Raw genomic sequence first — 72,089 nt, forward strand, 5'->3', positions numbered from 1 at the left:
GTTATTTTCATTCTCTAAATGTCACCAGAATGCAGGAAACAGTCCTTGTGGTTCAGCAGTATTAAGGGTTTGTATAAACATTTTAATAAATGTTCTGATGTTAAATATACTCACAGGTAAACTTGCAAAAGATGTGCTGTATCTGCAGCCGACCGTACTCGTTCAAACATTTAAAGTATGAAGCGCACATTAAAATCCAGAGAAGTTTTAACTAGTTAGTGATTTGACATTTACAGAGGACCCGGGGATTGTGAGTGAATTCCTAGGTGCTACATTATGCTATTACAGAGTTAATGTAGCCTGTACTTTTCTTGTAAATCTGCAGCTGTATAAATGGAAGAGCCTTGTAAGACCATAACAATGCTCTCCACTTAGGAGGGGAAATGTAGCCAGTCAGCAGTTAACTTTGTTTTCGTACAATATGTCATGAATGTGAACTGCCCTCTGCGAGTAAAGCGAAAAGATTTTCATCAAGTTTAAATAAACCTAACCTTTTTGTCCGCGCGCCACCCTGGAAGACGCTGGAACAGGTCATCGTGGCAGCGCGTGACTATCATAGTAATGGATGAGGTGTGTCATAAAGGCGAAAAAGAAAGGAAAATGCCAGAGACATCAACAGGAAATTCTCACCATTGCAGTTCATCTTCTCCCCTCCCTCGACAACTTCTGACAGAATAAGGAAGTCGGTGATAGCGAATTGTTGAAAGGTTTGAAAGGAATGCATGTCCATGCTGCAGGGGGGGGTGACAAGAATATAATGGGCGGCCTCGGACTCATTGCTTCATTGTCCTTTCTATGTTCATACAAACTTTGTCAGTGTCTGTCTCTGGGATCATGAATACACTTCAATAATAATTTTATTTTGGTGCAAAATAAGAGCACATCTTTATTTTTGGGTTTAGCAACTCAATAGTCTAATCTATAGTCTGAATGGTTACCAGTTTGTAGGATTCATTGGGATTTAGAGGCAGAGCTGAAATAAAAAAAATAATTTAATTCATTTTCAGTTGTTTCATCAATATATAATCACTTGAAACCAAGAACGCTATGTTTTCATTTCCAGAGAATTAGCCACTCATATCTCCAGAGGGCATGTTGTCTCTCCTATGGGGTCCACCATGTTGCACTGACATAGAGGAGCCCAAACACCATTTGCACTGTGTATAAGCTCAGAAAATATTAGCCTGTCAAAGCACCACCATTATGACCAACATTAAAATACACTAGCCATCTCCTACTCTATTCAGCTTATTGTTTTGCACTGCTTGCTTGCTGATGTTGGCAGGCGCTGCTTTAAATACCCTCCTCTTGCGCCACACTTCTCTTCGTGGTTCATCCGGGAATGAAACATGTCCAGGAAACTACTTCTTGTAAACAATCAGCGCTATTTTACACAGGCAGGTTAGATTAGATGTTGTATACTGTCCCCAAGGGAAATTCATTGTGCTCTGTTCAGACCCATAACAGACACTACAATAAATAACACAACAATAAATATATAACACATCTGGAGTATAGCATAGTATACCAGGTGGTCACCTGGAAGAGCAAAACAACCGGTCCTGATGTAGTTAACTCCATGCAGCTGCTACTCGAAGCAGATTATTGCATTAAAATAGCACTCGACCCTCGTATGGAAAGATCCCTCTACACTACAGGTAGGAAGGGAAACAGCATTTTTTGTACACGTATCCGACTTTGTTTCTTTGGTTAGCTCCATAACAATTTCACTCATAACATCTGTGTAATAGCTCCGTGGCTGACAGTTGCTTTATCGCCCTTGTACTTGAAACTGCTTTGTCTAACACACCACATCGGCTTGTCATTCAAAATGGAAATGAATCACTGTTTTGAGACACCTTCAATTGTAACTTTGTAAAAATGAGTGGAGTTACACAGACTTGCTGGGGAATCATGGGAACATTTGGTAAGAAAATAATCTGGAACAGTTAATTTGTCATACCTAACCGTTTCCCTCTGGCACCCTGGGCGATGAGTCATCGCATCTGTACAATGAATAATATAATTTTCTAAGCCTATATTTTCTTCACAATTACCATGTATTTTTTCATGGATACCAGCGTTTAAGAGAAGGAATCCATCTCATCTTATGGTTTTCCTTTGCTCATTTACTGGTCAAGGAATATTTGGACTTTCTCACGTCCATGAACTAAAACAATATAGCAACAAGAATGCCTTTATCTGTTTGCCATCTACTTTGTGATCCTTTCATCTGAGGGTCAAAGGTCAGACTTGGTTTGCAGACACTACTTTTTTTAGAATAGTTTCAAAGACTTGTGTTTTTATTCCTCTCCCCCTGAAATCTAATCAGAATGGCCTGAAAAAGACCTCTCGCTTTAGTCTTAATAAATCTCCTGCTTAAACGATTGAAACAGAAGAAAGTAATATGTTGTCGACTTAAACTGCTGGTAATGGAGAGTTCGCGACATCCCATGATGGCCGGAATGATTACATCGTTTTTCTACAATTCATTTTAATTCATTGTACATACATGCCATTGGCAGTGCAGCCTGTGAGCGTGGGGAGAGTTCCTTTTCTGTCGTCGGTTTAATGGAAGCAGTCAGATGGAGTTACCAGAGTCACCGTAATCAGGGAGAAATTCAATTATTTAACATCTGTCACGAAAGCGTTCTTGTTCCCATTGAGCACTTAAGCAGACTGAGATTGAAACATAAAATTAATGGCTTGATTTGCTTTTTTGTCAGTCCAAATTCTTCTTACATCTTACAACACTAAAATAGAAATACTGTACACGATTAGTTTAAGTATTTGCAGTATTTTTCACAATCGTTTTTGCAATCTCTCCCAGTGTTCCGGTCCTTCTTTCTCGTTGCTGATGAAAATAAAAAGAAAGAGGTCGTTAAGTTAAACATTGTTTGTACTAGAACAATAAAACTTCTCTCTCCAAACTAATGATTCCATTCTCCCACACCCTCGCCGGCTGATTCATACACCGACAGTTTTTCCACTGTGTTTCCTCAGACAGAGTGGCTCATGTTTCATTCAGAGGTACTGTATCTGTCGACATGGTCCCCTGCATTACCCTTGCTCGTCTATCCGAAACCGTGTACATGCATTGTTGGATATAGTGTAGCTGCACAAATATGTATGCTCTCTATCCTGTCTCAGATAAGGCTTTCAGTTTGAGCCTCGCAACATTGCCCGTTATCTATGGTGCCATAACTCTGGTGTCCGGTGTTTTCTTTTTCTCAGCAGGTCCACGATACGGTGTGTTGAGGTAATCACAATACAGCCATTCCAGTGATTGATACTTCCCGCAAAGCCTTCTGGGATGCCATGTTTTTACAGGAGGAAAAGGGTGAACAGTTTTGTTTCTCCAAATGAAAAACAAATGGAGCTGGATGGAAAATTGGAGAGGGATGGAAAGGGATCACCACTTTTGTGGTTCCATGTCAGCCACAAGGTCGCATACCAGAAATCAGGATCTCCCACAGTGGAACGGGCATTTTGCTTCGACGGCAGCACATTTTAGTGCTGTCAGTGTTGCCATAATCATGGAAACTGGCCAGTTGGAAATGCTTCGGTTGCCCTCGCTGGCAATTGCTGCCACTCACGGTGCCATAAAAGCACCTCTTCTAGATATTTCAACCCTTTCTTTAAGTCAGACAAAGGTCCCAAAAAACAGGAAGCTGAAAGCACAGTGTATGGCAAACCCAAGATTCATGACTTTAAGTGATGCCTTATAGCAGAATGTGACTTTGGGTTGAAACTTAACCACAATAGCATGCTGTACTGTGGCATTTTTCATTGTACCCCAGAGACGTTAGACCAATTACCTCGTTAAGTCATGTGTCTCCTTAACTGATTGGTCTGGCGAGAGAGACAGACAGGCAGAAAGAGAGAGAGAGCGATCGAGAGGATGGGAGACAATCAGAAAGCAAAGGGAGCAGAGAGCGAGGGAATGTGACTGTTGTGCTGTATAATGAGTAAGCTATGGGCTCTTTTTCAAAGTATCCAAAACAGCGTTCAATAGCTACCAGATGGCGGAGGGAAAATACAGTGAGGGAACTTGATTACCTCTAAGCATTTTCTCTTAATTATACTGAAGCTGTTATGTCCTTAATACCACAGAGGCTTTATTCCTTTGCAACGCATTCTAAAGTGGGAGTACGAGAGCAGAAACGAGTGCCATCAGGTACTGCATAAGAGCACAGTGATTAGTTGGAAGAAATAACAGAATATGGCACACGCGAGCTTGTGGTCTTTTTAAAAAGTCGGAGCAATAATGTGCTTTGAATAATAATGTCCCCATCAATGAGTTAACACCGTTGTTCCACAGCTAAATGTGCCAATATTCAAATATATCGCATAATTTCGGGTCTAAAGTGCCCCATCGGGCGAGGTAAAGCCTTCTCAGCCTCCACTGTAGCTTCTTTGTCTTGTGAATATGCAAAGTAATGAAGGCGATTCTGTTTTCATCACGGGTGCTTTGTGAAAGTGTTGAAGCATTGACAGTATTAGGAGGTCATTTCCACTTCCTCTCAGCGTATAACAGCGCGCCCGGGGCGGCCGGGGTCAGAGCCCGTGTGAGCCAATGACAGGACTCAGAGGGATGAGGGGATATGTCAGAAATGGCTGGAGGATCTCTCGGGCGTCCCATATATGTCATCAGGGGTCCTGTAAGCCCAACACGTCGCTGATAGATTGACACCCTAAGCAGAGAAGTTGTTTTAAAGGAAGTGCCGAGTCGTTGAGGGAGACCCTGCCACGCAGCTGACACATCTTATCATCGAAAGCGGCCACAAACGAACAACGAAGAAATATTTTTCTTGTAATCTCTGGTGTGCTTTCAAGGAAGTTCTTCAGATCTGGGTTATGCACAGAGAAGCAAGACTCTAACCCCGCTATGACTGATTTGCTCAGACATGCGGACCTTCTAAACTGTGTTAAATTACCCAGAGTGCTCGCCTTGTTGTCTCGTCACAGCAACTGCTACGTGGCGCTCCAATTGCTCCTGGCTGCCAGACTGGCGGTGTCAAGGAGTTTGCCCTCTACCTTGTGTTGCAAACTCAAGTCAATTACCCCAATTAATCTGGCGGGGGAGAGGAATGGAGATGGAGATTGTTTTGCTTGAGTCCAAATAAACGCGGTCTCCTTCCCTTTTAGCGTCCGCACACATTTTCTTTGAATGAGCACAGGCCGCTGCATTTTTTCACCATTTTTAGCAGGATAAATGCGCACATTTACTAGATGTGGATCAGGGACCGTGCATTACGTGCTGGCAAGATACGCTAAAAGCTTGTTTAGACTCTTGAGTGTGGAGGTCTCTTCTGGCATTATCAAGTGCAGACAAAGTGAATGGGTGAAGACAGACTCTCAGAATTACTTGGTTACAGATGGAGGGGATCATATCTTCAAAGGAACAGAACTACAGTTTGGTTCAATGCAGAGCACTTTTTTACGAGAACGGCGTGTTTTAAATCATCTTCCACGTTAAGAAGAGCAAAAGAATCCAGCGCAGTTAAAAAAAAAAAAAAAAAAAAAAAAGGCCATTAAAATCAGCCGGGGGAATGAATGGAGGAGACGTGATCCGTGCTGTCAAGAAACGATTCATGGGTCGTGCCGCTCAGGTGGTGTGGCGGTCCTGAGCGTTTCACTGGCTGCATCTCCACTGTGCCGTACATCGTCCCCAATGAATCCCAGGACCCCGTCGGGCCATTTGGACTTTGTCAGCGTCAGCCATCATAAGGTGACCAGCTGCTGGTTTATTAGCCGGGGCATTTCTGTCGACCGCTCTCGTTAAACTCCTGAACCTTTCTTGTAGGCCCGAACCTGCTCCACCCAAAAAAAAAACCTGCAGTTGACAATGAACCCAAATTTGCCGATAGGCTGACGCAGACCATGTGGCAGCGGTGATAAACCCGGAGAGAGATGGACCACGGCTGTAGGTTCTAAGCTCCCAGACATCAGTTATTTTTAATATGTGTTATTCAGCATATGAGCTCTGTGTGCATTTGAGTAACTACAAAAGCAGAGTTGAGCTTTGACATTCATAAAATATTTACTTTATAGTACTGCCTTTTTTAGAGGGGGTTGCTCTGGCTATAAGCCATTACTCATGAGTTATTGAACCGAGTGAAGACATTTGTCGGCAAGATGAAACTCGATATTCCTGTCACGCTGTTTGCTTACCCACATTTCAACGGTAGTGGAATGCCATCAAATATCCTCTGTCTCGTTTCCAGTGCTAGATTATCTATCAAACTGTCCTCTCAAACGTACATGTTACAAAAGGTGTCCGTTTGTGCAGGAGGCGTCGCGCAATCCCACAGAGCGTCCCTTTCTTCATTATTCGAATCCGCTCACACCCTCCTGACTCCTCTGAAAAATTCAAAAGATCCCTGATAAAGAGATCTGTGAAATAAAACTCAGATTCCTGACCTTTGGTCTCCCTCTCTCCAACCGAACTCTCTCGACTTCTGAGAAAAGTGCCACTCGTTTCCTCAGCTGTTCCAGGGTTTCTGGCCGGCCGATAAGCTGATCCGGCAGGCCCGCTCCTGCCTCCCATATTCTCTGACCTTTGTGCTCTCAGTGTAATTGCCTCAGAGTTTGATGGAGCAGTGTCTCTGAAGCAGATGATGTCTCACTGCAACTTGTGATAACGGCTAGAAGGCCTCCTCCTCCTCCTCCACCACCACCACCCTGACCAGCAGCAATCCCTTTTCAAGAGCGCGTTAGTGTTGGTGGTGAGGGAAGTAGCCATCTGCTTAGGAAATAAAGTCTCTGTAACTCAGCCCCGCAAAACTCTGGTCTTCATTTCCACCCGGGGGATAACTTCAAGCTTTCCATCATGCACCTTTTAGCAGCACTTACGGTGCACAGTTACTGTATGTTGCCTGTTAGGTACATTTCTGCTTAATACAGATGTCAAAATCCTGGTCCTCCCCCGTTCTGATCAAAAACACAAGAAACTCTGCCATCCATTTTTAGAGCATGTTTTTGTTTTTCCTCTGCCGATAGAAGCGCTGCCAAGACGAAGGATCCCTCCCAGCCTTCTGTACCGAATGCATTTCCATCGAAAACATAACGTGACGTCCATAATTACATTTAAGTGACAAGATTGAGGTAATTAGCAAACTAGATAATGGGACAAAATACAGGCTTATGAATTGGATCGCATACATTCTGATACAAAGCATATGCTGGCAGAGTAGCAAAAAAGCCCAGAAATGTCCCACAAAGAAGTAAAACACATGTGCACAGTGGGCTGAGACTAGAGCACTTCTCTCTCGCCTTATCTCTTGTTTTGGAGGTTGAATAGAACGTATCATCCCAGACGTCCAAGTCCTGAGTGGAGGACCTCACGTTTGTAGGGCAGTGGACAGGGATAGACAGGTTGATGGATGCGCCGGTGCTGAGTCATGCATGTGCAGGAAGGAGTTTAGCCCGTCTGGCTCCCGGGCTGCCCCTGAGCCACGGCGGTGACGGACAGGAGGGGGATGATAGATGAAGATGTACGACTGCAGATAGACCATCAGATTAGTGGTTTGTTGTATCTGATGTTACGGTGTAATCAATCCCCTTCAACCCCCTCTCTGTCCCCCCACCTGACGGGTGGATCCGCTATCTCCGGTTGTCTGGCCTTCAATGACGTTCCAGGCGCACACACACGAAACTTGCAAGGACTGTGCAATCACAGAGCAGCACCATTATATTCCTGCTTTTCATCTCAATCTTAATTCTTCTTTCCTCGATGCAGTAATGGAAGACAGCCACTAAGGTTTAACTGGTTTGTCACACATCTTTAGGTGATTATTTCCTCCTTTTTTAAAAAACTTTTCCGTAAATGGGACGTGATGCATTTAAAGGATTCACAAAGCACCAGGGCGCTCTCATGTCTTGCCAGTTCTGTTATTTCCCTCGTGGAGATGAGTTAATTGCTTTTGGTACAGTTAAAGTGAGCAGGACACAACAGCGCTTGGATTTAAGAAGTAAAATGTGCAAGGCACATGTTGAGCAAATTTTTGGAGCCAGACATGATTGGAAAACCGCCCCAGCCACCTACATGAATACATCCCCAAGATTTAGCGTGGCTGGCACTGGCGTAAACACCCAGATAAACACAAAATTAATTAAAATCTAAGAGGGAAGCTTAAGTATCTGGTCTTAAAACTGTCACTGTGCAATTTCCCAGTGAGGGAAACAAACAACAACCCAAAACTGCCTCTGAGAAAGTTTGACTCATTCCATAATAAATCTCTGCGTGGCTAACTGGTCTTGTTACTGTAGGTTTTGTATCTCACATAATTGACGTGTGCACACATTTATATTTATGTTGTTTTCACAATTCGTGCTCACAAACTGAAACCCACGTATGATCACTGGCCTAAGAGGAAATGATGTGGGGGGCTCTGCGCTGTGGAAGCAAAAGCTCCAGTGATTGTTGTCCTCCTCCACAAAATTCCCGCTGTCAGAGTTTGAAATACACAAAGGCTGACAAAGTCATGTTTTCTCACCAGACAAGTCGCTTCTGCCTCTCTCAAGACATGAGAACTGCGCCCTCCAAACATGCTAGTGAGCTCAGCCAATTAGCGGCTGTTTTCAAGACTCAGGGCTATGCTGCCTTTGACATTGCTGTCAAAGTTGTAGTTGCAGAGTGCTACAGACCTACATCTGGCGGCCGTGACAAGTGAAAAGAAGAATAAAGCACTATTCCACCATCAGCGCTAATGGGAATAAATGGGCCTTACCTGAGCCAGCGAACAGCAAACCACATCCTGCCAAGGTTCCCAGTCGATCTCGCATCCTAAACGTCTCTTTCAGGGAAGAAAAGCAGCGTGAGATGTTTACGTTATGAAAATAACTTTCTTTGCTAAGTGTGCAGAAATGGGGAGAAGAAATAAAAAAAGAAGCACGTTGTACATAAGCGGGGCTCAGCTGGGGGGGCGGAGGCGGCGGTGTTAGGGAGACATGGTTGACAGTGTGAGAGCGGCTTCACATACTTGTAGATGTGAGCAAGTATTTCCTGGCATCAAATCTGGGGAATTTGGTCAAAGCGGGCAAAATCTTTGGTCTAAATCATTCCAGTTGTTTGAAGAGAGATTAGAAGAAGTACCAGCGCTAATTAATATCACATGGACGAGAGGAACTCGGTCCTTCGGGTTTGAGAGTGCCAGCCTAACGTGATGACACTGAAAAACATCTTGCAGCATTTTGTGGTATGGGAAAACTCCCTGCAAACAATTCTGCTCATGACCCAAACCGAGTGATTAGTTTCTCTCTCCTCTTCTCACAGATTCCAGCGAGGAACAAAAGTAAAGACAGGAGGAAGGAGAACCACGTCTGTGGTGCACACTCAATTTGCCGCTTCTCGTTTATATCCCGCAGCAAACGCTTCACCTCTGATCAACTCTGAACTCTCATTCCACACGCTTTTATTTTGCCTCTCTTTTATCTGACTCTGATGATTTCAACCTGAGGAAATATGTAACTGGAGGATCCGTGTGCGAAAGATGTTTCTGAATCCCTCTGCCTGTTAACGATGGATGAGAGCGTGTTTGAATTGCGTCGTGAGATGATCTGCGCTTTATCAAGGAATAAATTGAGTGTAATTCCGGTGAAGTGGACGTTTCATCACTTCAAATTTTAATTTCAACCCTAAGTGAATCCTGAGCCTTCTGTTAAAACACACTCCGCTGCCCATCACAACTCCCTTCAGAGATACCACTGGGATGCCTCTCTTTTGGTTAGTGGAGCAAATGATTCCCTCATAATTATTAGTTTTTTGTTTTTTTTCCCCCCAAAATCGGTTTACTCATTAAATGACCAGTACGGTTTTGTAGCTTCATCGCTACAGGCTGCATACCCATTTCTGTGGATGCATACAAGATGCATTGCATGCAAATATATGATAATTATTATTTTTTTTTTAAAACTGGAAAAGAGTCAAATGAGCAGCTCTCTTTTTCTCCAAGAATTCACAATACAAAAATCCCCGGACACAGTGAATATATGGATGGATATTGTTGAAACCGGTACTGCTTACTGTGCATAGCCACTATTTGGAAATGAAAATCAAGTCAGAGCATTCATGTCTTACCAAGTCTAAATACAAGTGAATTAAATCACGGCATCTACTGTCTATCACTTAAAAAACAGAGACAGGATGATGAAAATGAATCTGCAAGAGGGAGAGGAACAGGGAGGCAGCCATTAATGAATCATGGTGAAGCCCATTTGATATTGCTGAAACCTGCTTGGAGGCAGCCGGTGAGCTTTGACCTGACTCCAGAGATGATCCATCTCAGGAGTGTGACTTGGAACAACTTAAGGTTTTCTAAACCAGTAATGAGAACACAAATCATCGCCAAAGAGAACCAGAAGAAAAGCCTCATACGTCCACATCTTTTCAGTCCTCCAGAGGAGACAACTGCAGTGGTTGAAAGTACTTTTAATCAGCAGGTGGTTTGTTAAATTTTAACAGTGAAGATGCCTCATGCCCCAAGAATCTCACACACACTTTTTGAAATGGGTTCATTTCTGACGGATTGCGAAACTACCAAGAAGACTTTCAGAACTCAACAGCTTTTAAATAATCACTTAGTGAGAGAGTGAGATTAAATTGCAGTGCAAAACATAAAATGATCATTGAAAGTAGTCAAAATCAGGAGCACCTCACTAACGTTAACAGCTGTCATTTATAATGGAACGGAATTCAAAGGTAGCTCCGAAAAAATCATCGGCACAACCGCTCACTGCTGCTTACCGTATTATTTGTTGTAGCCATTTTTTGGCTGTAGCTAGCTAATTAGCTTAGTTAGCTGTAGAGCTGGTGGCCTTGGTAACTGACTGAAGACTGCCTGAGGACCAACCAAGATGTGATCGTGGAAAGACAAACCAAAACTGTTGTGACAAGTTTTGCTTTCTTTATGTCAAGTTCCAATCAAGTCTGTTTTATGATGAATTAAGAGGAGAATTAAGCTCATTCGGTAAAAGAGAAGAGAAACTTGAATTCATCAGGTGCGCAGTTGTATTTTTTCTGTTTAGTAAACTGTAAAAATATACCTGTTACATTTTGTGTAGTAGGAACAAGTTTTGCTTTGCTTACTTATTAAACTAAGCAGCAAGTTTGCTACTTAGTTTAATAAGTAAGCAAAGCAAAACTTGTTGCTGGCGTACATCTCCCAGCTGACATTACAGGGGCTACGGGACTATCGCCTCTTGTGGCACAAAGTGGCATAACAAGACTGAACAGGCTGGGGCGAGCTGATAAGCACGCTAACTTCAGCATACATCTCCGATCTACAGCACACAGAATCAGCGACTTTCACTTTCTGTTTGTAATGTCAATTCATTTCTGGTCATATCTGGTGTAGTCCCCCTTTAAGGCATGGGGAATAGTATTCAACTAATATGTTATTTGCTTTCTTTGTACCACACCAAGACGAGTGTGAAGAAACACTGTCCTGACACGCATTAAAACATGAGCTCTTATCTTCTCATGTAGAGCTACCTGACTTGACCTGAATTGCATTCACAGTAGTGTCACTGCAATCTCTCCTCTCTTCTCTCGCTGACGTCCAAGAGAACAACAAATGAATGAATATTTGAAATGTTTTCCTCAGACTCTCTTGGCAGCCGTTCGTTCGCATATCAGACGGCGATGATGGAAATTAAAGCTCACACCGAAGAACTCCTCCTCGGGGTGATCGATCAAGCTCAATTCCGATCAAACCATTCCATTTAGTTTATTATACGTACTGAATGAAGACTCGAAACACAAGCACGCATTGTGCGAGGAAACTGGAGGCAGGAGCAGAGTTGGGTCTTGTTTATAGAATCATGCTGGGAGAAGGAGTTGGGCGCGAGGGATTTATATCAAACATGCCTTCCGCGCCCCACCCTCCAGCCTTTAGCTGTATGTGCTGCATTAGCTCCGATAATCAAGTCCACATGTGAGAGCTTTGAAAGAGGTAAAGAGAGGATAGACTGGGAGAAAGAAAAAACACAGGATGGAGAACAATGATAAAGAGATAGGGGGGAGATTAGGTTTTAGAGAGATACTGGTGAACGAGTGTGTCTCATTAGAGAGGCGGGCGGAGTGCGAAAGGGGGGAGAGATCTGGGAGAGGGGAAAGGAAAGTATGGAGGGCGCCAGGGAGGTCTGAGAGGAACGAGGGAGTCGAGAGAGAGAGAGAGAGAGAGGGAGAGAGAAAGAGGGAAGGTGCTTGACAGGAGAGAGGGGGAGCTGGAGGACTACGGCTGAGGCAATATTCAATGCTGCAGCTCAAAGTGTCCCAGTTCTGATCCCCCCTTCTGTCACATCTGAGACAGATCTCATGTTTTCTTTTTTTGTGTGTGTGTGTGAGAGAGAGACAGAGAGGGAAAGAGAGAGAGAGAGAGAGAGAGAGAGAGAGAGAGAGAGAGAGAGAGAGAGAACACCCCCTAATGCACAAAGACATTTATTCATGCTTAGCAATGTGAAAATAACATCAGAAAACTTCTGTCTTAATGCACACGCTGCAATATGTCTCAAGTCAGTGCCTTTTCCTCAGGAGGCAATGGAGGAAAAGCCGCAGGAAGTCCTCTTAGTAGCACAGGAGAGGGGAATATTTTTTTTTTTTTTAAAAAGCAAGGGAAAGTAGATCAGTACATCCAGCTGTAGCAATACATAAATGTCATAGATTCAACTGTTCACACGCACAATGTGCTGAATGTTTCCAATTTGTACAAACAAATCGCAACCATCACTTGATCAGTCGTTGGACTGGAAATCTCATCTGTTTTGATGATTAATATATATATTTTTTCGTTTTCTTCAGGCTAGAATGCCAAACACTTGCCTGTAACAGCTTCTCAAGTGTTTCTGCTTTCTCTGTGGCATGAATTAAAGATCTTTGGTCACCTTGGGTTTGAGAAATTCTTTTAAACTGAACAGAATAATCAGAATAGCATTGTTGCAGAGACTAGGCTTAAAAATGATGCCTTGAGAGTGTTTCTAAAGAGACCTAGATGGTGTAGGGCAAGTTAAATATTTGTGCCCACTCTCTAAACTGTGAAAAGAAATCTCACAGACTCACTTATCCCATTGTGGACACATTGGTGTGGCTCTATTTTCTCTCTTTGTAAGACTTTAATATCCCCCCCCCCCCTTTTAAACCTGATCCCCAACCTATTCTTTCTTTTATCTGAAAAAGAGGAAAGTTTGCCTTGACTTGAGAATGTGAAATAAATGAATACGTAATGAACACACTCTTGCTAGAGAAATCTACCATGTTGGTGAGCTTTTGTCATTTTCATTTTTTTCCCTTGCTTCTGGGGAGGAACTTTTCATACATGACCTAAGATTATGCTAAATTTTCATTTTAATTCTCTGCAAACTGTGTAAACTACTTGTTGGATTCTCAGGTCGTGAGTGAGTGAAGCAAAATGGGTGCTCCGAAAAGTCACCCTGTGTTAAGGCTGTGCACGGCGAGAGCAGTCACCGAAGGGTTGTGTGCTCTGAGAAAAAGTTGAGATGGGTGGTTTCAATTAGCCTCTCTTCGCCGTGGACCGGCGAAAATCTTTAAGACTCGCAATAACTTGTTATTCTTTCAAAGTTCCATGTAACTGTAAAATGCTCCAGTGTCTCCATAAAAACCCATTTAATTTTTATTGGTTAGAGGTAAGTGCTAGTCAGTGTGAACAGTGCGTGGAACTATATTCAACCTAAACAGCATGGATTGTGGTTAAACAAAAAAATAGGGATCCAATTCATGGGACTTGCATTCGACCAGTTTAGACAAACGAGTGGCCTTGCGAGGGCTCTGCTCCTGTTCAGGAGAGTTTGGCTTTTTTAATGCTGCAGTCCCGCGGACTCAGGCAGATGGTGGACCTCAAAACTGCATATCATTTTAGTGGACAGGGGTTAGGACGGTGAGGCTGTCAGGGAATACTAGCAACAGATCAGTGTGGTCAATGCTGTTTATAGTTAAGATATTTTCACTTTTTGCTGACCTGCGAGACAGAATTTACAGCTGGATGTTCGGTAGCTGCTCACACTTGGAAGAAACATGGCCGATCCGTATAACGAGAACCTTGCAGTTAAAAATGTACATTGATGTCGAATACGCACATTATGGGAGGGATTCAACATTGATAATCCTAATTTTATTTTGGGGTACTACTATGAATAGCTTGACTGTTTCAAAAACCCATCTGTTGTGCTGTCAGACTGCCCAGCGCTGCAGCTCTGTATTCCCCTCAGTCTGTTTTCAGCTCCTCACTCTTTAAGCCTTTGTGACATGGAGTGGCGTCGAAGTCACAGAATTAAATGTGAGACTACTGACGAGGCGTTTGAGGGAGCTGCGTTTACTGTGGGAAAGAGGAGCTTCTGTTGGCCCAACTTTCAAGATCTTCTACATGCACAAGAACCTAGGTAAAACACTGAGGGGCAGGGAAAACCAAACACAAAATAGTTGCATCTAATATGCTTTATTGAAGTCCATCCAAGCAATACATCACCATGGCAACATGCAGTGTCATCATGTGTTTTGTTTTGCTGTGCTGTCCAGAACTTGTTCTGCCCGAATCCATGTGAACGCAGCATAAGTCTCACGTACATAATCTCCTGCTATCAGTCAAGGATCCGCACTAATAATTTCTCATGCTAACAGCTCACAGATAACAGAGTCATTCGTTACAGCAGACACATTGAGGGAGTTTTATCCACCTTGAGAGAAATCCAACTCCGCATCTGGGCGCTCGGCCTTTGCTCGGTCATTTTCTGAACGGTACAAATGAGGACGGTGTTTGGCTTTTGATAAGCAGCCTCCCTCTTATCGTGTCCGTTTTCCTGGAAGAGTGAGATACGCCGGAGATGATGGATCACGGCTAATTTCGCTTTAAGAGTCTTAAGCCACCTGACTCCATTCTCACATGTGCTCGAGATTGATGATAGCTCGCCCACCTCTGCGTGAGGATTCATAATTTGTCAGAGAGTTTACGCTCCACAAATTTACTGATAATGTTTTCCAGGGCACTTTGGATAATCAACCGCATGCAGCCTGACAGTCAGAGTGCAACATGCAGTGCTCACGCCGCTCCTTCGCACAACAGAAACAATAAGCCTGGCTTTATTTATGGTGCACTTTGGAAAATAAAACAAGAAATAAACAGATTTTACTCAGCGCTCAAGCACAAAATATTTATCTCAGACATTTCAAAGTGGGGGAACTGGCTCCAGCAGCTCCAAGCCCTGTGTGCCATCTCTCTTGAGCTGGTGGTTAAAATTGCAGAACAGCCTGATCTTAGATGTCTCCTGAAAGCGACCGTTTAGGTGTTGTGATTGTGTGGGAGAGACTGGATCACTTAGTGCTAATCCATCTGAGAGTCATCTGTGCTTTTCTCTCGCTCACCTTTGACCTTTCTCAAGCTCTCTGGTCCCAAATCTATTGCCGGTAAGGAGCTGAAGAGGGGAAGGGGGAGAGGTGTGTGATGGGGGGATTGGAGAGAGAGAGAGAGAGAAAGAGAGAGAAAGAGAGAGAGAGAGAGAGAGAGAGAGTTTTCCTCTGGATGTTTCCTGTGGTTCGTGTTCGTAAACGTTTCCAAGCCTCGAGGTCTCGCAGGGCCCTTTTCGACAAACACTGGAGGGCAGGCACATTATTTGTTTCTGACTGACCACTAAAAGAGAAAAAGGCAATCCTTAACCAAACTAATAGCTACCAGAGGGGCTGTCAAATACTGTGAGAAACACCGAGTCAAAGAGCACTGACATCACTTCAGCATCCCAGGAAGCAGGAGCACAGCTTAATCTGTCACACAGACTCTGCCCCCTCTATGAAATCATCTGAAATCCCCGTCTTTTGTCACAGGAGTTTGGCGTGTTTGAATTTGCTCTTGAAGGACGAGGGCCACTGGGCAACTGAAACTGAGGCAGACCGGCCACAAAGCGCTCTCCAGTGTTTTTCAGAAGGGGGCTTTAGTGGCAGCAAAACAGCGGGTGGGGGGCAGGGGGGGGTTACAGGAAGATAATTGAGTGGTAAGCATAGCTGAATAGTTTGCAATGGGCCCAGGGGCTTTTAAATTAAGACCCGCTTTGACACTTTAGAGCGAGCCAGTTGTGTGAGATGAGATCCTGTCTAGGGCCACGTCAGGCAGGAAAGGAGGGGAGCTGGGAGGTCGGTATGTGGGGGTAAGGGAGATTGGCTGTTGATGGCTTTGGTTTAGACGGCTGACCCCCACCATCCCCACCCTGCCCTCCCCTCCCTCTTCCTCTTCTGTGCCGTGCATGGGGAGGGAAAACGAAACGGATTTGGGGAAGTATCGGTGAGGGAGGGGTGGGGAGGGGGGCCCCGAAAGTACGGCACTGGCACAGGACAACGTCTCCATTTAGTGCGGCTGAAACGCAGCTGCTTCTGAATGTTTCCCCCACAGTAAGCCCTGGAGACGATGCCCCTTGTACCCTCGGCAAGCTCTCGCTGCTTTACTACCTCCTCCCAACCCCCCAGTGTTCCACGCCCGCAGAAGTTAGCTGCCTCGCTAGTTTATTCACTTTGGATGCCGATTTCTCACACAACGTATCATCAGCAGACTCCTTGACATGCCGCACCCTGTTTTTGTTTTTTTGCACACAAACGCACCGCAAACTCATCAAATACCGCTCGCGTACTCACAGGCTTTTCTCTGCCAACCTTTCCGTCCCAGCGCAGAAAGTGAATTCCAGACATCAGCCCCGCTAGCGAACAGTGAACAAATGGAGCGTGGACCACCCCTACACTCCCTCTGCTCTCCTCCCGAGCCCCGACGTCTAAGACAAATAAACCAACACAGATTTAATGACGATGGGCTTGGGGATCTTTTTCACCCTCTTTATCAAAGGATCAAACACTTATGGAGTGCCTGCACATGTGTGGTTATACGAGTGTGTGTGTGAGTATGTGTGCGCGCTGAGGAGTTTTTAAAATGCACCGTGAAGTGTAGTTCCAAATAAAATGGTGGACACACACAATGTCTGACCAAAACTCTGTCCAGTCAATGTATTTATGTCCTAATATTTGGCTGTTATAAAATATAAATATACAAAAAAAAGCATAAAAATACATACAATTAAAATCCCAAACGTTGTTTCAGAGTGATCCTCAACAACTGTGAGTATTATTATTTTTTTAAAACACACAATGTGTTTGTGAAACTTTGGTGTGTCTGTGTACGTGTGTGAACGACCGAGATATAGAAGTTCCAGTGATTAATTTCAGGCTCTCTCTTTTTATATTCCTCTCCAGCAGCTGTTTATTTTCAGGACCAGTTTACAGTCTGAGGAGGATTGAGGTCTCCTAACATAAACAGGGGACTTTAATAAAGATGGATGCTTGCTTTTATATCCCTCAACGCTGATGGTTTTTCTTGTTGATTTTCGGCCGTCTCCCGGGAATACATACAGCGCACATTTCAGCACATCTTTGAGACGAACACTTGCAGCCCCGGCGAAGCGGAATCACTGACCCACTCCAAAACTGTTTACGCAACTTAATCATCGCCCCCGCTGATGTGGCATGTAAAGTTTGTGCGGCTGGGACGGAGCTGGACTATTACTCCAGGCCAGGAGAAGAACTGGGCACATAAGAAAGAGGGTCCATTCATTCGTAGCAGCAGTAGTCGTCTCAGCCTGTAGCTCCTGTATTTTCAGTCCCTTGTTAATGTTGTACTTCTCTACATGGATCATGATCCAGACAATAAATGCATTATTCACGGTGGACTACATTTGCAATTCTCATTCATTTTGAATCTAAAATGTAATCAGTATCTCTAAATACTGAATGTAGCAACCAATTTCCTAAGGTTAAAGTTGACATTTCAAATTCCGAATAAACGCAAGGTGTGCTTTGCACAATGCTAAACAGATGTTGCCTGCATGAACTTTTTTTTTTCCTGAATGCCGTTCAGTTATGCAAATGTGACATGAAAATCTGCATATTCATAAAACCGGTGATGCTAAATTTTCACTGCGGTGTTGACCTAATTCTTACGGATCCCAGATAGTGTTATAATTAAGCTGAGGCAGATGTGTGGCTAATGTTTTGTGTTTCTCGTACACAATCAAAAGCATTTAAGGTATTTCCCCCCCTGCCTTCCCCGGCCGGCCGGTCAATCCTCCTCTTCCCAGGCTCAAGTGCAGCTTTAAGTGATGCTTGCACATAATTTAACTCCCCAAACCACATATCAATACGCTAACTGCATGTTTATGTCGGAAGCAATTAGCTTTGAAATTGTTCGGGGGGTTGGGGGGGACTGGTGACAGAAGCAGAGCGTGTAATCGAAGCGCGGGGAAGGGTGATTTACGCTGGTCAAGACGACCTCAGCTCGTACAGGAAGTGAATACTGTTTTGAGGTCAGCAAGCCACAAGGCACCTACTAGACTTACCTTATGAAATCCATGTGAGCGGCTGGTGTGAAGTGTGTGTGTGTGTGTGTGTGAGAGAGAGAGAGAGAGAGAGAGAGAGAGAGAGAGAGAGAATGTTTCTGAGGGAGGGCCAATTAAATCTAATCACAACACCCACAACAGCGGCAGTTAAAGACGGCGTGAGCACCGATACACTTTACAGAGCTTAGCTGGTGGTCCTCGGCCTTGAGTGCGAGTTAGTGAAATCCTGCACTTTCATCACCTACATGAAGGAATACTGTGAGATATTCTGAAAGAAGGACTTAACATTCAGCACTGTTCAAAGGTTAAACATCATTCTAATCTAATCTAATTTAAATCTTCTATTTTGATTGAAGTTTTAAGAATAACTATGCTGGAGCAACTCACCCGTTATTCCATCTTGTTAAAGGCTTTTAGAGCTGCAACTAGTGATTATTATTATGCTGAATAATCTGTGGGTTATTTTCTGGAGTGATCAGTTGGGTGTTTCGTCAATTAAACTGTCAGAAAATAGTGAAAAAATGTTGACCAAATCCAAAGAAGGTAAACTATATTGGTGCATTTTATGATATTCACATTCAATGTGAACATTTATTTATATTCACATTGTCGTTTGTTCACCTTTTTCAGAATTACTCAAACAGATCTATAGATTATCAAAATAGATGGGGATTAATTTAATAGTTGACAACACTTCACCATTGACTGGTGATTTCTCAGGATTTTCATGTCTTTTATATTTTTCTCTGTTCTTTCAGTTGAGAATCTGGTTAAACCTTTGCACAGCGTTTCTTTCTCCGCATGCAAAACATTTCTTTTTTGGCAGTCCCTTCCTCCAAAAAAAAAAACAACCTTTTTTGTAAAAAAGGGCTCTCCACAACCTAAAAGCATGAAAGACTCCTGCCTCCAGCCTCCTGACTTTGCCAAATAAAGCTTTTGAGCTTGCGGGTTCCAGACTTTTGAACAGTTGTGTACAAAAAAGGATTACACAAACTTTTGGGATTTCAGCCACTCTCACAAAAACACACAACTGTGGCTGATAAATTGTGCAGAGACAGAAGCAATTACATATTTTAATGTGTATTTTACAAGTATCAGTATCAGTAATGAAGTTGGAGTGACATTATACTTATTATAAGACTTAAATATAAGCGCTCACCTTCCCTAGAAAAACAATACTGCGGTGGATGGTTGGTGATGCTGAGTGTGTGATGGAGTTGGTGTGGCGAAGCAATCAAGGCGCATGCAGTTATAATGTCTGAACATATAATTTTTCTTCGGTTTCAACCTCATTACAAGCGTATTCTCTGCTGTCCGAGACCATTTGCTGGCGTTGTGCGCACACGTCGTCAACGGTGGTGGTGAGCGGTGATGCTTTCCAGATTATGACCGGCTGCTGACGCGCACGCACGCGCAGCAGACACTCGCACATAATCACGCGACCGCAAACTCAGACCCTTTTTCCCTGTCACACATGTACGCTAATTTCTGCACACACTCTCCCGGGCCACACAGGCACACACCCAGACACCCCTGTCAAACTGTGCCAGCGGCGGTGGAAATATGGAGAGCATTTTCAAGGCGCTCACCGTGTCCTCGAGGAGAAATCCATTTCAAATGTTCCCCCGACCTCATTGATTCTGAAAGACGAGCCGAGCCAACAGTTGCGTTTTGTTTATCAGCGAGTGATACGATCGCTCCAACTTTGAATCAGCTCGCATAGCATGCAGCCAAGGCCGAAGGGGGGTGGCGGGGGGGGGATCAGACACCGGTTGAAAGAGCAGTGTGCCAAAGGCGGGTTGAGGGTGGGGCTGCGTGTGAATACGATTATTGTGTTATTATTGCGGAGGCAAGATAGCACTAGCCTTTCACTTTGGTAATTGAATCCAAGAGAGAAGCTAATTGGTTTTCAAATGAAGCATTAAGAAACAAAACCAAGGACTTAGGATAACAAAAGAAAGTGTGTCCAGTCGCTCTGAGTGTGGGGGCGGAGAAGAAGTGATTAAAAAATAGGACAAGATTGAAAGAAAATTGCCACCCTGGGAAGATAATGAAAATTAAAACTCTAATAATCAAATGCGCCACATAATACTGATGCTGCTGATAAAAGAAATAAGGGACTTGCAAAATGGAAAAAACCTGCTCATGACCTAACCCACTTCCTCAGCCCGTTTTGCACAACTGCTGACACAAAGCCAAGTCAAACAACACTGAACCCCCGCAGTATTTACAGCATTAAGACAGAAAAAGAAAGTCCATCTGTCCGGCAGTCTTCAGCCGAGCTGCCATTTTGAGCTGCCCTTCACTAATCAAGTATGTCTGCGGATAGCCAGCCTTTTGATCCTGACACAGGCGTTTACAAAGTCGGCAGCGTGTGTGGGCCGCGGCCGCAGCTTAGCTAGACTTGGACGCGCGCACGCGCACACACACACGCACACACATCAACAACAGTCAGAGTGTGCAGCCACAGAGGCACCTTCCCACAGTAACTGCACAGCACATGTTGTTAGCTACACGACTGGTAGCTCAATCAAGGAGCTGTTGGTTTTTTTTTTTTTTTTTAAAGCTATGTCAGGTTTCCAGGCGAGCGTGACTGGCATGTGAGCTGCATCTGATCTATTCATCATTTGACTTCTGGTCGGTGAGAGTGAGCGTCTGTACTGCAGTCGCAGTCGTCTAAGTCTGTGCTTAGTATCAGTGTCCCATCAAATCCTAAATCATGTGAGTATTTGAGTAAGTTTTTGATGAGAATCTGCACTTGATTTTGTTTGGTTGACCATCTCTATATGCCGAACTCTGTCGTACTACTTCTACAATCAATGTAGGAGCGTAAATTGTTCCCAGCTTCAGCACAGTATGGAGTTTTTGGGGAATTTGCCGCGTTAATGTTCAGTTATTTTATACATTATTATGTTATTTTAATATCATATTATCTTTTTGTTATTATCTGACACTGATGGTAGGCTCCCTCCAGGCTGCTCTGAAAAGCCTTAAACGGGTAGTTGGTCCCTTTAATCCCACCATACAGGACCTTGAAATGACAGTGCTGTGTCACCTCTAAAAGATAATCGAGCAAAAACACGAACAATTGTTCAAGAACAATTGAAAAGTCTCGTCAATAATTATGCCACACTAACAAAACTGGTTATAGAATATTTTTAAAGTCACTTCAAGGTGTTTTCAACTGGCTATGAAACAGTCTCAGTTTAAGACGTCTGTATGACCTACACATGCAAACGAGACCATCAGCAAGAAGATTAACTATTCCTTTACCTTTTCTTGCAGCAAATCTGCCAAACTGGTGGAGTCCCGTGTTTACTTTTCCCAGGCAATGCTGCAATAAGTAGTATGTCAGCCATATAAAAAAAATATATATATATATCTTCCCATCTCCATTCAACTCTGACCTTCCATAATGGAAAAGTTTTCCCCATTTGCACTTAATCTGTCCAGATCCAACCCAAGTTTTGAGGGTTATCTGAGACAGAAAAAGGTTTTTCAGAATAGGGGGTTGTCGTGCAACATGTGGTGATCGTAACTGTGCCTTTTTCATCTTTATGTGTGGTGTTACTCATGGAGGATCAGCCAGATCAGACAGGACACACATCCACATGCAGGAATGATAACAAGGGAAGCACTCTGAGATCAAAGTGCAGGCGTTTATGCTTTATTGAATCGCCACAGAGCGAGGCTGTTTTTTATGTTCGGCCCTGAACCAGGTTAGACAATTTGTGTAATAGTACCATTTACAGTCAAAAGAACATTGTTTTTTTGGGGGGGGGCATTTGTTGTCCAACATCATCATGTCACGCTGAATGTGCTCTGTGACACGTTAAGGGTCCAAACACATCCTTGTCGGTGACACAGTTTCTTGTCAGCGCCTTCAAAACATGCATGTTTCTTGAAGAGGATGGAGGAACACGCCGAGGCTGAAGTTCCTTGAGTGATGCGTAACAACCACACTCAGAGTGAGAGCCTGTGGGCACCTGTTGCTGGTGCGCGATAGCAGCGAGGCCCGGTGGAGGAGCTGTCAGCTGGCTCCTCTGGGACTCTGAGGGATTGGGTGAGAGAGCCACGGTCCAGTAAGTGTGACCGGCTGGAGATGCAGGGTTGACTAGGGGCTGCTCCTGTAGCCATCACCAGCGCGCTGCACTCCTGCCCATCCTTCATCTGAAGAAATGTACATTTCCTGCCTGACTCGACGGCTCATGCTGCCCGGGCCTTAAATCCGCCTTTTGACAGTCATCACGGCCCGGCACCATGCTGCCATTTCCCTGCACCTGTGACTGACCACACTAACCAGCTCCCTCTGGTTTCAATAAAACATACCTGAGCAGGGGGGTGTAGTCTGTCAGTGTAAGTTTGAATTGTTGGGTGAGATACCGTCTGCTTTAGCCCGGCCCATTTTCTGTCCTTTGGACGCTGTAGTATTGATTCAAGTCAATTCAAAGAAGCTAATAAAGGCTCCCTGGCAGTGCAACTCAGTGTTGGCATGCTTGCCGCGCAGCCTTGCCAATAATGTGGCGCGAGTTGACAGATAATATAGTACAAATCCTTGTACCTCATCCCTGTGGCTCCTTCTCATCTCAGCTACAGCGCTCCGACTGCGAGGCCATAATCACATATACATCGAGTTAGTGTTTATGAGAGCTGTATGATAGCATTATGCAGCAGGTGTGAGGGATCTCTCGCTCGCTCGCTGCCTTTCATGTAAACAATTTGAGTACATTTATTGTAACAGATGTGACGCTTTTACTTTGAGTTATTTCACCCCTGACTGCTCTCAAATAGTGTTATGCACAATGTTTTGAGTCTAATCACACCAGACTTCTACACACTGTTTGCTTGTCTTGACTGTATTACAGTACCACGACATTATGTATGCATGTCTGTTATGTTTCCAGGCTCATTTCACTCTCACATAGAGCATCTCTCACATCCCAGCTGTGTCTATTTGTCTCCCCTTGAGTGGGGGGGGGGGTCCCCAAACCATATAGCAACCCTGCATGGGAAAAGGCCCTGGAAAAAAATTCATGGACACCGACATGAGAATCTGTGGGGCGCAGAACGTCCAACACTCTGGAGAATGTGCGCGCCATATTTTCATGCCTAATCATCCTGAAGTGCAGTGGATGGCTTAGAACGAGCACGGTGAATTATGCACATTATACCAGTGAGCTTCTGTAGAATGCAGCCGAGCTGTCTGGCAGCTCTTCCGTGAGAATATCAATCAGAGTTGCTACAATATGACGACAAGTCCAGCTAGGGCAACACGGTGGGGATGATTCAGGGACTGACTGATTTTATAGCCCATGGAGGGATTTCTGATTTCTGACTGGCTTTGGTTAAATACGTGGTCAGTGTCATAATCAGGCACTGTTGCGTGAAAATGGGATGTGTGAAGTCGAAGGTACAATCAGTACTTTAGGAAAATCTGAAAACATTGTATTCCATCACATTGATTTTACTAATTGTGAATGCTCTGCAACCCAGAATGAATATAATGCATCTTTATGTTGCCACCTCACATTTCTTAAGGATCAGTTTTAATGTTTTGTTACCGACAAGTGAAACCTATTACAAATTGGAACAATATTATATACTGACATATATGTAGCCTATTGAAATGTTTATATATGTTTTAATTACATATATAAATGTTTGTACATATAACATATACGTAGCCAGAAAGAATTCAGCTTAATTATGTAACAGATAACCTATACATGTATGAACATATTAATGTGTACATGTACACGATGAAATTACAATGTTACAAGCTTAGGATTCTTGAATCACAATATTAGCCAGAAGAAAATGATCTCCTAAGAAAAAATATGTTTTGATCCACAAGCAGGATATTGCTAACCATGTGGATGACCCAACCATGGGTTGAAATGTGTTTGACCTCAACAGTAGCTGTAATCTATTAGAAAACATCTGTGAAGAACGTCAACACTAATTACAACCCACTTAAACACAGTTCACTCCAGCTAATGGCTTAAAGACATCTTCTCAGAGCATGATGGGAAACTCCACCGCCCCGCCCCTTACATGCTCCTTTACAAGAATATAGATTCTTTTAGTATATGTACTTACGTACGTATACATTTTCTTATAGGTATTCCATGTATAGTATATATTAAACCTATATCTCCACATACCCATATTTGTCTCATAGGTAATATAGTGTAAACGGCAGCATTACTGTTGATATAGGGGGACATACTATTATCTCTCTCTCTCTCTCACTATATATATATATATGTATATATATATATATATTGGGAAAGATCATGTTTAGTTTATTGGGTTTTCTGCCACAAAAACACATTTTGGGAAAGTGGTTTCCACGCTTAAAATTTGTTGCAACACCGTTTTGAACAGAGGTCACTGGCCTGGCAGCCGTCTTGCCCAGCTGTTACGGCGCCACCATTCCCTTCTTCTTCTCGAAGTCAGCTCAAACATGTAATGTGAACATGATATGACACGTTTTGAAGAAATGTTAATACGGTGCATATGACACGCACAAGCATAAAATGTATTAACGTTATATTCTGGCCTCACGTCTGTGATGTGCTTACAGGCTAGCCTGACAAAGTGGGCGAGGAAACACAGAACGCAATGCAATGGTGAAAACACCTCACAAAATGTTGCCATAAAACTCAAAATGTATCCAGTTTTATCCCCATAAAGCTACAGTAGAAGCATGTGCTCTAAAGACAGACGAAAGAAGAGGCATTCGTGGCCCTGCACAGCTCGTTTGCTGTGTTTCTTTTCCAATCTCACTTGACGGGAAGGATCAAGAGGACGTTTCCTTGAGCTGTGTCACTAATCCATAGTGAACGTCTCATTGACATCTCTCTCCCTATAGCACTGTCAAACATATGTGGGCTTTTGAGGACATTTTTCTCAACATTTCTCATTCCACGCACATAAACATAGCACAGGTAGGCACATTAACATGCATAGGCACAGTACACACGCTATTTCCTTTCAGGGTCACTTCGCTCTCATTTATTTCCCTTTCTATTTTGTGTTTTCTACTCCGTCTCAACCGGGCTGCTGCCTAAACCGCCTTTTTTCCAGCCACATCAAGCAGCAGTAGAGAGGAAACAAGAAACTGAAGCAGCAGAGAGAGAGAGAGAGAGTGAGAGAGAGAGAGAGAGAGAGAGAGAGAGAGAGAGAGAGAGAAACCAAGGAAACAGACAGCAATTATGATCAGTGTGGAGGAAAAACAATGACATAAACAGAAACAGCAGAGAGCACGAAAAGTTGTTAACAGTCCTTTTTAGAAAATAATACAGTATTGTTTGGATGTGGGCAAAGCAGGATTCCTCTGTGTCAACACCACATGGAAAATTATGGTATCAGGCAAACCCGAGAGGAAATGAGAAAAGACAAGGGAACAAACAGAGATTAGCATGTTTATCTGTCATGCGGAGAAAAACTGCAGTTTTTCGGGGACGCTGCGCAGGCTTTCCCTGCAGCACTTCACATCTGTATAGCTTACTGTATATTGCCATCCACCCAAACATATTACAGCTAATACAATTACGTCTAAAAGGCAATAAAGTCTTAACAGGGTGTTTCTTTTTTTGTTCTTTTTTTCGAGCCAATCTACTTTATGGCTGATGCTGTACAAAGTCTTGATATGGTAAAACCTACACGATGATAATAACTTTTTTTTTTTTTTTTTTTTAAACAATTCTAACCTCATTTCCAGATTTACCCATAAATCGTGAACTTATGTTGACACACTTGTCCTAATTCTACCCACTGTGGTCTTTTAGGAACTATTAGAGAGCTAATAGACTAATCTGCACTCACGTCAAATTGCTACCACAGTCAATCTTTGTATTCTAGAGCACCGTATCCCATTTCTCCCAGCGCAGTCTGCTGCCAGTCTCTATAATTCAGAGCCTGTCATAGCCGGGATTATTCCCTGGCTGTCTCAAACAACACCTGCTAGACTAGACACACTCTGAAGCCGTGAATGGAAATATTCCACATGCACACTGTGACCCGAAAGAAGTATACCATAACGCTGCCCAAGCACACCTTGCAGACGTGACACAAGCCTCGTCCATCAGCCTGCTTGGCAGCGAAACGTCCTTATGGGAGGAATCAGAAAACCTGGTGAGGCTTCTTGTTAGCCTGATGCCATTCACAGACCTGCTGTGGCCTCAGGTTGAGTTCTGGCGGGAGAGCAGTGGCGGCTTCCAAAACAAGCTCCTGCAGACTTTTACATGCCCTTTGTTAAAATTCTTGCTAGAAGCAGCTGAAAAGCTTCACCCACTAGAAACTCAAATCAGCTCATGTCTGGATGGATGTTTCACCAAAGAGCGGTTTGAGCCGAGCACATTCGGAGGAGCAAGAAGGTCCTCTCAGGTTTCAGCTGGCCCTCAGCCGCTCCGCGGAGCGAACGTGAGGAGAGGGCCAAAATGTGAGACGCCCTCACACACAGGGTCCACATGAGAGCCGCTGGGTTAATCCTGGTTCAAACAAGCTAGGTTTAACCTTTGCCAGCCCCACCGCCAGCTCTGCTAAAGCTACCACCTGAAATGATATAGCAGGACATTTCACATACGCGCGTGCATGAACCTGAGTGCACAGGCCATTAATATGAGGCATACACAGCAAAACACATGCACGCGTAAAAAATATTTTGTCTTCAGTGTGTCGCTTGTTCGGCGTACCCTACATCTAAGCAGCTGCGCTGGTGGTCAGACAGCTGAAGGCACGTTGTTCCATAAAACTGGACCTCCAGCCTTTCGCTGTTTAATGGTATCTATTACTGATATGCTGGTAAAAAACACACACAGATACACACACAGCAGGCGATGTGAAGGATCGCATGGACAAAAGATTTTTCTTTCTTTCATGCATGTCTTTGAGCACACATGCACAAAAACATGCATACACGGCCAGGCAGGTGATCTGGCCTTTCTCACAGCAAGCACTGCCAGAGTGTTAGCCCACTCCTCCCCCCTCCCCTTAATTCCATACAGTCATAACTTCTTAATATAGGGGCCGGCTACTCAAAAAATAAAATAAAAAAATATGATAAAGATGCCTTGTTGAGCCGCGTTGGTGGGAGACCCATAACTCTCCACATTTCATTTTAATACCATTTTCTGGTAAATTTCAGGCATGTCAAGAGGTCGTCTCTTATAACACTGTGCAATATTGAGTTTTACAACTCCAGCGGTCCTGAATGAAAAGTGACCTTGAATGCGCTGACCTTGCATAATTCTCACGGAATGTATGATGGCAGAAGCTCCATCTAAAAGTGTTCATTTGTGTTCAATGAAACAAAAGGCTCTTTTTGTGTTTTTTCAACGCTCATCTCTCCCCTCTCGCTAGGTTTTTATTCCTTAAGCACTTAAAATCTTGTCGGATCCAAAAGAATTCCACTGAATCTTCGCAGAGCAAATACGGAACAAAGGGCGGGTTGCAGACGAGGAGTGAGTGTGTGTGCTTTGACTGCATGTTGTTTTGAACTATGTTAGTTTCTGCTCCCAGATTGCCGGGCTGCATTAACGTGGCATATAATTATAGTATTAGAATTTCACTTTGAAAAGACGGTGGAGTTTTTGTGTTTCCGTGCCCTCAGACTGAAGGCTTGTGCATTCTGTCAAAGCTGCAATCCGTCACATCCTTGGAGAAACCACTTGTCTTTGGTATGTGCGCCAAAGATTGCCTTAATTGCAGATGACATTTTTAAAAAGAGCTTTGAAAAGGTTGACAAGAAATTCTGTCCGTCAAAGCCGCTTCCATTCAAGCCGCGGGGAGACCAACCTTTGTGGCTTTTAATACGCTCTACCTTCAGAGTCGTAAGTCTGCAAGTTTTCCTGGGGACGATGTTAAACCGTATTATAGAGAACAAATCAGTTAATAGCTTCTTTATGGCGTATCCTAAATGCCTCATTTAAAAAGCTTTCAACTCAATAGCGGTCCTCCCATGTGGCCTGACTGCATGCATAGATAATTAACAGACACTCTGCCATATTAACTTGAATTGGGAATGAACAATTTTATCATCTATTCAGTGTTTGCCAACCATTGTCACAGTGTAGTCACACTTTTTTTTTTTCTCCTCTCCCTTTGTGCGCCTCTGACTGCTTCACAGCCGCTGCAGCGATGGAATTTGTTTTGTGTGCATAAATTCTTCATAAGGCTACATATTGACTCTGCTAGATAGCGAGAAAATCCAACAAGCACAAACCAAGGAACAGTTGATAGTTAAAAGCATCATCCAAATGCTTTGCGGAGAGAGGAACAAATCACTGTGTTTCCCTTGAATGTCATATTAGTCCAACGCTGCTATTGTCACCTGTCATGTACAATAGGCTGAGAATTGAAACGGCGGCATAAAAATGTGCATAAAGACACAGGTGAGGAAGGAAGGATAGCCCTCTGTATGCAGGGATGTGTGCTCTGGCTCAAAGAATATTATGCAGGCTTGACAATGCCGGATATGAAAAGAGTTTGAAGTGGATAGAAATTCCGAATTCCTCAAACTTTTGTGTAAAGGAAATAAAAGAAAATACACAGTTGTCTGTGGCTATTGTGCATTTTTTTCAAAAGAGTATTAAACTGTTTACGGAATTATTTGCATCTCAGCTTCAGGCCTGTGGGTTGGTGTTTCCCACGGCAGTGGTCTACTGATGTTTGAGAGCTGGCGTTACAAGGAGATGGGTTTGTTCTTGACTGAAGCATGTAATAGCACCATAAAAGCTACAAACTTACATAAAATATGTGTTTTTTTTCCCACTTTTCAACAAGCCCACATTGTAAATTCGTGCAGTTACTTACAGTGTTGCAGTCTCAACATTGTTCTTTACTTGGGTTTTATTCTTGTCGAACTCCAAGAGGCTGGTTTGTGTGCGTCTGACCACAAAGCCATTACTTTCAAGGTCCTGCCTCCACCTCCAGCTCCAGTAATGTCTGCTTTTATTTCTCCTTTGCATCCCAGATACCCACTCTGGGCTTAGCTCTCACACCATTGTTAATTCAGGGTCAATGGCAATATGAGGAACAGGCAAACGCAACAGAACAGAGGGAACAGGAAGACGGGCAAAGGTGTCTTGACAAAGACTGAACTAAAGACTGGACTTAAACACAAACTGAACTAAGGAGGGGATAAGCTGTAGGTGGAGTAAGGCGGAGAAACACAGGTGAGGGTTATGATTTGCAAAACACCAGGAACAGAGCAACAAAAATCCTAAACACACATAGGATATAAACTGAAACTGAAATTACTGGACCGTGACATTTACACAGGAGCACTCAAACACCAACTATCTGTAGAGGGGAATTTCAAAATGATATACATTTTTTATATCATAGAAAAGGCACTGTTGGATTCTATAGCAGCTACTATAATCAGCCATGTCAACAGACACCCTGGCTAAATGACAACATGAGAGAAATAAATGAAAATGTCGACAAGCAGAGAGGAAATGGAAAAAAAAGGACACATTGCACACGAGCTCTAAGATAACCAGAGAACTGATGTTCACTTATCAAAAAAAAAGCTGTGGAGGAGTCCAAGTCCTCCCATTTCTCCAGCAATAATTTGCAGAAACACAACCCCGGGGTCCTCTTTGAAACCATCAATTATGTGATTAACCACCACCCAGCCAGCAAATCGAAGTCGCCCCCCCGTCATTTGTGAGCAGCTTTCATTCTTTTTCACCAATAAAATAAACAATGTTAAACTCCACATCTGTCATGTAACCGTTGACCATTACTTACACTCCTCAGCCCTCCCTTCCCACGTATGAGTTCGAGGCTGTTTCACTTTGCACTTTAAAGGGCATGATTACTGCTTTAATGTCTTCATCAAGTCCTTCAAATATTTCGCCAAGTAAATTTCCTAAGGAGGCTTCTAAAAGTGTTGGCCTCGCTACTTTATATATTAAGAATAGCCCTCTGCCGGCAGTAGTTCACATCGCCACATGCGTTAGTCCAGCCAGCTCTCAAGGAACCCAACTGTGAGCTTCTCAATTCAAAGACTCAACATGAAATTAACGAGAACTCATGTCCTCACCATTGATTTTTCTTATGAATAATGATAGTTAATTTGAATGATGATTTTTTTCTGTGACCACTTGGTTCAGATTTTGATAAAGGGAATCTGCCTTAAGTCAAACTTGTCAAACACAGCATTCTCAGCATTTGTTGGTGGTTTGTCTTTTGTTGGCCATCTGACCTGTTGTGTTCCCCAAGGCTGCATCCTTGTCCCCCTTTTATTCTTGTTCTCGTTCTTATCATTGTTATGTGGATGAATGCAGATCTGTCTTCTGTTAAAACCCATAAAAAAAGAAACCTGCATTGGCTGATATCTTGTCTCTTCGAAAACAATCCAGTCAGACAGCTAGCAATCTGAATGAAGTCTTCAATAGCTTTCCATTTGATAAACAAGTTACCTCCATCATTCAGTCAAGCTCACCTTCCCTCTCTCTTGCTGATCTCCCACAGGTCACACATGCTTTTAAATTGGCATGCCTTGATTATTCAAATTTGCTGTACTAAGCCAAGAATCAATGTTGAAGTTTCAGCTATTGCAAATGGCAGCTGCTCAACATGTACATATTCAAAGAGACAAGACTTGATTTTACTCAATGTGTTTGAAACATGATTTTCATGGTTTTGGTTGTTTCTGAACTAATGCTCTCTCATGAGCCACATCAGTCAAGGGCTCTGACTGGGCTTCTGGAGTCAGTTTTGGAACTCCCTGCCTGAAGACACGAGGCTTGCAATATAAGCAACATGTCTCAAATAATTTCTTAATACTGAAAAACAACATCCAACCTCCACGTGGTTGAAAAGAATTTAGTTGTGTTAGTGCCAGTCTAAACAGATATTGGACCAGCCAAGTATGAGTTCCAACATTGTCAGTCGAAACAAAAAAATAAGAGGGGCAGTACTTTGACCAGCTATCTGAGTTCTCAGCAAAAATGACTTCTATTTCTTTGACGTATGTGAGTCATGTAGTCTCTGAATGTCACGCAGAGGAATATTGCAGCTGAAACACATCAGTAGTGTAAAAAAAAAAAAAAAAGCAGACAAAAACAGAACTTCTTTGGAAAAATAAAAACAAAAAGAGGCAAGAGAGCAACAGGTGAACTGGATGTAATTAACCTGCACTCATCCAGACAAACACAGTCGGACAGGGGATTGTGCAGGCGAGCCACGCAGTCTCTCAACTGAAGCTGCTACTTTCTAGGCTAATTAGCACTGTGTTGTGGTACGGTGTGAAGGGGTTCCCATGTGGGTTCTTCACTCGTTGGCTGTGTGCACATCCAGACTGCTCATTTGTGGTGAGCTATGACAGCGTGAGACCCGAGGAGTCGACGAGAGGACGCACAGGATGAGAGGGAAGTAGAGTGTGTTGGAATGAGAGCAGGAGTGGAAATGAAAGACAAAATGAGAGACGGAAATGAAACAGTGGAATTCAAAGCAAGGGAGAGGGATGGAGGAAAGGGAAGTGAGAAGACGAGGCGACAGACAGACAAAGCCCGCTGAATTGTGGGGTCTGGGAAGGTTAATCTGCTCCTCTTCACAGTTGTGTCTGTCAAGTGGTGCAGCTTCTACAAATAAAACACCTCCTTTGAGATTCCATTGCACGGAAACAATAACACTGCAGAGCCGCAGTCCTTATGCCTTGAAATATACTGCATCTAGAAAGTAAACCACCACACGGCAATTTGATGTGACTTATGTGAGTATTTATAGCAGAATTGCCTTGAATTCATCCTTATCTTATAATCATGTAATTAGTGCCATGGATCTTACAGTAGCGTGTAATTGCGTGTGATGTGCCACACCTTATTCGGTGTCACTTTGGGGCCATTAATTTTCATGAGGAGCAAGTTGAGGTGAACAACTACTACATATGAAAAGAACGGTGAGAAAATGGCTGCGAAGCCACACTGACTGCATGAAGGTGTAAACAAGCATGAGTTTGATGTTGAAATGTTGATGTTGGAGGCTATTATGGTCAGGGTAGTGAATATATTGTATTTGACACTGATGAATGCAATTGGTAGAAACCTTGTGTTTGATTACTACCAAACCATACCCCAACTATGACCTAATTGTCACCTTACCATCATCCTTTAATCCTTTGTTTCAGAGTTTGCACTCAGTTTATGAACTGCTGTGACTCTGATTACATTAAAAAATAGAGGTCTTCATCATGTCAGGTCAAAACAGTTGGACCTGTGCTTGAAGTTGAAAAAGAAATAACAGTGTGTATTCCCCCATACAAATCACACATGTAGCTGAGCTCCATAAAAAAACAAAAATAGATTACCTGTAGCCCTATTTGTGTTCCTGGATAAACAGGACAAAGAGAAGTGACATTATTTAGAATAGAGTTGTCTTGCCTGGTTCCTCACGGCACGCAGACTAAATCGAACACATGCAGAAACGATCACTGCAGATTGTGACTCACCCTCAGAGCTCCTGACGAAACAACCCAAATGGTTAAAGATCATATTTGTAAGAAAAGTTTACTTTTTAGTCTTGAACTCTCCCAATTCATCAAAAAACGACACTTTGGAATGGCTTCCGACCCACCCAAAGCAAGTTGGAAATGAGACTCAAAAAAAGTTTTTTTTTTCAAATGGCACCTTCGATTTGGGCACCTCGCATGTGCATAGGGCAGAAAAAAGTACCGGCAGCTTGTAAGAACTGTTGGTAGGCAAGAAAAAAAGTATAAGTAACATAGGAGTTAGACTGGTAGTCAGTACTGCATACTGATCACCAGCCCACTTAAAGCGCTGCGTATATGGGAAACTCAACATTTATTTATGTTGCAACTTTCTTTAGGTACAATTTACAGTGGAAAAAGGGGGGTTTCATGCTTACAGGTGTTGAAACGTCATCTCCAACGGTGATGTTTAACTTGGCGGCCTTATTGCCTAACTGAAACGCAACCGCCATCCACTTCTTCTCCTGACATAAAAATCAGCTCATATTCATGTAATGTGAACATGATATGACATGTTAGAGAATGGTATGGTTTAGCCCTGCTCAATGACTTTTTTGTGAATGACAAACAAAGACTCATTGGTTGATTGATTGATTGATTGATTGATTGTTCAGGAAAGTAAAGCCTAAACAGGATTTTCTGTAATAAGTCTGATGAAATGATAGTATCAAAAATAGTAAACTTCTCTATATTGTTATCATTTCAACTTCAACTTTCATGAAACTTTTTATGAGGCTTTCATCATGGGGCAGTCAGTAGGGGATCCATTATCCTGGTCTCTATGCATCCCACACTCGACTGGTAACAGTGCACAGCAGCCCAGGTTCATATCCTCTTCTGGGCTTTGATCTCTTTTACAACCTTAAAGCAATCTCACGCACACCACATTAAAATCTTGGTAATGTCAGCCACACTGTGCCATCCACATTGAATCATGCACGACCCTCGTACAGGCGTACCAACACAGAGTATAGATGAAGAGCCCTTCAAATTCACTTTCCTACTAAGGCAGCGAGGGTAATGTGTGGGAGCTGAATGCAAGCAGGAGGGTGAGGCGGTAATATGCGTTTCTGTTTTAGCTGTAAGGTCGTGTGCCTTTTACCCAAAGTACATGGCCCTGGTTATGATAGCACACCTCTGAAATAGGAAGAGAAAGATTGCAGGTAGCACATTTTTGCTGACCATTTCAAAAGGAAAGAGAACAGAAGGATAATCTGAAATCATGTTTTTTGGGGTGAAATCATCTCTCAAGTGGTTATGTCATCATGATGTTGTGAGTCTACTTAAGGCGATCCATTTATGCTGTGCAATCCTGCTGAATTTGTATTGCAGTGGAAACATGGAACTGTTTGCTTTGGAGGATTTAATCAGCACTAAGAGCCTGAATCTCTTGTTTGTTAAATTTATGGAAATTGAATGCGACATTTTATCTGAATCAGGATATGTAGTCATCACTGGACAGAGTCACTGCTGTGTAGATTCCCTGTCATTCATCTTAACTGGGTTAGGTTTTACCACAGGAGAGCCTAAGGCTCCTATATTTTATGAAGTATTCGAGGCTCTGGGTCCAGGCGACGGCTGCATCGTGTCCTGCCTTCATTACGAAATGCCAGGTGGAAGGAAGTTACAAGTACCTTTTCCTTTGGTTTAGTGTTTTCATTTCCATTAAGCTTATATATAAGTTGTCACTGTGCCTGTGCGACTAATTTGGGCTATGCCATCATAAAGTGGTGACCTCTACCACTCCTGTTACTGTGTTATTCTTTTTCCTTTTTGCCATGGGATTGTTTTCTTTCTCTAGTATAGAATAAATGTGCAATTTCCTCTTTTGCCTGTGGCAAATTCAGCACGACTGGCCATTTTCACAAATAAAGTCAGATAAAGGAAAGTTCAACATTCATTTTGAAATTGTGCTTGTGTAGATTTTAACAAATGAGTGCTTTAAGCATGTTGTGCTTTCATGAATAAATCTTTCCCGTTCGCCCCCAAATCTCGAGTCAAAATCCAGCCTCATTTTTTTCAGTTGTTATAGAGACATAAAAATGCAGGTTAGGTTGTACACGAGGGAATCCTTTCTGTAGATCAGCTCTCTTAACATGTATCCCAGGCGACTCTGTACACCACCTACATAACATCTGCAAAACATACTGCTTTTGTGAGCGCGGGGAATTTTATATGGATTTGCATTTCTTAAAAGAACGCTCAGTGTGTATTATGTGCTGTGCTCTCAGTGTTTGCATTCCTTTTTTGTCATGCTATGTTTTCATAAAGCTACAGGCCGAGAGGCAAAATATACAGCATTCGTACTGTATGTGCAGACTCCTCTTTGGACCACACCAGAGTAGCAGGAGCTTTCATAAACTTGTCCCAGCCTCTAAAGATGAATGTCCTTGGATCCAGGGGGAAAGAAAATCTCTCCATTTGGCCCAAGTGTGAAACACTGTGTTTCCCTCTCTCTGCATCCACACCAGTGACAGCGCCAGAGCCCGATGTTAGCGAGAGATTATTACATCGTTGTACCGTCAACCCGCCGACCACAGCTCTGATTGCATGGCCAAGAGTAGCAATTTCAGGATTTCAGAGCAATTGATTGAGCGGTCCTCAACCAGATGGTCGGTGTTCGTCCCCTCACTTCCTGAGGGGAACCTCCTCTTCTGAAAAGACTCCGACGATCCAAACTTGTAGGTCACGTTGCAGCAGAGTGTGTATTAGCATTTTGATAACGTGCTGTAGCCCAGAGCAGTCTCCACCTCTTCTCACTTCGGTTTTTGCATGGTGAGTTAACACACAACAGGGGTGAAGTACTCAGTATTCAGGTATTTTCTTTTGTTTCCTTTCTTTTTTTTTTTTTTACAAATATATAAAAATATTCAAGTTTCACAATAAAATAGAGGGCTACCCAAGCAGTGAATGATCTGAGTGCTAATAATAGCATATTTACTCATTCAAATCAGAAACTGGTGCCATAGATTAAGTTGTATGATTACTGTGGCCACGTCTGGGATCTGATATCCTAAAGTAAAGTGCATACAGTAATGTGCCCCCCTTACAAAGGTCCCTTTGTTCCAGTGGCTGGGGGGTCTGTGCACCCCTGAACCCCCCCTCCCTTCTCCTCCACTCGCCCCCCCGTCCCGATGTCTATTAAGCACACTGATTCCCAGTTCAAATTGGCCCCCTGTTATTAATCCCAATCACCCGGAACACATCGACCACAGCGCACCACGAAAACACATGTGCCCAGCACCCCAGCCCCCCAGCTCGGTGCACTGATTCTAATTAATTAATTACATCCCAGGTGATTTTACTTTGAGATGGAGAGAAGAAAAATAGAAGAGGGAGAAAAAAAACTGCCTCCCACAGGCACCACCAAATTGGCAGCAAAAGCTCCCCAGCAAAAGAAAAAAAGAAAAAAGAGGCCCAGTTCATTACTTGAGGGAGAGTCGGCTTCTTGAAGCTGCTTCCTAACTACTGCTCTGCTGTCCAAGACCAAAATACTCAGTTTTTTCCCCCCCTTTTTTTCCTCTAACTTGTCTGTCTGCCACCCACAAGAGCCCCTGCCAAAAACACACACTGAAACTAACCCGCAACAAATTGATAGCATATTTAAGTATTCAGGATTATATTTTTTTTGAAGAGAATGGGTAGAGAAAAAGGAGTTTTTAAGCAAATCATATTTGTGGCCAGGGCTTTACTGGATAGCAAGGGAGCTCTTTAGCATAGCACTGGCTCTGTCTTAAATAAAACAGGACTACATATTCAATATATCTCATTTATTTGAAAGTCAAAGGATTTGCACGTTCTTTCATGTCCTTCCAGTTTGCTTTCCTGCTCGTTCAGGACGCTCGGCTCTCTCAACACAGAAAAAAGAAAAAAAAAAAACTTTCTTTTTGCCCCTCTGACGTTATCAGACTAATCTGCTGATGTGGAAATGTTTGACTCTGCACTTTCCTCGTGCACCATGTTTAAATGATGATATCTATCGACAATCTTAGACAGCATCTTCATCTGTAAAGTTCTGAATTTGACATTGCGGGAGTTTGCAAAGTGCTGTGAGAATTCATTTGAGGAGGAACGCTGTGAGTGGGAAAAAAAAAAAAAAAAGTGACATCAACACTGACACTATGCACCATTTCAGGTGAGTACTGTCGTTAAGTTGCATCACGTTGACCTCAAATGCTGTACTTTTTTGTTTTTAAGTGGATAGAAAGATGAAACACTAAGCATGAAAGTTGAATTCAAAATATTATAATAACAGTGACTTAACAGGCAAATCCCTACCTAATATAAGACTGCACATAATGAAAAGTAATCAGGGATATGATTAATTAGTATGAAACAAAATCTCCTTGGCTCAGTAAAAAATGTACTCATCTGATGAGAGCAGTGTTTTTCTTTTTTTTTTTTCAAGAAAATGGAAATTAAATATCAGGTGGCATTTTATAGAACTAAATAAACTCTTCCTATGGAGGGTAGAACATTATCAGCCACACTTTTTAAAGAACGTTTACATTTACATTTCTCCTGGGAGGTATAACCTCAGCTGGATGCATAAAAAATATGTTCCAAGTTTTATTTCAACACAGAGACCCGTGTTATGGATATCCTCCTCAGCTTCTCGCTTTTCCTCTGGTAAGTTAACTGCTCAGAGCTCTCACTGCTTTATTTGAACTTTAGTGCAGAAGTCACTTTTTTTTTGCAGCTTCACGGACGTGGCTATTGTGAAGGTGCAGCCAGTGCATTCTTTCTTCTTCTTCTTCTTCTTCTTCTTCTTTTTGGCCCAACATACAAAGGAAATGACTGCTACATTTCTATATTCAATTCATGCCAAACTGTCAAATGATCAGAATTTGACACCGTGTGCCTCCCACTGAATGTGTATTTTCGTATGAGACTTTATTGACGTCCGAGCTCTCACTCACCAGCCTGTGTGGGCAGGTTGTATACTCTCCGTTTCTCTCCATATGGATCGGTGCCACCCACTTTTCTCACCTCTCTATGAATCCGCGAAGTGCTTCAGATGAACTGATAATCTCTTGGCATGTTCTTATGCCCAGTCCTCCTTAGGCACCTCCTCACCTACATTAGCACTCGCGGGGACTCTGGCAGGCTTTGCTAAACAACTGAACGCCAGGTTGCGACGGACTGGACGCTGACCAGGCATGAGGCAAATCTCCCTTTTTGTCTCTCCATCAGGTGAGAAATAGAAGAACTAAACAGATTCCCAAAGAACTCACTCTTATACTCCCTCCTGAACTTTTACGCTGGATGGTGATGAAGCCGGTCTTAAAGTCTGTGTGCGGTGTCTGGCACGCGAGTCGAAGCTTAGTCCATCCAGGCATGTTTAATGGTATGGGGACTCCATGCTGGTAATTGACAGGAGCTGCCAGCTCTCCGTCTTGGCAAAGATGCTACCTTTGAAACTAATCTCCTAAGTGACGCAACACCATATGGAAAAGGTCTCCTGTGGCTTACTGTTAGTGGCAGTACCACACTGATCTATAGCGGAGAAGCTGCCTTTCTGCGTAACCCCCATTGCAGGGAGGTCAGAGGTCAAGGCTAACTACCGAACAACCTCCCTGGAGCTTATAAGGATTCGCTAATGTGCTGAAGGTCACCTGAGCGGGTGTTTGTCATCATGACAGTTCCAACCCGGGCCTTATTTTTAAAGATGGCTTTCTACCTAGTATGTTGTTATGCTGTAACTCATGCGGGGCTTCCTCTCATGTGGAAATTAATTTTGAAGTTATATGGTGTAAGGCAATAGTTTACCCCTTTTGACATTTTTTTCCATTATTGAAATTGGCAAACAAAATCTCATCATAAAGCGAGAATTAACGATATGAGTTCAGTTTTTTTTTCCCTCCTACACCAACAGTGAGGTTTACAGCTTTCACTGCACGCTGGCTGCTCAGTGTCATTGTCACGTTTGTAGTATGTTGTACACATGGAAATTTGAGCTTCCCCTGATGAAATAAAAGTCACAACTTGAGATAATTCATGCACATTTAATTGCATTAATAATGTTGGCCTGCGCTATAAAATATGCAGGGAGAATGTGGTGTAGAGCTGTTTGTTTTAGGAAAAAGAAGGCACAGTGGTAAGTGGTGGGACACATCTTTTAAAAATAAATCTTCGGCCATTTTTAAAAACATATCGCAGCGGTTTTACTTGCCCTACACTTAAAGTCTAAATCCGTGAAATCTATTAATAATTATATAAATGCATGTGAATAAATTAAAACTGACAGGGTTTTCAACAGAGGGCGCCATCTCCCAGAGTTGTCCCCGCTGCAGGTTTGATCTGACAACAGGTGGAATTTGAGAGGTTGTACAGAGCAGAAACATATCATGACAGATGAGCTGCTGTAAAACTGTGTCCACGCTGAAACAGGCCGCAAATAACCAGCAGCTACTGTAAGTGTACACTGAAACTCGGACTGATGTCAAACCTGGATCCCGTGAGACACTTGAGATGAGCATAAAGAGGCGCTGAGCTAGTTCTGGTTTGTGTAGGACACGGAGTGAACTCACTCAGAGAGCAGGAAAACATTGGAAAAGCAAAAGCTTTTCAGCCAGTGTGAAACACATAGCATGGAGTTACAGCAGAGCATGACATGTATTTTCCCCCGCCTATATTTTATGGAACTGCTCCAAGTTCGGGGGGCAAACGTTGCCAAAGTCTTGTACGATGATCGCAGGAACCCTGTCACGAGCATGATCTCCAATAGAGGAATGTGGAACGGAATGCTGCTCTATGAGGCCCGGATCCTGGACACATATTTATTTGCTCATTCATCACTCCTAGAGGACCTCTGACCTACTACCGTGTGTTTTTGCTCTCCTTCATTCCCAGGTTCACTTTTTTCTTTCCAGACGGAGGAAAAATAAAACCAACTCTCTGCCGGCTCGACATGTCCACATGCAGCAGGAGTCCACGATGTAGCTTATAGGAGACGGTGCAGAGGGGCCAGAGATGCTGGATGTCCTCCTGGAGCTTCCAGTCACTTCAGCTACAAAGTGAGCTCAAGTTTTAAAAGTATGCCGGTGCCGAAATTAACGGCTCACTGCATGTACGGTAAAAGTGTTTTTGAGATGTGTTCTAGGTGGTGGAGACTCTACTTCACTGACTGTCTGGGGGGACACAGTGGTAAAGAGAGGAAACAGATGTTGCTTGGACCCAATGGGAACATATGAAAGACTAAGGAATATAGAAGCTTAGTGAAGGATAAATATAAGAGTTTAATGATGAGGTTTGAATTCCCTGGCGAGAAAAAAGACTATTTGGGGCACAGTGTGCTGTTTGTGAAGTTGATACTGGAGGGAAATTCTGCACCATAGGATATGACAGACACACCAGTGCGAAAATTGGACAAGAGGGCCGATGCTAGTGCCGATGTCAGCTTCATGTTCATGATTTTTAATTTTTAACGCAGTCCCCAGTCCCCAAAATGAGCTTGTTCATTGCTAATTGCTAGCCGTAAACTAACAGTCCCGGGATGATGGGGGTTGGGATCAATAAAGTATATCTATCTATCTAATGATGCTCACGTAACATTCCTTAACTACAAACTGTTATGTTCAGTTTTACCAAAATATGGACCCATACAATAAATGTGCTCTTTTGGCATGTTTTTCACAACATTGGGAACAATCGGTCCAAAGGTGACTGAAAAAAAAGACAAATATAGACAGTTAAACAACTGGAGACTTTAACAATTCTAAATGATCAAAGTGAAATAATAACCATACAGAGACCATTACTACTACTTAATAAGAATAAATAATAATAATAATAATAATAATAATAATAATAATAATAATAATAATAATAATAATAATAATGTATGTGAGGTATCAAGGCAAGTCCATACTCTACTACGAAAATATGTTTTCACTGTTGTTTAAAATGTGTTTTTTCAAAGGGCTTGCACCCATGCAATGATTTATACTGACGCAATTCCGGCTTTACTTTGTTACCTTTCAAATGGCCTGTGAATGGAGGGTATAAAACAGGGTTATGTACTGTAGTCAATTGCTGCACAGTGGAGCCATGAAACATCAAGCTCTCTAAACATCTGCCAGGGGAGAGGCAGGGAGATTTGCGAGTCAATCTGCTCTTACAGGCTAAAATGCAAGCATCTGCCTTTGAAAATTTAAAGCGTCTTACATCTCTGCATACTAACTACATGAAATGAATCTTTGGCTCTTGCTGTTCTGCTTTTCACTCTCTTACCAGCAAAGCATTTTCATGTTGAATAAGGGTTGGCAAAACAGTCCACACTGACATTAAAACCCTGTGTAAATGTGAACAAAAAATCACGAGGGACACATTGTCTGAGCCCCCCTTTTTTTTTTTTTTTTACCAAAAAATATGTATTTACCAATGTACACGGAGACAAACTTATTTTACATATTCAGATTTATGATGCTGTCATAAAAATAATCTGTAGCTTCGACAATCCATAAGAAAGCGCTGTCCATAACCGCTGAACTGCTTTGACCAAATCAGCAGCTCCCTGTCTCTGAGTATCAACAGACGACCAGTGGCTGCTGCTATCAGTGACAAAGCGGCTTCCTCCTGGACATAAATTAATGGCATCAGCTTGACACCAGCTCCTGAGGTTAAGACTATGTTGTCAACATGCTTGGGCATTCAGGAGACAAATGATGCATAAGAAGCCCCACAGTGCCTCCAAGCCTGCAGACACAGTCAAACTTTGTAATGGCCCGTCTGGTACCAGCAGAGTGTACGTGGTGGGTGGAGGAGGGCCCTTCGGCTTGTGTTTAATGTTTGAAGAAAAAGGTTGTGTCAGATGTACCGCAGACTGATTTAAACATGACAGAGAAAGCAATCTGTAGGAATTAAACATGTTCCAAGTTTTATCCGCACAATTTGATCTTGATAAGGGGTAAAGAGGATATTTAATTGTGGGGAAACGAAGCAGTTGTTAGCTGCACCTTGATCTTGCCCTTGTTCCAAAGATCCGGCTAAAGAGACTTAAAAATTCGATTCATGTTCTTTTGATCGCGCGTGAGTTTTTCTTGTGAGATACAAGTGCCAGCAATTCAAGCTTGTGTACTCAGTGGCTGTCAGTGTTGGACAGAAGGAGGAAAGTTTTTCCTTTTGAGAACTGATGAAAAGTCGTGCTTGGTCTTTCAAAGCGTTTCTTAACTTTGCTGGCATCTGTGGTGCTGCAGAATCTGATGGTGCTTTGGAGATATTTAGTGATTTATCCAACGACAAATATGTGAGCTGCAATGTTACACAATCAAATATGGAATCAATAAAAATTCCAACCGGTCCTGTATGCCTAATAATATAGCTCCTGGGGGGGATATATTTATCACACGTATATTCAGATTTAGTGTGTTTCACAGCTGAAGTACTAATACAACAGTTTTGGGTCATTACTGCAAAGGCTTGTCGCGCGGAACTGCCAATTTCTCTTCAGACCCACGGACTTTTAACTTCTTGTTCACATCATTAAACTTTGAAACATAAAAGAAACATTTCATGCTGAATAACAGGAAATTAAACTACGCATAAAACATCTATGATTTTTCCATCTGATGTCATGGGGCAGTCACACAAAATTGCATGAATGTTCAGCTCATAAGCGTGACATTACTTCATGTAAAGTGCAGATAGAAGAATTGTCTGTCAGCCTACACTTCGATACACTGTGTGCCAAAAAGTTTTATCTGAGTTTTAAGTAGCTTGAGGGGAAATTATAAAGTCTAAGAAAGTAAAAGGAACCCTAAAGCAGGAAATTGGATTTTCCTCCAGTTATATCGATGACTTCTTAGAATTGATCTTGTTACATCTAAAGCGTGTTTTTCTAAAATCCATTCTCTAAACTGTGGACGCAGCCCTGATTGCTACAATCCCCCCAATCACATTCATATATATCTTTCCTCGTGTTGTTATAGTGAAAGGGATTAAGAACCGTGTGTGATTAATTAAACTGACATGGAAAACACGCAGCCTACAAAGAGAGCCCCTCTTCCCAAAGACCCCCACTTGAGAGCAGTTTTGGAGCAATTACCGCGCGCCCCCTTAGATGGGCCAAATGTAATGATTTTTCAATGAAAGCCCAGCTGACGTGTTGTGTAATATAACATAAATTGAAATTAAAGCAGATCATTCCAATGTAAATAGAAGCCAAGGGAGTCTTACGTAATGTGTGGGTTTTATGTGCTGTTGGAGACATGGTGTGCCTCAGTTTTAATAACAGTGTTCCTAATGAAATGGCAGATATACAATATGTGTACGTTCTACAGGAATAAGTGATACAGGGAAACATGGGAGCAGATCTTCTTGCAGAAGATGAAGCGTAGCTCAGGATGAAATTAGCCATTATGGCCGTTTGCATCGCTAGAATCGTTAAAGCAAAACATTCGATGCTGTCCTGAAGGATGATTTTTGTTTTTGTTTCTTTAGGATTATATTATTATCACAATTATAATACTCATTGGTGTAATTAGTGTTTACACATCCTCTGCAAAAAACATTGTGTTTTTCCATGGATTACCCAAACCTCAAGTGCTAAAGGAATCTTAACACATCTGTTAAACATTTCCCCCTAACTTCAAGATTTATTGTGCGCCACATTTTTTTTGTCTTCCTCGTTCTCTCTCGCTTTCAAAGTCTGTTTCTGTATGTTCCAGCTTTGGGTATATCACCAGAACAGCAAACATTTGGCTCGTAAAACATTAAACATATTGCCTGCATTGTAAAATGATGAGGAGGGAACTGGTATTGTCTTATTCTCGAAGGACTGAGACGGAAAAAAAAGACTTCAGAAATGCCTCCAGATTCTTGTACATTTTAAACGGTTATTTAAAAAGCAGGAGAAGCAGCCTCATAGTGATGGCCTCACAGCCTTAAAGTAGGTTGGAGAACAGGTGCCTGCTGGTAATGTGGAGCTGGTCCCTGTGTCCCAAGGTCCTAGGGAATCGCTCTTTAAAAGGAAAGGGCCATTGGCAGGGTACAGGATGTGCTCAATCGCAGATTCTGACCTGGTAAAAATGGGAGCTACATCGCTGTCACTTGAGGGTCCTTCCCTAGGGATAGAGTGTAATTATGAGAGTGAGGGCCCTGGGGCCCCATCGCTCCAAGATCCACCCACTAATCACAAATCACACAAGCCTGGCGCACGAGGTGGCTTCCCTCAGAAACTGAACCAAAAACCCTTTAATGGATAAAGGTCAGACTCAGAGGTAACTTGGGAGTCAGGTTGTGTTTGTGTGTTTGATGTGATCGTCTCTGCGTGTGTGTGTGCATCTTTAAACATTTCCTGATTTTTAAGTTCTCGTCCTGTATCATTTTGGACTTTCTATCTATCTATCTATCTATCTATCTATCTATCTATCTATCTATCTATCTGTATGTATATATATATACCCCTTTAATAGCATATATAAGGACAATAAACTAACAAATGTTTCTTTCATAGGCAATATAAAAGTTATAGAATAATGATAAAATCAGTATTCAGATTGCTTCCCCATAAACCTCACTCTCACATGTACTGTTGTTTGCAACCGGCCAGGAAATCTCCCAGGAAAATGAGCAAGTCGGGCTGGCAGCCTGGCACCATTCTATCTGCTTTCATGTCTTCGTTACAGACTAAATGAACAAATTAGCTCATGTTTTGTGTTGTTGGTAGTTTTCTACTCCGAGGAAAATGGTAAGCGATTCAGTTGCCTTTGTGACAGCGGCGCCAACAATTTTACCACTTGGAACACTTGGAGATGCTTGGGGAGGGGGGTGTTGTCTGTTTCCACTTGAAGTAACTTCAATAAGTGATTATGCTTATTTCAACTGCGAAGCTCATAAGAAACTGATTACATTGTGAAATTGCTCTGAAAATGGTTGAATGGAGTTTTAAGTTGATCTGAGCATAAAGTGACAAACTTATTTCATGGTATTATGTAATGACACAAACTCTTTCACTTAATTCAATTGACATGTTTTCCACTGGTAATTTACCCAAGTGGGAGGGGGCATGTCTACATTAAAAAAAAAGATTTTTGAAATACAGTCACAGCTTCATTTGATGCCTCAGTATTATTAGAGAGACATTTCAATTATAATTAATGAACAGTGTAGCAAAAAAAAAGAGTCTAAGTTGACAGACAGTGCTAAATTGTGGTTGCTCCATCTAAGAGATGGGAAAAATGCACATAAATATGAAATGCACATAAATTGGCACAGTGCACTTTCTGTGCAATGCCAACTTAACCTAGTCCACTCAGAGTCAATTTTCTTGATGTCAGTACTTTCTAGCAGTTGCCTCTTTCCTCCATAAAAGCCTCCAATACTATCCCGACTCCTCATTATCTGTTATTTTGCTCCTTTGCCACCTCTCATGCCACAGGACATTTTCTCTCTTTGTCATCCCTCCTATCTATCGCCATCCTCCTCAAGTCTTCCGATCCCCCTTCCCCTCAAACCAGAAGGACTTTCAAGGTCTGCTCCGATAACGTCACTGCGGCTGTGCATCTGTTTCCAATCCCGTGCAATTAACCAGGCCAGCTTGGGAATGTTTCTTTCTTTTTCATCCTCCTACTCCATTTTCCTCCCTCTCTGCCCCTTTCTCCTTTTCTGTCTGTTTCGCTTCTTTCTCGGTTCACAGTTCACTCGAAGATGGTCATTCTTTATGTGTCACTCAAATCAAAACAATGTAGAGTCTCATCATGTGTTTGTTTCCTTCCTTGGGTGGGCCACTTCATAAAAAGCTGATACTCTCTTGCCTGTTCACGGCAGGACATCAGCTAGATTGCTATGGTCCTGTCTGCAAGACGAAACAGCTGTTAGAAAAGACACCTCACTGAGAAATGAAAAAGAAATTGCAATAATAATTTGCTGAAGCAAATAGCACATGCCAGAACTGTAGATATTACTTGAGCGATGTGCAGAGCTATTTATGCAGTCTGGTCTGTGGTTCTGTAAAAGTTGTCTTGTATTTTTCTTGGTTAGCATACAATAACCATCTGAAAAGTGCTCTTATTCCTTGCTGAAATGAGTGCTTTCCCCTTCTCCTCGCTCCAGTAGGCCATAAATCCCGGTCCTGTGTGGAGTGCTGCAGACTTGGATGCCAATAGCGAGAGCAGAAGGCTGGGAAAGAGGCGGAAGTTTCTTTCGCTGCCGAGGTTTTTCACTAAGCCAGGGTACAAGCCTCAGCAAAGGCCTTCGCTGCTTTCTCAAGAGGGTCAACAGGTACAACTAAGGCAAAACCACTGGCCGCCAGAGGCTTAAACCAACAAAAGCACTGACAACGACCAGTGACAGCTTTATAAGCCTGTGGCCTTTGCAGAGTGTATTTTAAAGCCAAGCTACACTTAGTTTGCTCGTTGTCTGGTAAACATTTTTCAGCTCCACTGGAAAAGACTTAATTTGACTAAAAACTTTAGTAGCTTTTACTCTTAGTATACCCCAAGGCCTTATTACTATCTGTGTAATGGAGCCCAGACACATAGCAATAACACAGCTCGTGTAGATACAAAGGCAGCCAAGAGTGAAAGTGCTGTACATGACGTGCCGCTAAGCCACCGGCTACACTGGGTTTTGCTGCCTCACAATAAGTCGACTATCCCATAAGTGAGCAAGTGGGCCACTGGACAGATGTCATGGTCAGACACCAGGGTCACCAAACAGGATGGCCTCCAGTTTTTAGTGATTTCCTGGTAGGATGTGAAAGCTCCTTCATTCCCAAAACAGAATATGTTGGCTTAATACATGGAAACAGAAAATGTATTCCCTTATCGTGACCTTCAAGACAGTTCCTATATGGCAAAGATAAGCTATAGAGCTTTGGTGGGTTAGGGTTAGATAGAATAGGATAGGAAACTGGATAGAAACTGTGGTGGCATAAATCATCAGACAAAAGCAAATCTGGTCTGCCATTAAATTGACAGCATCAGCGACACCTTGGATTTGGACTGAAGACATGCCCAAAGGACCTGATGTTGCCAGAAATACCTGTCACGTCCAGAAGTTGAGCTTTGTCAGGTGGAATCTGCATATTGCTATCATGAGATCATGAGGTTTAAAAGGGCAGAAATGTATCTGATAGCAGTTTTGTGGCATTGAGTTCAGCCGAACAAGATAATTATTTGGATGTTCTGTCACTTTGACCAGCTGTCTGTGCACTGATGGAGACTGCAGCATCATATGTTTTTGCCAAACCAAACCGTATTCTCAGAGGTGCTGAAACGTTCCTACTTTTACAGCCTTGGTGGGTTACCCCTCCCTCTGATACTTTCTTATTTTTGGTCCTGTCCTCTTGGCTGATTGAGGTTGGGGTCTTTGGCATCAGTCATGCTTTCTTTGTCTGAATTTTGTCATCTCTAAAAGGGTTTGAGCAGCTACCACATATTTTGGCAGGATCAAAGGTCCCAAGCCTTCTGTCATTTTAGACCTGTTTTACACTGGACAGAAAACCCACATACATCCACTGAGATCTGGCTTTTGTATTTTCTGGGAAAGGGTAGAAAACGACATTCATTCCCTGATTAGCAGTGATGGAGACCCCACACCTGGGTGCACATGTTAACCTTTACTCCTTTTCCTGTGCAATGCTATGCCATGCTTTCTAGCTGTGGACATTGCGGAGTCCATTGGTTTTTCATACATCTCTGTTCAAGCAGCCCTCTGAAAGCATATAGTTGGTCTAGAGTATGAAAGAGAGAGTGTAGTTGTAAAAGAATTTTTGAGAACTGGTCAACTTATTGCTCAAGAAGGTTCAGGAGCCTTGGGTGTATTTTGGTGAAATATTTATTGAAGCTAGATCAAGGAAAATGGAGTTAGGATAAGAGTGAGATCACACCACAAGTGAGAACACTGACAATACCGATGACACACTAGATATCTACTGGCAAGGGAAAAGAGGTCAATAACAATTACAGTACAGTTTTATTAGCACAGATTAAGCTCTCTATCCTCATCACACCGATTCTTCTTAAGGAACTGACTTCATGGATAACTGGTTAGGGTACAGTTATCCATAAAGTCAGCAGACCTGTTGCCAGACCTCAGTCATAAGGGGTGCATATGAAATGCAGGAGAGGGCACAATTATTATTAGCCTACAGTGCGTATATTTTTAATAATCCTATACTCTATTCGCGCAGCACTTAATCATCACATTAAACATAACCAACAGCAATGTGACCAGGTATAGCCTACAGCATCAGTCCTCATAATTTAAAGCAATACATTACATAGAAGCAACGTTATGAATATCCATAAAACACTTGACTATACGACATATTAGAAGCAACACCAGGAGCATCTCTCAAACATTGCATTTTAAACCAGTCATCAGAGGGTTATGCATTGCCATTAGACACACACACACACACACACACACACACGCACACATACACATGCACAGAGACATTGAAGCTGTTGGTACTTTGAGTGGAGGCAGCGCTGTCCGCTCTCCAGTCCCTCCTGTCAGTACAGCGGGAGGAGCCGTTTCTCCGAGCTGATCCTCTTCATCAACGTATCCTTCTACTCGAGCTTAAACTTGTGAGTTAGGTCCTTTTCAAAAGCAAGCTGAATCAGCTGGGCCTTGCATCTGTGCAGCGTACTGTGCTGATGCTCTGAGAAGACACTTTTGAGCGTGGAAAATGAGTTTTCACACATTGCTGTGGAAGCTCCTAAAGGTAGGGCAACGGTGTACGCTGTGACAACAGTCGGCATAGGCTGGAGTGCACAGTTGAATGTGCTGAGGATGTTGGCTATTGTACATTTTCCATCTTCGGGGGGAACTGGGGTGTCAGTCATTTTCTTCAACAGGAACTCATGAGCCACACTATATTCAGATTCAACCACATCAGTTCCAGCTAATACCAGGAGAGGGATTACCTTTGATGGGTCCAGGAAATTATCCTCGGCCTCTGGGTTCAAAGCAACCAGTGTGCCAATGAAATCGCTATTGCGCTCTCCAAAACACGCATCCATCTCTCCTTGCACAGAATCGATACCACTGTAAAATAATCTCTTGAGCTCAGTCTTTTCGCATATGTCACTTTGTCGCTCAGCAACTTCAACTGCAAATCCGTGGAGGTTCTTGTTAATTGTGCGTCTTCTCTTGCTTGGCCTGGGGTCGGTCACCGGCACAGCCTGTGCGCAATGTCTTCGCGCAGTCAGGAGCGCTGTTTACAAGTGTCACCACAGTGAGCAAGTCCATATCTTCGGCTTGTAGTAGTCTGTTAGGTGGCTTGAAAAGTGACTACAGTTTCATAACAAGGTGTGCAATGAACAGAAAACTGTGCTGCGTAATGGCACGAAGCAGCCCAGTAGCCTAGAAATGAAATAGTAAGCTGGCAAAAACTCCAGCTTCACTTTCAAAAACGTCACTTCAGGGTGTACCTTGCTTTTCACCCAGTGTAGGCCGGGATTGGCTCCAGGCCCTGGGACCCTCTAAACTAGTACCGCTAATGGATGTCTGCTGACGTGGGATTGTTCAAGCCACCTCACAGTGCTTGGGTTACAATGAATAACCTTTGTCACTGACCAGATACACAGCACAGGAATTATGTGCCTTTCTATCCGATCCAAAGTAGCCCCCTATGAAAACATCAGGCACTTTTAATGCTTGTTCTTCAACTGAATTTCAACTCTGTTTGTTTGGTTTGGATAGCCGTAACCTAAGAAAATGCAAGGGGTTGACTTTGATAGCTCGCCAAGGACCCGCACTCTTCCTCTCAGCTCAAGTGGCTGGTAATTCAGTATGGAGTTTGTGTATTTGTCTAACACCGGTAGCTCTGGGCTCTAAGCATAAATTATGCATAACCAATGTATTTTATTTAAAATTAATTAGCCCAACTCGTAGCCGTGGATTGTTTGCCAATGGAAACAGTAGGATAGGAGGGTGAAGGGGGTAAAAAAAAAAAAAATGAGGCAGTGTGATGGCAGCTGTGACTCCATGGTTCCCCCACAGCTCTCCGGGAGAAGATTAATAGTTAATGGAAGGCCTTTAGGCTGTGGAAATACCCCTAGTGGCCCTTATCCCTGCTCTGGGAAAAGCAGGGATTATTGTCAAGGTATCAGAGCCTGTCGCAAAGCAAGCCCTCCCTTTCCATTTCCCAACCCTCTGAATCTTACTTCCATTACCTAAATAAGAAAAACACTGGCTATATTTGGCAAGCATGCTTGGTAAAACCTGGTGTGTATTTTACACTGTGTTTATGTCACTAATTCACATGGACATAACTTCACACTGCTAGGGGCCCTTTTTCCTCACCCCCTTCTTGCCACAGGCTTATATGATCTTTAAATAGGAAGAGAGTGAGGTCAATTTTTCAGACGTGGCCCAGCATATTATCTCTGGCAAGGCGAGTCAAATCAGCCTAGCAATTAACTTAGGCTCAGTGCCGCAACGCAAATCATCAGGCTCGTTCAGGGTCGGGTGGATTCTTCTCTCTAGGCAATTAGCCTCCTTCATTAATTAAAAATTCTAATCAGGATGTTGGATCGATAGTGTAAATCACACGTGCTGCGGCTCACCCAGTGAAGCTGCATGTTACTTCCGAGGGCCTCGCATCGACAAAGTCATCAGCCAAACTCGCGTGAAGGATTAATGGAACAAGAGCTGAGACAATTGACATTTTTATAAATCTTCCAAGATATAGTTTATGCTGACGTATGGAGCGTGCACCAGAAAATGTATTGTTTGTGTCAAGGGCTGACATTTGAAATATATCATACACCACATAGGTATACAGTGATGTAAATATACTGCAGCAAACAGATTTAAGGGTTGTCAAAATATTTGCGTTGTGCACATACTGTTAATTCTTTATTTGGGAGAGACTTCATTGCAGAAATTCGCACTTTAAATGGGACGTGACAGGAGCCATGATTACAGAGATGTATGTATTTCTTATTCTTGTAAATTACAGTGACCGAATAAATTACATAAATTATGATGTGGGGTGTTTCATTTTGTAACTGCAGGAAAAGTTGGCAATGGCTGAAAATAGTCGATTTCTTTTTTTCTCTTCTTTCTGTAGGTAGATCATCAATAATAGAGGCACTTAGTGTTTGCTCATGTTGGTCAGTCCGGACTCTTACCTCACATGGGTGAGCCACTCATAATGGCTCCGGGGACCAATTATTCTCTGGCAGAAAGAAAATGCTTTTTCCATTTTTCCAGCATGTGCATGTGACATAAACACATACTGTAGGTTGACGCGGCCCCACACTCGAATGCACACGCAGACCGCCTTGCCCAAACACACATGTGCATGTACGTTCACATACTTTAGGTGCATGATTTTAAGAACACGAGAGACAGAGTGCAGTACGTCTGCAGCGCTTTCCAATAACACAAGCTTTGTTTGTGGTCGTGCAGTTGTGGTTTGACTGAGAAAATACCTCCAGTAAATGTTACTGTTGTTCTTAGGTCAATTTGGGAAGAAAATGAAGTCATTTTGGATCCCACAAGAAATCAGCATAGGCCCCGTATTTCCTTCTCATTAGCAAGAAATGGAGTAGGAGGAGACGGTGCTGCAAGAGCTGCATTTTGTGGCTGATTCATTTCAACAGGAGGTGAATTACAGCCGTGGTGTAGCCTTTCCTCAAAATAGTGTCGGCATATATCAATATGTAGTTACTGGTACTTGGCTCGCGCTTTACTGTGGGGCCATGTGGTCAGCAGGAAATCTGTAGCTGTGCACACGTTTGGCCGCAGGAAACGATCTGAGAGGGACTGCAGGTGTCCCACCGTTACGGAGGGCGCTGAAGCACACAAGCATAAGACGATCTGTCAATGAGTGACTTCCTACAAAAAGCTCATCAATAGCTTGGCTCTCCACACCTCCTCCATTTAACCCTCTTCCTGGTATCTCCTCACCTCGCTGCTTGTTACTTGGTTAAGCATCTGGAGTGCCCGCGACAGAAACCAACAAACTGTGAGCACTGCTGCTTTATGTCAACACACCAGGAGGTGCAAAGTGATTAAACCCATTTCGAAAGTACAGTGTGTGTTACCGACCACCAGCGTGATGTTCAGCAGGATGTGCCAGAACGCCGTTTGTAAGTGGTTAGACATGTTATTTTTGTCTCTGGTAATTGTATACTTGTATACAGCTGCGTGTTTTAATAACCCTGCAGGTTAATAGGTATTTATGTATGATTGAAAGGAATAATGGGATGGGGTAATGATTACATAACAAACACACAGAACAAAATATATTAAACAAAGAAAGAGATTTGGGCAATGAAGATTGTTCATGACCAAAATAAAATGTGTCATGAGGCAGGAGCATTAAATAAAGATCTTAATGCAATAAATACAATATGAATGAAATAATAAATACAATATTTTATCATAATTTTTTGGACAATTTGGAGATAACAGGATGACCTGTTTTTCATTTACCATCATCACAAATCATTGATAAAATGGCAAGTGTCAGATAAGCAATTGAACTTGAATGTTGGGGGAAGTATGTTATTCTGTATTGTATTTTCTCTATTGTATGTACTTGTATGTTTCGTGATGTATTTGTTCCCAACCACAGCTCTTCCTTTCCACTGCATTATTTCAGCATGATATTCGCTCCGTTCTCATTTTTTTATGTGGTGGTTGTTGACTAACCCCTCTTACATGGAGCTCATGACTACATTTTTACACATTTGCATTTTGCTCAGTTCTTTGAAATTTCAGGCGACAGAGGCTCAGACTTCCTGCTGCTTTTTCTCACATTGCTGGAATCACTCATTACATTTGATTCACTGTGAAAGTCGCCGCTGCACAAAATACTATAGGGGTTCACTGAAATCAGGCCCACAGAAAAAAAGAAAAAAGAAAAAAAAAAAAAAAAGAAGAACTGATCTGGTGTTTCTCAAAGCGGAGAGGACGAGGCCACGGAACACCCGAAGCTCTTCTCTACTGTTTCCCAGCCAAGGAAATGAGGACAGATTGTCTGAATTTGTGTGGCATGTCCCTTTATTTCTTCCAGTGAGATCTTGTCGCAGTACATCAGCTGTACATATGGAGATTAATTGCGCTAGCCCGCAGCTCTTGTAAATCCTTTTCTGTTTTCCAAAAGTATGCCTCCCCTCCATTAGTTGGGGGGGAAAATCTGGGAGTTATTTTATTGTAATATGTTTTTTTCCTCCACTTAATCAGCCCTTTTGGAGTGGTGTTTTCCATCATACTTTTGGCTGTTTACTAGCACTCTATCGTGTGTTTCCCCTTGACTAATGCAAAGTTGCCTTGTGCCTTGTGCAGCAGCCAAGCATATGCATATTTGTATTCCCTACTTTAGACTTTTGGTCTTATTGATTTTTTTTTTTTTCTTTTTTACTCAGGCAGAAATGAATGCCACACGAGCAGCCGTTAATAAATCAGGTTTCTTTCAGTATCAGCAGCAGCAGGGAGTCTGACTGAGATTCAAACCTGTGTCCAACTAGTTGATTTTCTTCTAAATTTATGGCATTGCTGATAGCATGTCAGCTATTGCCGTGGTGCTGTATATCACATTACCAAGCCTATTGACAATAAGCAGAGCTGCAGCGCTCGAAGGCAACAGCCGAGAGAGAGCGTTAGTGGGGTCTGAGTCAAACCTTGAGAGGGTTCAAATGAATCTGGTGCGGTCCAATGCTGAAAAACCCAGCTGAAATTATTTGTTTTTACTCCGTAAAACACTCAGCTGCCTCAGACCTCTTGTCAGTTTGATCTACGATCTGTATGATGAAGTCCTCCTTGAGCGACTGCGCTGTAGGCCAGTTTTTCAGTGGTTTTTCATCCATAATGCACATCGCAGTGTTCTAGTGCATTGCATCAACAGCTGCACATTAAACCGAGAGCGCCCTTTTCCCTGAAATGATGGGAACAAAATTCTTGATGTATGTACTGTAAAGATAGTTTATGATGTAACTCTGAAGGGACATGTCAAGTTCAAACACTCTTCATGAAAAAAAATGCATTTTGTGTTGTCAAAAATATATAATGAGTCAAAGCTTTACACAGACGTATGTTGGTCCAAAGTAGACACATCACTGTGTTGGGAATAGCCCTCCATTTTGGCGAGTGGAGGACTTGACCCCGTTTGTTTTGACCTGTCTTGCTTTTTAATTGCTCACAGTTTGGACGACGCGACTGTGAAGGAGCGCAGAGTGCTGCCCGCCGCCTCTGCAGCTCTTCAGCACGACTTTTCAAATTGCAACAAAGGTGAAAAAGAACAGTCAGTTTTGCCCCCTGTGGACTGCGACAACAGCTGTTTCCAATTCTTACATGAAGTCTAAAGTGAGTGATGTTTACAGAACTGGCAGCGCATATCAGTGACACAAGAAGTTGTTTTGGAAAAAACAAAACGGGAAAAAAAGCCCTGGGAGAAGTAGAAAGAAGAGGGAAGAAAAAAAAAAAAAAGATCTTCCACTCTGGCATTTTTAGAAGTGGCTTGAGGCATTGCCAAAGAAATTCCCTCAGACATAACAAGGTTTTATGACAGGGAACTGCCCTATGAAACTGTCCGTGCTTGATGTTCTCCAGTGTAGGCTTTGCTGTGGAGCTGCAGTTTTGTTCATATTTGTGTCATATCGAAGTTCACAGACACACTGATTGTTATCTATGAGGGAAGAGCCATTTCGGCCCCTCGTCTAACAAGGTTACCATACTGTGGCTGTCAGCTAAATGGTGACGGGTGAGGTCACAGGCAGCGCCGTAACCCCCAGTCCCGAGCTAAACAAAGTGATGGTTTTAAATGGGCCAACCTTCCTCTGAGGACATAGGCCAATGGCTCTGCGAGGGTTTCTGTCTGACTTTTGCCCGACTTTCACAGGCCTCCATCACTGAGGAGGTGCAAGGGGAGAAGCATGCCGCGATCACGCAACATTCCTTCCTCTGGGGTCACGACAATGGTCACTCTGCGATGTACAAATTAAAAAACAAAACACAATGCAGGGACTGATAAATACTTCTGCAGCTAGTAAAATAAGCAATTCCTGTAGGCATACCTGTGCTGTACATCATGATCCTCAAGGTTTAATATTCAAAAGCAGATTACTGTTTCCCCTCAAGGCTGCCGAGGTTGCTCCTTACATATAGTCGCCTTGAATGTGTTTCTTGCCTTCAAGCCGAGCCAGTGCCTTCCATAGAAGGGATAAAAAAAAAAAAGAAAGGGAATTACACTGAAGTATTTAGTTTTTATTATCTGTTTATATTAAAATGCTCAAATAAGTGGATTTTGATTATTCAGCAGCGCATGCTATTAAAATAAAAAATGTTCCCCGGCGTTTAAGATATTTTTCCATCATCATTCCGGCTAATGCACCACTGGCCTCCCGTCGATGTTTTTAAACGCCGCCTCTCACTTCACGCGCAGTCAGATCTGCCAAGTGAACACACACAGAGGCGGCGACTTGGCGGCTGCAAATGGCAACCTGTGACACCGCCGATTCTACAACGCGAATAAATCAGAGCAAACAACATCGGAGCAGAAAGGGAGAAAATGTAGCATAGAGGGCATTATTGTAATGAGTAATATCTGCCATAACGGTAGAGTTAATTGGTTGTGATACGGCGCACATAAATTACGGCGTTATTTGGGGAGATCGGGAGAGTTATGATTATGTTTTTTCGTTTTTCTCCATTTGCTTTCGCCCCTTTATCAAACTTGACATGACGGCTGCGTCTGAGAACTGTTTACGCTCCTTGTGTTGTTGTTTTTTTCCTCTCTACAGCATTATTTTCCGCATTTTCACACAGATAAACCCAAAAGCAGAGGCGCTCAGTTATTACCAATGCACCGGATCGTTGCTAAATCTGCATCCTAGGCAATTACCTCCCGAGCCTGACTCATAATTCATTACACTGGTTAAGCCTTTGTATCAGCTTCCTGTCCCTCGACTCTCAGGGCTAATGCCTAAATTGCGACTTGGAAAAACCGAGGTTGCTCCCTCTCCGTCTCCCTCTCAGCAACTGTCTATTTTAAATCACTGCAGCTCTGCTCCTTGCGAAGAACATTAATGGTATGTTTACTCGTCATAAATTGTCTGCTGCGGTTTGCCTACATGCAAGTTCAGATATTTCTTCTCCCCGTCTGCCATCAGACGCAGTATTTTCGAGGCGGTCTGCAGCGAGGTCTTCAATCAATCACCTGCTGTAAGTATCTCGGATTCTTTGAAATTGTTCAAGTACTTTTTATCTTGTTTATTCAGTGTTTCTTTTATATTTCTCTTACGGAAGCCTTCTGTCAGAGTACTAAAAGCACCGTTTTCCTGCAAGTGTTTTCAGAAGGGCACGCTTTCACACTAAAAGCACTCGTCCCTCTTCCCTCTCAAGTGGTTGATTGAGATTGTGTTTACAAAACAGGCACCTACTAACAAGTACATCCGCCCTCTTCTTGCCTCCGAACACACATCCTACACAGGCTTTTCCACTTTTCGGAAATCTCACAGACGCACAGCCGCACAGGCACACGCCGGCGCAAAGAAGAATAACAGTGACTTCTTCAGCGTGGGTTATCTCTGCCTCACAGTCCTGCAGTTTCTCCTCTAATAAATCTGGCTTATTCTCGGTGGAGAACACCTTTTTGTTGAAACGGTGCTGTGCTGACAATAAAGGCGTCACAGCGGAGTTTACAGGGATTTTTTTTTTTTTTTTCTCCCTCAGTCTTGACATGACTTACAGCAGCTGATGCTGCTTCACACGTTGCAGTTGAAGTCAACTCCGCGTTAGCCTCCCAGCTTTGTCAGGATTTTTTTTTTTTTTTGTGCAAATGGATGTGTGTCTGCGTTTAGGAGCTGAACCCGCTGACTGCACTCTAGATCTCAGGCACTGATGCTTGTCGGCGCGCGCCGACATCGTGCACACACGGGGCTGATAGAGCAGAATGACCACTCCACTGCAGAGAGAGAGTCCGTGGACAGAACTATCACAGTGATTAACTGTAATGATTGAGGGTGGAAATGGGTGTTTAGAGGGTTGTGGAGAGGATGAGGGCCGCGTCGGCCCAATCTGGAGGGGCGACGCGCCGCATGCAGGCCTCCGCCAGCTCGGGTAATAGTCCCCATGTGTAGTGCGCCGGGCCGTATCCCATGGGGCACTGCGCACACAGGAGGCCACTTGAAAGCCTATCTGGATGTAGCAGCAATCAGAGTCAGAACAAGCACACAGGGGAGTAATCTGTTCCAGCTTTTGGAGCGTGCCAGGGGTTGGGGGAGCAGAGATGAGATCGTGTGTGTCTGTGTGTGCGCGCAGGGGGCGCTTATGGCTTCATTTGGCCAAGGTCATGGTTAGTCACATGGCAGAAACATGGCTACCACACAGACACACACACACACACACACACACACACATGCGCGCTCATGCCTCTCCTACTCCAGTACACATCTTAGACACAACCATCTGATTTGTAAGCAGCGCTGGCAGCCTGTGGCACAGCCGCATCATTAAAATCCCTTCAGCGACTGAGTTATAGGTGGTTTGTTGACTTCCAAGGACATGTCATGGGCGGTAGGTAATGCTTAAGATCCAATAAGGTTTTTTTGCGTCAAGCAACAAATATGCAGAGACAGCTCTAACCCTCTGAGGCAGTCGCTGACATGCTAGAGACCAGTTTTAATCCTTTTCCTCGCAGTATTTCACCTCGTACTGTAGTTTTACTACCACAGCTACACAATGTAAATATTTTTAGTTTGCTGCATCAAACACAGGCCTGTATGCCTGCAAATCCTCCAAACCTATTCCTGTTCCTGTTCTCCATTAACAATAAAATCTGCTAAAAAGTATATCTTGAGTACATGAAAACCTTTTCCAGCATGGTGACCCCCTCAACCTGTCAGACAAGATCGGTTTACAGTTCAAACATCGCGTCAGTGTCACGCCATCCCTTCTTCAAGGAGTTGATGAGGAAGAAAAAAAGTAGAAGTAGAAAAAAGAGACGGGTATAATCAGTAGGCAGTGACCTAGAGGAGGTCACGCTGAGCCTTTGGGAGTTGACTAATGAAAAGTCCAATCAGCACAGCAGAGGACGATTAGAAGGAGCCCCGGGCTGCGATGGAGAGATGGAGGTAGGAGAGAAGGGGAGACAGAGGGAGGAAGGGTAAAATGAATGAGAGGGAGATCAGCAGAGTAGAAGACACGGCAGATGCTTTCCCCGAGACACACACACACAAATACACACTCCTTCGCCGTGATACTGATTGAGAGCATTACTGAGTGCAGTCGCTCGTGGTCAAGTCAAAGTGGCCAAACAGAGAGGCTAAGAGGAGCAACATGTGTTTGTACTTTGTCTTAGCGACGGTTAATGATAGGGGACATGTTAATAATTGGTGTTAATTTGTGTTCTTGGATTTATTGCCGCTCTGTAACTGATGCTGTAATGTAAGACTCTTGAATTAAGTAAGCCTCCATTATCCTGCTCCAGGTCATTGCATCACAGTTGTTTGGTCTCAGGCACAAGGCAAGAAGACAATAAATTCTGAATTTAAAATTTAATAGGCGATATAATTTTATAGACATGCTCCGCTAAAACATTTGGGCTTCATTATGACATTTGGAAAAAGCATCACGAGGCAGTGTAGGGAGTCTCTTCATGGTTCCAAACACATTTTAAAACCATTTTCTTCTAACTGTTAATAATACAGTGAATGTAAACTGAGCACACTTGTTTTTTTTTTTTTTTTCCAGTGGCGTCCCGCTCCACATTCACACCTTAGCTGCCCGGCACAACTGCAGCCCACTGTTGGCCACTGGGAGGCTCACCCAGGCAGAATGATGAATCTGTGACCACAACAAAGCACCACATTTGGCTTCGATTGCTATACCGAGCGCTGGCCGGCCGCACTTGACTGTTTTTTTTTTTTTTCTTTTTTGCACAATTTGTTCACTAAGCCCAGTACAACATCACCTGCAAATAATCACCAGTGCCAACTGTTTAAGACTGTCTGCATGAACTGGGCTGGAAATAAAGTGTTAGGGTCACAAGTCAAAATGGCTACTAGAGGATTTAAAGTTACCAGTCACTCTGAATTTCCTTTAGCCTGAATGGTTTCCTTTTAATAGACCATGAGCTGGTACAGTAGATTAATTCAGGCATATTGATATATCTAAAAGGGAATTATAACTATTTCTCCGCAAAAGATGTCAACCATGGTAATGTATTTGGACACTGACATTGTTGTTGAGTTTTTTCGAATATCATTTTTCGAGGAAAAATTCTATTCTACTCCTTTTCATAGAGCGGCCAAGTCCCGTCCAATACGAAGGGCCTTATTTAGGAAAAGCATGTACAGTGGTTAATTCCACAAGACAGATTGCATTTGAAATGTCTCATGAGTTACATATGTTTGTCAATTTAAAAGATAGTTTTGGAAGTAAGAAAGAAAAATACTAATTAGTTTTGTGTAAAACACTCAGTGAACTACATTTAACATCCCGCACAACACACGTCAACGTCTACGACCCAAACACATTAAGAGCATGAGGAAAAATGGAAATCACTCGTAGTCTCTCCAATATTGACAGCAGCAGTTATGCAAAATTATAACTTTGTGGAAGTACACAGGGACGGCTCTACAAGTATACCTGACAGCATTTATCTTGACTGAAGAGGCGGAGAGATAAACTGATGCTGGACTACAGTCTGCAGAGAGGAGGCAAGAGGACAAGCAAGTGAGACAGGAAATTGACCTAATGTCAATATACAGGAAGGTCTCGCACCAAGTGGAGTGAAACTTGAGTGTATTTCCACTTCTTGGACGCTGTCTTGCTCATTTTCCAGCGGCAAACCGAGCCGAGTGGAAGGCTTGAGCGAAGGCAGGGACAACTTAATACCTCACCCTCAAGTGACTGCTCTCCTCTGCCTCCGTTTACAGCACACATCCCACACAGAGAGTGAGAAACACCCATTCGATTCTTATCACTGTGAAACGGGAGACTATCAAGAGAAAGTGTTAAGAGTTGGGAGCGTTGGCAGGTATGCAACAAGATTTCAGTGAGTGTGGAACGAGACGTCGTCACATATGCGACTGCTGGGTGTGGAGTCTTTCGAATTACCAATTTTCACTGTCTCATACTTGTTAAAATGCAAATATCCCCATTTGAAAAAAACATCTCTTGAAATTGATTTACACCACATGTTCCACACAATTCCAAGTGGGTTAGGAAAGATAATAAAATGTTGGTCACTCGTCATTAACAATAGGTCCCATGGTGGAGGAGAGGGACTTCACCATTCCATTTGCATGGGAGCAGATCAGCAGTCTGCAGTGCCAGGTACCCCTAGGGGCTAATACTGATGCTGATTATTTGAAGCTTTTTTAAGTGTCTAATTTGGACAAAAGCATTTGAATGTTTTCTTCAACTTCCATCGTCTCCTCCAGCTGTGTCTCTTTTGCCATGTAGCACAAACTCCATTTTGCTCATAAGCCGTCGCAGTAAACAAGCTGGCATTTACTCTCAAGCTGGCATTTGCTTTACTTGCAAACGGGAAACACACCACGCCAAATGTTGCTGTGGTCACAAATGAGACATTTTCTCAGTGCAAACATGTCAGGTTCAGTTTTCAGAATGATATATTTAATGCCATTACTTATTCTTGCTCTCCACCCAGAGTTTTTCTCCTTCAGTCTGGGGATTCAAACCAGCGTTGTTCCGGTTACAAACCGGCTTCCAGAACCTTTAGGGTACCGCCGCCCCATAAATATGTCCCAGGTCCCCGCAGCAACTCAGGAAGTCGTTAGGTAATTTTGAAGAAGAATACTCCTCCCTCCCTCAGCAACTACCGCTGACGTGTCCTCAAGCAAGGCACTTATTCTCAGTTGCGTCTGTGCTGCTGCTAAGTGGCCGTCGGAAGAATGGTTTCAACTGGATGACTCCACTTCCAGTAGTTGGATTAAGAGAGAGGAGGTTAGGGAGGGTCCTTTATCATGTTAGAGGTGAATAACACTGACTGACGGATATCGAATGATTGATAAAACGTGTATTTCACAAACACAAACTTCAGAGCCTAGTTCTGGTCACACAATATTTATTTTTTACTTGGCTAAGAAACGCACATATGATGATAATAAAAGTCTGCAGATGCGGAATGGACACGAATTATCCACAAAATTGGTCATGGCTGCTTATGATTGCAGCCATTGTTTGATGGTTTCATATTCCAGGCGGCGTCACCCTCGATGTGGAGTTTGCGAGCGCCGTCGCTTCGCGCCCACCAGGGGGTTGTGACATCCTTCATTCTGGTTCTGCTTGCTCTCCCTGGGCCACATGGACTTCTGCCTTCCCGACGCCTTCGTAGAGTCATTGAGTTTCTAAAGCAATTTGTGCTCAAGGCGAAAGCAACTCAACTGTGGCTTCCTCTTGCTCGGTCTCAGTCCCTTTCCCACTCTCTATCGCTCCCTGTGCTCTGCAGCCAAGGTCTTGTGTTGGTATTGATTAAAGCAGTGTCTTTTTGTGTCCTGCCAGCATTTTTCCACAGCTTGTTGTGAGCTGAGAGGAAACAGCCACACGGAGGGAAGAGGAATGAGGAGGTGACTAAATCCAGAGTTTGGAAAGAGCAAGTTCTGTGTTACTCTGCCATCCAGCCAGTCGGGGGGGGAAACATGCGACTTGCCTCCAAAGGCCAGATGCCTGGAATAGGGTCATTATATGGCGCAGTATGGTGCCTGCTTCCCTTGCAATCATTCCGCCCCTACGCCCAGCTTGCTCCTTCTACTGCTGCTCCCACCCTGCTGGGGCGTTTGGTTTGAAGGGGTCCTGGGAGGCAAACCAGTCTGCTTGCTGCCTGGGTGTAAATCAAGGGCGCAGCCAATAGAAGCACATCTGTAACAATAAAGTCAGGTTAATGTGGAGTCATCCTGGAGGAGGAGAGTTTGCATCTGGGAACATCTGGCGAGACATTTGGAACTGCCAGCAGTCACTCACACGGTCGTTTTTTTCCCCGTTTGGTGTCTCATTTTCAGGCTATTGGCTGTCCTCTCTCATTTTGTTGCGCTTGAATTTTTTTGTACTTTTCACCTAATTTGATTCTGCTACTCCCCATCCTGATCTCTCCGTGACTCAACGATTTGTTCCACTTCTTTTATTTTTTGTCTGTTTGTCATGTCTCTCTTCTGGTTTCTGTCTCCATCGTTGTCTCACCATCTGTTCCTTTCTGCCGTTTTTCTTTTCTTTTTTTTTTTTCCTACATCACAGAATATCTCTTTTTTCTCACCACCCCCACTTTGGCAAACACTATTCACAGATTTTTTTCGGAGACTTTCCTGGGGATTGTAAACAAGCGTCTCCAACACTGTGCAGACATGAGTCGATGTTGATGTTACAGCTGTGAAAAAAGCACAGTCGCAACCCTATAAAAAAAAAAGAGCAATCAACGAACTGAAGATATACTGCGCTGCTCATCACCACATGGTCCCATGCGACGCTCCCCTGAACCCAAACACAATTAAGAATTGACTCATTTAATCTTCATGTTCCATAGATACAAATGGCAATCCCAGTCATAATCGATGCGCAATTTCACATGTGTAATTTTTGTGTGAGAGACTCCCGAGACATTCAGCGCTATGGAGAGCTTGCTTACAGATGGAAACTGCATGCCCTAATGGAGGAAAACTACACATAAACACATCCAGACCTTCATTATCTCTGCTGTTTCCTGGATGAATTGGTCATTTATGGCCCAGTGTGGTAAACGCACACTCATCATAGGACAGAATGGAGGAGCAGTCCGGTCTATTATCTTTACATTGACGCTATCAGGTCTGTTAACCTAATCATTGTTGGTCCAAGGGCCTCGGGCGCTGCTGGTTAGACTGGTGAGAAGCTCAGACATATGTGTTCATGCACATAATGCCAGATGCTGGCTGTTTACAATGTTGGTGCCATTAGCCAGCTCCCGTGGCATTCTTTGGATGCTGCTGCCTTTGGGTGAAAGTCATTACATCTAATATGGTGGGACAGGGAGCAAATACACAATTCAGTGGGGCATAATGAGTTGCATGCATACAAATGGGAATATTGATTAATTATATTGCATCAATCTGTGCTAAATAGTAGCAGTTATTAGCAACTATTTCTTTACTCTGGTACATTTGTGGTTTGACTCACTGTGACATAACATTTCCTCTCCATAATCAGCTCAGTGTGTTTTGACCAACAGTGATGGTTTAGCAGAAAGAATGACATATGGGGAGAATCTTCGCTGTGCAAAATGTGGAAAAGATGGGCGGAAAAGAAAAACATGAAAGTGTATCCAATTGCTTCGCCACCAATCATGAGCAGGAAGCACCGCACATATCTGCAACCCTTTTCATCAGCGTGATGGGCATATTGACCTACAGGATAGATGGGCAGGAAAAAGAGCAAAAGAAGTAAAAGATATTCTATCTATGTCAATAGAGCAGAACTGGGTCGCCGGAAAGTCAAAAGACTACGGAAAATGTCTGCAAAAATTATCAGTCAGCATAAAGAGCAGGAAGAGAGGCCGTGGGGCAAAAATAGTAATGCAAGCAATAGGAGGGAAAGATTCTGTCTGTACATGGGTTAGAGTTATGGTTAGTGCTGAAAAACATCCCCTGTACTGCACCACAGCTACCAAGTGTTCGATGACAGACTCAGACGGTACATTCCGCTTTTGAAAAATTGCCTGAGGCAACGTTTAGACTTTTTCTGCCCACAATTTGAGTCCAACCCACACACAGAGAGTGGACAGAATTTAACCCAGTCTGCAGTAAGAACAACTTAAAGCCCTCACTGAAAAGCAGCATTGTGTCGTTGAAGGGTAAGCTCAGGTGAAGGCTGTAACCCGACAGGTTAGAGAAGCAAACACAAAAGACTGTGTTTCTCTGCAAGTATAAACTAGCGCAACCGAATGTGAAGACAGGGTTAGGGAGGTATTTCTGAAGGGCGAGGGACGCACCCAAAAGAACGAGAAAGATGGGATGTTTCATTAATTGTCAGAGCAGTCATGATGGCGCCATGTGCAAACGACAGCCACATGATTGAAAACATCATTTTTACAAACAACATAAATAACTTTTGTACAGCAGAAGCCAGTGTTGCTGCGACAAGACGCATCATTTCTAAATTACAGAAAGTTTTTTGACTCGTACCAGTTTGTAAAAGTTCAAATTTGTTTGGGATTGCATTATTCATCTTGATGTTTTGGATGGATATCAACAAATTCTTCTATGTTGTTGTGCTGTACTGATTTATTCCCTAGTTGGGCTGCCATGGTCTAACTAAGTGAAGTGACTCAGTGATGGGAATTCACTCATGCTACTCTTTAGTGTGGGCGGCTCCATGACAAGCCCACGGCTTTGAAGTTTTGCTGTTTATTAATTAGAGAGGCAGAAACTCCTGTGTTTGTGTGTGTGCCCCTGCGGGTTGTCTGCAGTGCTGATCTGAGGGCTTTTGTGCGTGATGTTGGTGGTGCTGGTGGTGAGGGGTGGGGGTGCTCTAAAGTGAGGCACCCACAAGTAAATTAGCCGTAGATGTTACCACATGGGCCGGCCTGTGTCAGCTGAGCTAATGTGGGCCAATAAGTGCATATTCACATGTCACAGGGGAACATCTTGAATGCAAATGGTTTTGAACCGACTTAAAAAAAAAAAACTGCCTTGGTTTACATTGCTCAGCGAGAATGGAAAGCTGTTTCTTGATCATATAAATAAACACATTAACAAAAAAGGAATTAGGAGATTTTTCCATATCCAGGGAGCGTAGGTAAATGCCAAGGAGAGCCTCACGCTGTCGATATGATTTAATTGAGCTATTTGAGGCTCACTCATTAGCAGCAGAGATCTTATTCCACAGGACTCGACTTTAATTAGTCAATTCAATTAAAGGCACTCATGATACACATTTAGCAGCCGCAAATGACACTCCTTCTAATGACAGTTCATAACAGTGGATCAGATTAATTGACTGTTTTCATGTATCAATTAGAATAAATAAGACTCTCTAGTGCCTCACCGACAAATATTTATGAATACAAATCCATGTGAGTGAGCGGCGGCTTAACTGTTTCGTGGCAGCAGCTGCATAAGTAAGTAATTGGCATTTCAATTATTTTCATGCAGCTCATCGGTCGTTCAATTTAAGGACTTGTGTCCATATGGCATTTCAGTTGTTCCTAGTGGAGATGTGGCAGCATAGGGAAAACGCTCTGTGCCCAGCGTCTCTTTTCAGAGAGCTCCAAGTGAGTAGTGACAGCAGGGGCGCCATCGGTATTTAACTCATCTAGCAGCCTATGGGAGGTTCGCTTGGTGTAAAAACAATGTCAAACAAATACATACAATGAATAATGAAAAGCAAACGGGGCCATAGTTTATCATACAAAAACAGTTAGAGTAGTGATACTGGGGCAGCGCATGATCATTAATCATTAATGAGTTGATGTCATTCTAGACATTGTTAAAATACACAGTACAGTGGAACCCCGACTTACGAAGCGAATTCGTTCCAGAGGGTCAAAATTTTCATAAGTCGAAGCACCTTTTTCCCTATAAATAGCGTAATTCATTCCAGGCCCCCTACCAGTCGTGTATTTCTTCTACAAATATGACTTAATATTTGAAAAAAAACTAAGAAGAATATTCCAAAATACAATCTGAAATGAAGAAAATAATTTATAAATGATAAATGTATTAATAAATATCAATAAAATAAATTATGTATGTACGTTTTGAGTGAGGCGATGCTGGCTGAAGACGAAGTTCTTGGCGGAGGAGGAAGTGGCGGAGGCTGAAGAAAGCATACGTATGCATGCATACATACGTACGTGTACATGTACATAACATTATGGAATTTAATTCTAAACATTAAAACTAAAACTAACATTTACATTAATTAATGTACGTACGTACACTGTGCAATGATATTTTTTTAAACTTACAAATTTTTTTTTAATTTTCTATTTTATAATTTTTTTTTTATTTCGGTCACGGCAAATTTCAAATTAACGTGAATGTTCCTGTATTTGTGGGATTTCGTTACGCGGGCATTTTGCCGTACCACGGGCAGAAATATTGCCATTAAGTGCCTTCGTAACTTGAATTTTTCGTTAAATGGGGCCTTCGTAAGCCGTGGTTCCACTGTAGTTTGTTTTTGTCACACATCTTCGTCTTAGTATTTGACACCCTCAGATTATTTCACACACTTTTTTCTCTTTCAGCCGCAACCAATGTTACCATAAGTGACACCACTGGAGGCATTTTATCAGATTTTGTTCCGCTCCCTATGCAGCCATGTACATACATTTTTTTTTCACACTTGCTGTTGTTCTCTCCAAGTCCTGTAAACACACTTTGACTTGTAAAATTGTTTGATTTCATCAGTGCATGAAAAAATTTCACAAATACTTGTGAAAGGCTGAGACAGAATTTTTTCTATTCTGCAGGTCAGGGTGGAGAGACTTCTTAGGTCTGCCGTTCAGGGTCAAAGGCCGATGGTAGCATAGTGTGCTTGAGATGTCACAAACTGCATATGAGGGGATGACAAACTGCCACAGTCTTGACAGGAGCCATTACTCGCCAGCAGTATTTTTGAATGCAAACCTGCTGAAAACCACATCCTAAGAAAAGTGCCAGCCTCCAATAAATCCTGGGTGACCATTCAAAGTAGGAATTTCCGACTTCTGCTTCTGCTGGAGAGGGAGAAGAAGAAGCGAGTGAACAAATGGAGAGAGAAAGTGAGAATTGTTATTGACCCGACACAACGAGAGCCAAGCAAAATGATGACGCTTCCCGTCTGCAGAAACCACCACAGGCAGTGACTGGATTACAGTTTAAATCCACTGACACAAATTCCCAGTAATTTGCATCAAAAATAAGAACTAATGATAAGTCTATCTGTTTTGATTTCCATTTTCGTGGTATTTCTTTAAAATCTAAATGCAAACATTACGAGTGGAGTGCAAGGCAGCCTGTTTTTATGGCTTTCTGCTATGACCATGTTGTGTCAAGACCTTTCTCATCAAACACACATCCAGACTCCGGGTGGATGCAGTAAAGTGATCCCAGCAACAACAGCGGTAAATAACCATGTAAGGATACGGGCTGCAATGAGAACCAGCCGCCTTGGTGACCCCGCTGTGACCTCCCCCAAAACCTCAACATGGCATCATACTTCATTTGCCCTGGAGGCAAGTCAGATATACTGGCTTCTCACTCCACAGGGTACTATGTGTGAGTCAGAATCCGATATCGGCCATGTGCTTGGATAGGCATTTGTCGCAGCAAGACTTGATCTGAGATGAAGTTGTTTGACATAATAGAGGAAACAGGGAGGAAGTGCAGTCGGATCAGTGGGGAGGAGGCAATGGGCAACAAAAAAACTACCTCGCCCACCCACGGGTCGATCAAATGCGAGTGCTCGATACTATGGATCTATAAAGGGAGAGTTATTGCTCTTCTTTGTGTGTCTTGGGTGAGTGTGTGTTGTGATTTGATCCATTCTCTGTGTGCGCGTGTTTACAAAAGAGGGTAAAAGAGTTGGTTGCCAGTCTTGAATAGCAGAGGCGAGCGCTTAAGAAAGGAGTTGGTTGTTTGTGTGTATTAATGTAGGTGTTGGTAGCATTTTTTCAGTAAGGCGACAGGAGCAGATTGACAGATTGATTTTGATGAGCGTGTTATGCGGGAGGGGGACGTGTTCTGGGGTCACGAACCTTGGGGACACTCGCTGCAGACGTAAGTAATGAGTCCAGGCCGTGGAGTCGTACCAACAGTGAGTGGATGCTACTGTGTGCTACTTGAGCTGAACTTGTGTTGTACTCCAGTGGGACACTGTGCGGTTTGAACTAAATGTATAATGAATGTGCTGCCCTGGTTGGCAAAGAAAGGTTGCATCTTAACAATTAATCAATCTCACGCTGCTTCAGATTTCACTTCGGCCACATGAGGCGCTGCCAAGTCTTTGTCCAAGAACTTTCCAAGGCAAGAAATATTTGAGCTGGAGAATACAAAAGGGAAGCAACGGAAAGTTCCATATTTGTCATGATGATATACAACCCCGCTTCCAAAAGACTTTGGATGCTGTGTAAAACGTTAATACAAACAGACTGCAATCATTTGCAAACTGACTCTGTTTACTGACACAGTTTAGGAAGAATTTCTGAGCCCACGTAACAGTGTTTCCCACACATATGCTTTACATGGTCAAGCTGCCCAGGTATATTAATGGCTGCACAAGTTTCCCTTTCAGCAGTTTATAGGCCTACTTTTTTTGTTTTCTTTTATCCATCTGACAGAACAACGCCATCCACAATCAGTTATCTGAATAAGAAAGCAACAAAAAGTTTCTGGCATAGCGAAAACATAAAGAAGAGAAACAGAAAAGTTTTTGGGTCATCAAATAAAAATAAATAGTAGATAATAAACATATGAATAGAGTTTCATTTTCACAACTCTGCCAGGCGTTTGTTCACCCTTGCTCAACCACATCAACATATGTTGATATGTTGAAACTCAGTATATATATATATATATATATATATATATATATATATATATATATATATATATATATATATATATATACACATATATATATACGTATATACATATATGTATATACATGAAATACATTATCTCTGTACTGTTTTCATGTGAGTAAATGTCAAAGGGAAAGTATGTTATCATGTCCTCTTCTAGTTATGCTACAGCTTGCAAGCGTTTTGGATGTGGGGATGTAGTGTATCTGCAGAGAGTAGATAGGGTTGTACGTCAGCATAAAAAATACATTTTTGGAAATGTTTCTGCGATTGTCTGTAAATTTGTTTGACACCTGATGATTTGAGACTTTTTAAACAACCCTTATTAAGGTAAGACAACTGGATAAAACATGGTTCACTGGGAAAATTTCAGTGACCAAAACTGATAACGCCCTGTATAATTTGGAGATCTTCTAAAAGTCTAGAAGTGTAAATAAGTTGGTGCTGTCAGGAGGGTTTAATTCTGCAGTTATTGACAGTCTTTCTCCAGTCATAGTTAAGAACATCTTTATTGATTTCAGAGCACAGATGGCTGCCCCTGCCCTCCACTCACGCAGGCAGCCTGTTCTCATGGCAAATCAAATTATATTGTATCTCTCAGGGCAAAAAAGCCACCCTCGCCACAACAGAAAATAAAACCACGATGTCTCAATTTCCATATTTTACCCCAAAAATACAGCTCAGTGCTCTGCTTCAGAGTTATTGCTGATAGCACTTTTGCTGAGCTTGACTTCTGCACTAGAGAACTCTCTCCAGTATTGTCACCCATTAACAAAAAGCTCACTTTTTCTAAACGGTCACAAGGTCAGCCCATGTGAATGTTATGTCTATGTTTGTTTATGGTTGCCATACAGAATTCCTGTCAATGTCCTTGGGGCCGGCCTGAGAATGGGGAGAGTGTGTTTCAGTCCAGCTCTCGGTGCTGGAGGCCCGAGCTATTTTAATAGGTGTTACCGCAGGGGAGACAGGCCATTGGCTTCGGGATTGGGTTTCCCTTGCGCCAACAGAAGTGGTTTAATTGTGTATACCTGAGCTTTAATCAATGCCAAAAAATGTTAAAAGTAACATCAGGAATGTTGGCCATTAGCCAGGAGACCTTGATGAAATTGCTGGAAATATCCGAGAAAAAGACTCCTGCAGCCTGCCTGGCTGCCTGCACAGTTGAGTTACACTTTAACGCACCAGAAAATGGCAGAAAGAAAGAGAGGAGTGATCTGTATGGTTGTCAGTGATCAAGGAATTCTTATTTTGTAACTATTGTTTTTTAAAAGGGAGTTAAAATTATATGTTAATATATTTTTTTCCGCCGTCCTTATTGGCCCCAGTGCATGGAAGCCTTCAAGCGCTACAATTTCTGTATTTCTAAACAGCAAAAAACAAACCTGACCACATTGTTTATTGTATGACAATGAAGGAAATCCACAGATGACATTCGCTAATGCAGTTGTTTGACAGAGCACTGGCATAGTATCAGGTATGGCGTGACCTTAAATGGCTGATTATTATATATATAATTTTAGGGACATCACCTTTGGGCTTGTATTGACAATTACAAGCAGCTTTCAAGAGGAGCAATTGGATATGCATGTCACATAGATATTTCATTAGACGCTATATGAATATGTATGAGCGAAAGATCTGCGGGGTACTCTGTGCAAACACACACATTCATCACCATCACTCCGAATGAGGTAAGGTGCTGTTTAAAGAACTTTGTCTCCGAAGAGTTTATTATTCAGGATCACAGGCTCACTGTGGCAGACAAAACCATATAAAAAGAGTGTGTGCGTGTGTGTGTGGTGAAGCTGGAGGTGGTTACACTATTTATAGGCGTGAGAGCTCTGCTTGCCAAGTAAGATTTACCTCCTCTTGTTCTCCTAAATCCTATTTTTTAATTCAGCTGACTCCATTCTGAACCTTTGCATATCTCATCCTTCTTCCTTTAAAGAAAAGGAGTGGGAGGGAAGCTGAGTGCGTACGGGCACGCACGAGAAGCAGAAGCAGGGAGAGACTCGGAGTGCGTGTCTGACAGCGGGTATGAGAGGCAGAACCGCAGCCGGAGAGACGGGTAATTCTGCAAATGAAGCTAAGCATACCAACCCCCCCCACCACCACCACCACCTTGTCAAATGAACTGCACATGATAGTAATCCATCCTCCCCTGAGCCAGCCTGCTTGAGATCATCCTTCCCGCAAATATGGAGGAAGCTCTAACCAGACATAACCAGCAGTGAACTTAGTGTTTGAACTTGATTTTTTTGGCAACTTTTCGTGCTAACGTGCTCTCTGTACGAAACTCAAAGCCCAGAAATCATATCATGTAATGCCAGAAAACTTTATACAGCCTGCTGATGCTTATTAGCCCGGTGGGTCTGTGCTGTTTCATGTGCAATGTGAGCAAAAGATCCAGAAAAGCAAACGATCTAACACCGGAGGGTGGGGGGTTTGCTGCTCTTCAAGAAACTATTTGCATGTGTCTACAGTCATTTCATATGGACAGAGCTTACCTGTCTATGACCTGGCACTGAAATTCATTTGGTTGGGTGAGCAGCAGCTTAACTGTGGTAAAGGCTGGTGAGAAATGGTTGCATGTCGAAAATTCTAATCCACATGTGAAAAAAAAGGCAAAAAAAAAAAATAATAATCTGTATAATTCACATTAACATTCACATATCCTATGTACAAAATGTAATTTATGTTTGAAAAAAGCCAATCAGTTGTCGAATGTACACTTCACATCTGACACAATTTTAGGCCACATATGAAAACAGTCAATTACATGTCAGTGTGTTTGAAAATATGAAATTTGAATGTAATATTTTATTTTTTACAGGTAAAAATTTCACTTCACATGTGAAAAAATGAATACAAAACTCCCTACAACTACAAAAGCTCCCTACTGTTCATAATCTGAATGTGGAAAATGTTCTGCTTAATGCAAAGTGTGTAAATGCCATGAAAAAGCTGATTAGATCTGTATTGTCCCTTTGCAGTGTGCATCATCATTTGTGTCCATTTACACTGCTTAAACTGATCCTATTGGAAAACCACTAAACTGGCTCAGACTGTGAGTGTTGTTTTTATTTTCCCTGCAAGCCCAGACTGAAAAGACACTTGAAGGAATTCTGGGAGGGCTAAGAGATGATGATCAACTTAACCTCGTTGACTAAGCTCCCTCAGCGGTGACGTTCCCCCTCAGTGTCTGTGAGCCGTCAGAGTTCCCGTTACTGAGTCTCGCCTGATTTATAGTGTGAAATGTCGCATAAGAAAAAATCCTCAAGAGCTTTTCCATAATACAAATAAGATGAGCTGGCGAAGATCACAGACGCCTGAGCTGTTTGCATTGTGTCTCTCTGAGCGTGGATGGGAGGAATGGAGACAGAAAGAGCGGCGAAGGGTTTTGTTTCATTTCCTGGGCTATGTCCACCAAATTGTTGACACATTCTTTCAGGCGACACCTCCCCCTGCATCACCTCCATCTCTGTCCCCACCAGTGTCAATGTATTATGAGAAAAATGTCTCTGGAAAGTGTCACATCTGCATGGGAGAGACGGATTGTGTGTGTGTGTGTGTGTGTTGGGGGGGGGGGGGGGGTTATGGGACCGAGACGATCTGTAATTTAATCTGAAGCTCTGGAGAGGACTGTTGGGGTTGACTCTGTGGGACAGGACAGGGCTGAGACTATGGATTCTGATCTAATTCAAGGCAAGAGGAGGAAAAAAGCACAGGGGAAATGATAGTGCTGCACCC

The 72,089-nt window shown here is 42.9% G+C and overlaps 1 long non-coding RNA gene across 1 annotated transcript; it reads left to right on the plus strand.

Annotated features, from left to right (window-relative positions):
• Positions 1–39,768: 39,768 nt before the first annotated feature.
• On the plus strand, positions 39,769–58,748 carry LOC119028976. The gene is made up of 3 exons (XR_005077871.1): positions 39,769–39,900; positions 55,954–56,005; positions 58,535–58,748. It is a non-coding gene; the product is annotated as an uncharacterized LOC119028976 (long non-coding RNA).
• Positions 58,749–72,089: the final 13,341 nt, after the last annotated feature.

Source organism: Acanthopagrus latus, chromosome 11 (assembly GCF_904848185.1).
Source record: "Acanthopagrus latus isolate v.2019 chromosome 11, fAcaLat1.1, whole genome shotgun sequence".
Lineage (NCBI taxonomy): Eukaryota > Metazoa > Chordata > Actinopteri > Spariformes > Sparidae > Acanthopagrus > Acanthopagrus latus.